Source organism: Citrus clementina, unplaced genomic scaffold (assembly GCF_000493195.1).
Source record: "Citrus clementina cultivar Clemenules unplaced genomic scaffold, Citrus_clementina_v1.0 scaffold_4, whole genome shotgun sequence".
NCBI lineage: Eukaryota > Viridiplantae > Streptophyta > Magnoliopsida > Sapindales > Rutaceae > Citrus > Citrus x clementina.
The window spans coordinates 5,765,100-5,830,379 of record NW_006262274.1 but is presented as its reverse complement, the minus strand read 5'-3'; the positions used below and the strand labels follow the sequence as shown (position 1 = coordinate 5,830,379).

The window sequence follows — 65,280 nt, the reverse complement described above, 5'->3', positions numbered from 1 at the left end:
CTTACACTGTACTCATTCTATCTTTATCTTTTTATCTTACTCCTAATCTATCTTCCCCCTGTCCTAGCTACCCTTTACTTCCTCTGATCTGCCCATCTTTATACTGATCAGCCTTCAATCCTACTTTGTTCTATAACGCTCCGCCCCCTACCTTACTGCCTTACAATCTAAATCCCCACCCCTTCCTTTTATTATTTTATCCACCTCTTTCTAGAATTACCTCATCTTTAATGTAGTGTAATGCAACTCGAATTCGCAACCAAACCTGGGTTAATTTAAGAATAATTACAATATAGTGTAATGCAAGCTGCCAAATGCATCATTAATTGAACCCCATTATAACACAATAGGAATACTTATTGAGTGATTTTGAAAAGCATTTAAATTATTAGGTTTATGCTTCTCTTATTGAGATTATTGATTAGTGGGTTTGTAAAAAAGATTTTTATTTATTTAAAAAAATGAACGGGGATCAAAATCTCACCTAATTTTTATCCTATATTATTACTTGAACATAGGTCATCAAGGTCTACATTGTAATTCATGGTCAACTAAACTAAACTATGTCTAGGGACAAGGGATTTTCATTAATTAAACTAACTAATTATAACGAAAAGCTTTTGTTCTTTGGAGGATACTTCTTTATAGTAGAAATAAGAGAACACTATACCTCAAAAAATGAAAATTTTTACATCTGTTACAATCCTTTCAATTTTATTTTTTGAAAAGACTTGGAAACACATGGGATGATATTAATCGTCTTAGAGTTGTACACATGGGATGATATCCTCCTAACTTCCCTTGTGAGTTGTGTGTTCAAGTTTTAGAGCGCTTTATGATGTACAACTCTTTTGATTTATTTTTTTAATTAAATTAAGGATAGAGTTTCTTTCATTTTCGGAAAATGACAACAAACAAATTTAATCATTTACATTTATTTTTTTCTTTTTAAAGGAAAGTCAATAGCATAATTGGCATGCAAAGAATCGATGCCCGTTCTATGTTTATCCAACTCAAATATGCACATGCCACATTCCATATATGTTCATGTTATCAATAAAGTTATATTTACTATGGGCCAGTTCAGTAATGTTGTACCTTTTAAAATAATTATTGTTAATTGTACTGTAAAAATAATCAGTTTTGAAAAGAATTAGTTAGACATTTTATAAAATTTATTTTTAAAAATAGTATGAGTTTTAAAAGCAATCGTACATATTTAGTAAAATTTACTGTTAAACTATTATAAGAATGTAAATGACCAAATTGAACATAATATTAAGTATGTTTTATTTATACATTTTTAAACATGTATATAAAATATTTTTTATTGTGTATATATAATAATTGATAAATAAAATAAATTTTTTATATTATCGATTTGCTTATTTTGTTATTTTAATGTAATTAATGATGACAACAAGATCTTTAAAGTAATAGATTTTATTCCTAATTATAAAGATATTTTGGATTTTTATAATATTTATGAGAAAAATATGGAATTGTATTAAGGGTATGTTTGGGATTGCTTTGATTCTTAATTGATCACTTCTAAATTAGATTTCATAATAATCAATTTTCAAATAAATTCATAACATATTTGGTAAACTTAGATTGTGAAATAATTACTTTTCAAAATTTGCTATACATGTTTGGTAAATTGATCCTGAATGTGTGTTGTCCATATACAATTACTAAAATGTCAACGTTTTGTTAAAAAAAATTATTTAAATTTCAAATAATTATTCAGTAATTACCAAAATTATAATAGTTAATATTTTTATTAACAATTAAGAACTTGTTAATAAACAAGAATATATTTTTATTAGATAGGTACAAATATTTAATAATTTAAAAATTAGATTTCCATTGTTGGCAACGGTAGTTGTTGACATGCATTGGGGGCACGTGCATCGCCTCTAATTCCATTCCGCCAATGATGCCATCATCATAGTGTAGCTGTGTAGGGTGAATAATTTCGAATCTGAACATATGAGTAGCGTCAAGTAAAGAGTAACTCATCGGAAGCCAACGACATCACCGGAGGAAATTACCACCAATGATAGTACTGTGTTTTATTTTTCAACTACAAATTTTAAACATAAAAAATTAGCTTATTTTTGTATAGAGTATATTTGGAATATGATTTCAAGATGAGGATAATTTAGGTATTATATTTTACAAAATCAGATTCTAAAAAAAAATTAATTTTTCAAAGCTTCTCCCAGTGACTTTAATGCTTAATACAAAAAAAATATATTTAAGAATCATATTTTCAAATAATCAATTTTAAAAAGTGTTTACAAAACACTTTTTGAATATTAGATTGTCAAATCAGTGATTATTGTCAATCTAAAGCAATCTTGAACATGCTTTAAATGTAAAAATAATTCTCAAAATTAGATCTTAAAAAGTTTACTCATTTTCTATTTTTTCAAATTTTTCAAAAAATTTACAGTAGGCTGAGGTGGTTTTGCCAAAGTGATTCCTAAAAAAATTTTCTAAACACCAAAATTAGTTTAAAATTTTTAAAATTACTTTAGAGCTTCACAAAAACAGTCACAAATGGACTCTAAGTTTGGAAACTTAGTTGGGATATTTACTGATATGTTATCAATCCTCTAATGCCATACGCATGATATTCATTGATTTTATTATTAATTATTAACCTCTCATTGATATAATTATTTTAATGGATGATATATAAAATGCCACATCATTAAATATATCAATTAAATATTCAAAGCGAGTAAGCATAAAATCACTCTTATATTATAATTATATTGTCCTCGTGATTTTGGCCGAGCGGATTTTGAGTAATTTTAACTAACCACTATTAACCTTTTTAAAATTAAAAAAAAAAAACTGATATTTTCTCATTGACAACCTTAATCCAGTGGCTAACATTTTTCAGACTTGAGGCTCTTTTTGGCAAATAAAAAAAGAGATTGTGCAGTCAAGGCTGAAATCTCTAAAAGCAAATCCAAAACCTTTCCTTGTTGAAAGAGAGTCAAAATTCCAAAAGAAAACCAACTTTTTCATCACGAAATAAACTTTTGAAAAATCTTTGGACGGAAAGGGGAGAGAAAAGGCAAAGCGCACCAAAAATCTAGAGTTTTAGTCATAATCATTGGACCAATAGTCATGTCCCACGTGGTGGTACATCGTGCACCTTTTTCTTCTTTTTCTCAACGGCTGGACGGAAGTCCCATTTTTGGGACCATTCAAAGATGGAAGGCGAGGAGCCAACTCTCGTGTTTGTTCGAGATGTGAACGTTGCCAAAAAAGTTGGATGCCACTTGGAGAGGAATCCGCAAGTACATCGAAAATTGTCATTTGACACGTGCTCATTTTATTGAAAAAGAAATATTGGATCGTAAATGCGGGATCATAAATGCAAAAAAAAAGTCACATTTTTTAAATGTAAAAACACTAGTTTTGTGAACCAAAAATTCAAGGTGTAATTGCTACATATGATTTTTGGATCATTCATATTGAATTCACATTTATAAGAAGAAGAAAGAGAAGAAGATATAGCATAATCTCACCATCAGTCCATCACCAGCGTGCCTTCTCCATGAGCAAGAATTGTAAAGTTTAATAAAATATTAAAAATTTCATAAGAATTTAACAATACCTGATTAGACACACAATGATTCTATTTGCTTCCAAAAATCTAATGTTTTGGTGTATGATGTATTTTATTTCATTTTTTATTTTTATTTTTTCTAATTTGTTCATGTGAATCATGATAGGAATCAATCCCAAAGTCCCAATTCTATTTGGAATTGTTTTTTTTAAGGATTAAAAGTAATTTTGAAAAGGTAAAAAATAATTTTAGTGTTTGATCAAATTTTTTTAAAATTATTTTTGGTAAAATCACCCCATCTTGATTCTGAAAGCAGGAAAATAGTTATTTTTTAAAATTAGTTTTATACTTAATATAGTTCCATATATATATATATATATATATATCAAATATATTACGAAATAAATTTAATAACTTTAAAGAGATTATTATTATTATTATTACCACCACCACCACCACCACTAATGATATTGAGATAACAAAATAAAAAATAGATTAATAATATAAAACATTTATTTTAGTTATCAATTATTAAATATACACAATAAAAATATTTTTTATAAATGTTTAAATAAGTATTATTCAACATTATGTCTAATTCAATTATTTACATTCTTACAATAATTTACTAATAAGATTTACCAAACAAAACAACTGTTTTTAAAACTCATGGTATTTTTAAAAATAAAATTTACTAAATGTTTAATTAATTATCTTCAGAGCTAATTATTTCTACACTACAAATTAATAGCAATTATTTTAAAAAGCCATAGTGTTGTCAAACTAGCTTGTAAACTCACCAAAATTTTGGGGTTCTTTTATTCCCACACAAATTATAACGAATGTTCAATACTTTTGCTGGTTTAGTCTTCGGTGGGCTGCATTATACTATATTTTCAAGGGAAATTATCACTGCACCATCTCTTTTTTGCCTTATGTTCATCCAACCACTAAAAAATTCTAACATGTTCTCTGCACCACTTTTTTTTTTAAAATTTTTATCAACTATCCACTTTTTAACTAACACCGTTAAATAATTTAAATGAAATGACAATTTTAACCCTAAATACATTAAAAGACCATTTTATTTTATAAAAAATTTGAAAAATAAGAAAATTATAATGATAAAAATACCCCTAAATTTAATAAAAAAATCTCAAAATTAGAATTTTTATTTTTAATAAAAATCTAAATAAAAATTATAATTATAAAAATAATTACAAAATTTTGGGATTTAATAAAAATCCCCTAAATTATTAAAATTTTGGGATTTTTTTAATAAATAAATTCAGTTATTTTAATAAAATTTTGCAAAATTATAATTTTTAATAAATAAATTCAGTCATTTTTATTAAAATTTTGTAAAATTATAATTTTTTAATAAAAATAATTATTAAAATTTTGCAAAATCTAAATTAAATAAAAATCAGCTGAGCACCTTTGTTTGAGATTTATTTTTTATTAAATTTATGGGTATTTTTATAATTATAATTTTCTTATTTTACAAACTCAAAGTTTTTGTAAAATAAAATGGCCTTTTAATTTATTTAAAGGTAAAATTGTTATTTCATTTAAATTATTTAACGGTGTTAGTTAAAAAGTGACTAGTTGATACAATTTTTTTTTTTAAAAAAAAGTGGTGCAGAGAACATGTTATAATATTTTGGTGGTTGGATGAACATAAGGCAAAAATGAGGCGGTGCAGTGATAATTTCCCTATTTTCAATAATTTTGAAGAGAGTAATATTACTTTTTTAATATTATCTCAACTTTTTAATTATTCATTGGGCAAAAAATTTTTATGAGTTCCAACAGTACCTATTATTCTATCCCACTACCTTATAAATGGTAAATTTTCATTATTAATTATTGAATGCTACTTTATACAGATGAAAAATCTTAAGATAGTACTTTAAAGACGAACATATTTTTATTTCTAATCAAACGTATTACTCTCTTTTTAAATCAAAAATAAAATAAAATCACTTCCATTAAGAAGTGAAAAAAAAAATTCATATTACACTTAAGTGTAAGAATTGACATAAGTATTTTTCTTTTGTGTAGTTTAAAAAAAAGTGCATGTACAGATTAATTTGGCGTGGAGACATATGGAAAAAAATAAAAATAAATAAAATAATTCAAGGAGACGATATGAAGTGATATAATAATCTATTCAATTTCCTTGTGAAATTATATACAGGTTTATGCATAATAATTGTAATATAGATACTAAGGTGGCATTTATTTTTTAACTTAATAACTTAAAATGACTTAACTTAATTAATTAAGTTAATTAGATGGGTTTGTTTTTATAACTTAATGAGATTTTTTAGATAATTTTGACTTAATAAAATAAGCCAATTTTTTTGGTTTTTTACTTAATGGAAAAATTTGAATTAAGTCAATTACTTACTAATGTCAAAAATATCCATATTTTATAATTTATTTTTCATGTCTATCCCAAAACTCACCCATAAACATTTACCCCACATAAAAATATCTCTATTTTTTTCTTTCTTATATTATATACGATAAAATTTGAAATTTATTGTATTTTATATATTAAAATTCTAAAATAATTATGTATTCACTTGAATATAATTTTACTTATAAATGTTAAAATATTGTGGTATTTAATATATTATTTATTTGACATTCAAATTTAATAAGGATACAAATGTAAAAGTACATATTTTTTACTTTTTCAGTTGAAAAAAACAAACAACTTAATACTTATTTTTCGAGATTCAGACGAAAAAACAAACATATTATTCATATTCAAACATTCAGATCTATTTAGAATTCAGACTAATTCAGGTCTATTCAAATTTCAGATAAAAAAACAAACGCCACCTATGTCTTCGATAACATATAATTTAGTACGTTGGACTCAAGTTAATATTGACAAAAAATATTTTTTAATGGAGGTACCAACTTAGCCAAAATTAATTTATCCGGTTTTTTCGTAAAAAAGTTTTTGAGTTGCGAATCGAAGGCCCATTGAGATACGCCCACATGTTCTCACCATCACGGTTGTCATTTTCTAAGCGCGCCCCTTTAAGTGCACCCTGGGTGTTCTTAGAGGACCGGTTTGAACTTTATAATTCAACTCGGTTTATAAAACAACGATTTTTTTTTTAAAAGAAACTTGTAAAACCCTAAAAAAGAGGGAAATTTAAACAAACACAAAGCTATCGCTCAGAGGACAAATCACAAAAATTTTCCCCCTTTCTTGGGTTAAATTTTTACAGAATTGAATATGAATTCAATATGATGTGGAAAAAGCAAGCGGAATTCATATGGTTGTCTTCAATTAGACACTACTCGAGAATCTCACCGCCGCGGCCGGCCGTAATCCGAGTATCGGAAAAGAAGGTGGCCCACTTGGGCCCACCGAAGGCTGGTCCGAAGCCACGTCAGCTCTTGTCTCTGCCTCCTTTTCCCGGTCACAACCTGCCGGGGAAGCACTGGGGCCGGCAATGTCACGTGACTGCCGTTAGCTGGGTTAAGTATTACTTCGATGAAGTTCAAGATTCTGTCATTCAGTCCCATTTCAACAAGGGCCTTGTAAGTTTCAATATAGTTATTTTATATTTTCAGAGATGATTATCATTATTTATTAGGATTAAGGTGCTGTATAATGAAATTACTAGCCGTTGAAGAAAAAAATTAGTAGTCGAACACTGTCAAAATTAATGTGACCTTGGTGGGCATTGAGGTGCCGCCAGCCACGGAATAGAATTGTTAGCTGTGGAATCATGAGCTGTTAGGTTTAAGTGAATGAGTCGAATGAAAATGGTACTTGTCAAGTGATACATAGTGTTTATGGAACACTTTTGCCCAGTGCAACAGTTACAAACATACTCTATGTTGTTTATTTTGGATTGTGATTATTTTTGGTTGGTTTCTTGCTCTTTTCTTCTCTCTGTCTTTTTTTTTTTTAATTTTTGGAAAGTTCCAATTTGGAGTGTTTTACGAAAATGGTTATGGAAACTGTTTAGTGGAATGAACATGGGAAATTCAAAAATTTTAAGTTCTGATTGTTTGGAGAAATGAAACTGTGGAAGCACAAGATTTTGAAGTAATGAAATAAGGCTTTTGGTTGTTTTCCAATTCTTGTTCTTGGAAATACATGGAACATTCATGAACTTTGGATTTTTGAATTTTACATTCTGAAAAGGACTAAAAATGTACTACCAGTGTGCAGATAATTTTATATGTTGATTTCTTCTCTTGTTCTAGGTTCAGATGGAATGTGCGAATATGGGTGATTCCTTTGTAGAGCAAGGACAGATGAAACCCATCAGAAAGGTGTTGATTATTTTGTTTCTAATTCTATAATTGTTTCTAGTTTCATGTGGGTTTAATTATTCTACAACCATACAGCTTATCTACAGATTAAGACTAATGAGGTGATGGAACCGGGGGCAAGAATCTTTTTACCTGTATCAATGGTGGAGGGTAGAATTTCAAAGAGATACGACACTATACCAAGTGGAACTTTAAATCCAAATGCTGATGAAATAGACTATCTGCGGAGACTAGTGAAGTACAGGGCACGTCTTAAACTTATCTAATTGAGTAATTGTTTCTATTAGTCGTCTATCTTTGTGTATGTGGTTCGATGTAGTTCATCTGTTTTATGGTAGTTTTTCTGCAGTGTTTGTCAATTTTGTTGCTACATCTGACTAGTAGTTACTGAAAACTTCAGGATTCTGCTATTCTTGTGCTAAATAAGCCGCCGAAAGTGCCACTCAAGGTTTGATACTACACAGTCTAATTGTTCTTGTGTTTAACCACTGGCTTATAGTAATGTGCCCTTTTGACATCTTTGTACCATTTACATCTTCAGGGGCATCTGCCAGTTCATAACAGCATGGATGCATTGGCAGCTGCAGCTTTGTCTTATGATTACAACGAGGGTCCTAAGTTGGTAAGTTTACTGCTCTAGATAAATTGGTAAGGTTGACAATTGAGGACACCTTAGCATTCTTGTATTTTGATTACCTATGTTATCTTTTTTGTTAAGTGTTCTGTTTATTACTGGTGTGAAACTTAGTAGAGTAGTTTTGGTTGTCATCATGAGTTCTCAGTGGAGTCATTAGACCTTTAGGAGAAAGTACTCTAATAGTTTAATGCTTTAAATTGCGAAGCTTAGTCCAGAGGTAACAAACTTTCTTCTGAGAGGAGTAAGCAGCATGCCCAAATTAATGGGAAAACGGCACATTTCATCATGCATGGAACAATGGTTTAGGAATGTGCTATCCATTTGTTTGTGTGGTTCCGAATTCAATTAACACGAAAATTTATTGACTTATCCTCTTTGTCTTATTTCTCTGACTTGTATGTCTTTCAATTAATTTTCAAGTCATTATGGCAAATTGATTTACTGCTCTTAACATGGTGTTTTAATCATTGTGGAGTTAGAAAGTATGTAAGTTTGACGAGCTAATTATGGATATACAGTTTAGCTGTATAACAGAAGAGGATTTGTGTATGTGCCTTTGTATTAGTGTTTAACTGTTTGCATATAGTAGCATGGTGGAGACATACAATTGGTGCCTAATCGAGTTGAATTAGTGTTTAACTGTTTTCATGGTGGGGACTTTTGAGGCATGATGTTCAAGCAAATTAAGCATTATTTTGTAAAATAATTATTCCAATTTCATGGAAGCCAGTTGTTTCCACAAAGCTAACTTTTAGCCTTTGTATTTTGCTCTTGGTGTTCCATCGATAATGGTTGTTAGTATTAAAATATCTCTCAACTATATATATATTGTTTTTGAATTGTTTGCCTCAACTCTGATCCCGTCTCATTATTTATTTATCTTGTTTTACTTTTTAGTTTCTATGGATATATTTAGGTCCATCGCCTCGACAGAGAGTCTAGTGGCCTACTCTTGATGGGAAGAACTAAAGAAAGCGTGTCCCTTCTAACCTGGCTGTTCAGTGACGTAAATAAATCAAAATCGTTGTCTAAGGTAATTATACCTGTTCTGAAAATCCAATCTATTAAATAAGAGGGCATTTGATAATTCTAAATTTTTGAAAAAATGCAATAAGCTTGTGATGAATAATTGTAGGCTTGGAATGATGCATGTGAAGCAATGTATCAACGGTATTGGGCATTGGTCATCGGCTCTCCCAAGGAAAAGCAAGGCATAATTCATGCTCCTCTTTCTAAGGTTTCCCTCTCAGTCTATAATGAACTTCTTTTGTGCCTTCTATCAAGTAAGAAGTATTTGTGGTCATATGTCGGGATTATTACGTGATTGTGTATTTGTTATGTTGATTGTAGGTTCTTCTTGATGACGGTAAGACTGAGAGGATCATCTTGGCTCAAAACTCAGGTTTGGAAGCTTCTCAAGAAGCCGTGACTGAATATCGGGTGCTAGGTCCTATGATAAATGGATGCTCTTGGATCGAGTTGCGTCCACTCACTTGTCGGAAACATCAGGTACCATGATTATACCTATATATTGTGACAAAACTACCTTATTCTGTGAGATTGCCATGCCTTGAATTAATGGTTTTGGTTTGAAATGCTATTATTGTTATTACACATGTTAACTTCTTGTAGGTTCATGATTGGTCATGTTATTCTTGAGAAAAAATCATGCATGATTAGGTTTGTGTTCAAAATAATATTTAAATGTATACCTGTCAAGATACATCATGATTAGGAATTGTAGGTGTAAACCAGCTAAAGAATTTACTGATGCGTTATCATGAAAGTATGTTTAGAAAGGCCCAAGATAATAATAATAATAATAATTATTATTTTTTGGTTAATTTACCTAACCTTAGGCCACTGGGGAAAAACATTGACATGAGGACTAAGAAAGAAGAGAACGAAAGGCCATGAACTCATAAAGCAATGCCACATAAGTATCATCATCAAAACTTCAAAAGGTAGGACAAAAAACATGTCGGATAAATTATCTCCAATTCCTGAAGTTCTTTTCCTTCCTCTATGTGAATAAATTTTAATAAAGAACTTGAACCAGGGCTTTACTGAAAGTATTGAGTTCGATTTGAGATATAGTCAGAATTAGGAATCAAATGATTCAGCATTGGTTGACTATCATGACTAGTTTTCATTTCTTGATTTGCCCCTTTTAATGAGAGAAATGAAATGAAAACATAAGCTTGAGGTGAAGAAAAAAATGTTGTAGATAGAATTGGCCACATCGAATTTGATTTCTTCCATTTCTTGCAGCTTCGTGTCCATTGTGCTGAAGCTCTAGGCACTCCAATTGTTGGTGACTATAAGTATGGTTGGTTTGTGCACCGGAGATGGAAGCAAATGCCTCGCGTTGATATTGAGCCTACGTCTGGGAAACCTTACAAACTGCGAAGGCCAGACGGCCTAGATGTTCAGAAGGGAAGTGTATTATCCAAGGTTCCTTTATTACATCTCCACTGTAGAGAGCTCGTACTTCCAAACATTGCTAAATTCAGAAATGTTTTGAATCAGAAATCAGATAATCTGTTCCCGACACTTAGCTCAAAGCCAGATGGCCCAGATCTACTTCGCTTTGTGGCATCGATGCCTTCTCACATGAAGATTAGTTGGAACTTAATGTCCTCCTATTTAGTGTAAGAATACTGATTATTTGCCACTGGATTTGTAGTCTTTTCTAGAGTGTCTTAGGATACTACTAGAGGTTTTGGGATCGATTTCTGGTCACATCAGTGTTACGATAGGATGCGGTTTGTATCAAGGGGAAAATCAAATTACAGAAATAAGTTATAGAATTTGAAAGTCCGATCAATGTACTGTAAATTCTTCCTAACTATTATTCTTGCAATGGCATATGCATGTATAATTGCAAATTTTTTATGCCTTTTTCACCTTTCTTTCTTCTTGGATAGTTGAAGTCATAAATTTTATTAGGTTTTTTTTTTTTAATTTTAAATTTCACAACACTTTGACCTCCAAATAATGTTTAATGGTTAATTTCATTCTGCCCATTTCATTTATTGACAAACCTTCCCAGTATTTTTTGTAACTCGATTCATTGCCTTCATTTTGGTGAGTCCTCAGTCCTAGAAAATTAAAGCAGAGGGAGAAGGATCCTCTTGTTGGACCCAACATGTGACCACCGCTCTGTCATTTAGCAGAATCTGATTTGTTGAGGAATATACTCGATCCATATAAATTTTTCTCACAGTCAAGAGCTCAAATGTGCATCGACAACTGACAATAAATTCAATAGACAACGGTATTGATACATGAAATAAGATAGTAAATGCTAAATAAACACATTTAGCTAATAAATAAAAAATATTTATATTTGTATATGTATCTTTTTACACAAAGCTTGCATTATTACGTCATGCAAAAAAATATATTTAAACTAGAGGTGTTAATTTGGATTGGAATTCGTTTATTTGATTCGATGCGAATTAAATGGGCTTGGATCTGAAAAAATTGATTCGTTTAATAAACATGTGAATTTGATTCAATTTGCTAATTAAATGAATCGAATCCGGGTTTGAGGTTATTGATTCATGTATTTGTTTAATAAATGGGTCATAAACAAGTTGAATATGATATATTCATTTAAAATTCATTTGTAATTCATATAATTAAATTACTTATTTGTCTGTGAATATTTATGAAATAATGTTAAAGTTTCAAGGCTCATCTAGTAATTATAAATGATAATAAGTTTGTATTTTGTAGGATGTTAAAATTGTGGTCTCTTTTTATATTTTATTTTGTTTAATTTTTATTTATTAATTATATTTTTACACACGAATTCATATTTAATTTGATTTATTATGGATTCCTTATAAGATAAATGAATAGTAAATGAATTAAGATTCAATTCGATTCATTTATTAATTTTATTAAATAAATTAAATTGAATATTCATTTAATACATGAATTGAATTCAAATTTTGAAATTTTAATTTATTTAATAAATAAATAAAATTCGAATTAGCAGAATTTTGACCAATTCATTTATAATTTGATTCAAATACCATTCATTTATTCCTTTTGTTAAATTATTGTCTACAAGCTCTCTCTTTTGATAACCCAGCTGCCTACATTATCAGGAAGGCATCATGATTGCTAATGTCATATGCTCATTATGAAAATCATTAAGTTGATATCTTAAAAGATGTGAAAAGTTCACATAAAAGAGGTGAACTATTATTATCTTTGGGGCTTAAATGGTAATTTCTTGGCATTCCCGGCTTCGCCTCGCTCGCAAAGTGGAACGGTGTCGTGAGGCGTGACACCATATATAAGCTAAAGTCCCTCTGACTGTCTAAACTGTGACGATGAATTCTCCCTCCCTTTCTTTTCTCTTCTCTAAAGAAACCCTACTCTAAAATGCGCCTTAATAACTGAAACTTAAAAATCATAATTTTTTAAAAAAAATCTAATTATTTAAATAAAAGAAAAAGAAATGACGGATAAGAATCCGTCGCGAAGAGAGTTACTTGATCGATGGAGAGGAATTGAAGAAGAGGAGGAACTGGACGACGGTAACGATCCCTTGAAACGACGCCGGATTGATGGGCTTAAAGAAAAATGGTAAAACTTTTATTTCATATATTTAATTTTAATTAAATGTACGTTCAAATACTTTGAAGTGAGTAAAAAAATTAATTGTAAAAATTTGGTTCTTGTCTTTTTAGTGGCAGTTTCTTAGCTCATTTCATGTGAAACGAATTTTTCAATTTTTATGCAACTAGATTGCACTATTTATTTATTGTTTTAATTTTTTTATCCAGTGAATTAAACTGCTGGTTTGGTTTGGTTAATAGTTTAAGTAATAATTTACTTTTTCAGATTAGTTATTGAATTTGATTTCATTATAGTTAATTGGCGCTAATTCAAAGCCGACGAGGCCTTTAACGATTACTGTGGGTGTTTGAGGGAAGCGGATGGAAAAGAAATGAAATGCATTGAAATTGATATTTTTCTTTTGTTTGGATGTACAAAGCTACCTTGGAAGAAGGAAAGTTAGAGACCTATCAAATTGGACAATGCAAGTTCTGCGTGTTTTAGTTGAAGTTAGTTTATTGACACTGTCACTGTTTTTCTCTATGGAGAACTTCTTGTTACTTATTGATTGGAAAATATTTGGTTTTCAAATCCTGAAACATATCACTGCAGAGGCACCTGGTTTCGAGTTTCTTCAGTTTTTCATATTAGAATCTGCAAATTGTTTAAAGTACTGAAGAAAAAACTGTTGCATCTGTGTTGCGGACCAGTTGTCCTCAGGATCATCTGAAAACCCTATGGTGAAATAAGAAACTAGTTTGCAATAAGATTTACGATAAATATCTGACTTACACTATGCAAACTTAAATGTATATATTATTCCAAAACCCCTCTGCTATTCAGATGCATGAAGAAAAATGAATTAAGCAACAAGAGGTATCTTTAACTTTATAGAGACTAATGCCCAAAATGAAGCAAAAGGCGAATTCTATCCCACAACCCATCAATGTTCTCTTGTTTTTCTCAATAATACAGTTGGTTCTTTCTTGGCATATCACCTAAAATAAATAAGTTTCTTCATAGTTATATCTAACTAATACATTTTTGTGCCAGAATTCTTTTATTGGTTTAATCCTTAATGATCACTGGGAAAACTGTTAAAATTCTTATCTTAATGATGGTAGAATAACTGTGTGAAAAGCATGCCCTCCATGTTTGTATCTTAATATGTTGACAGGTTGAGTGTGCTATATTTTAACTGTATGGCTTTTCCAATTTGACCTGCTTTACTTTGTTCAAGATAAGGGGAGTAATTTTCATTTTTCTTTTTTCAACTAGGTTTGCAGATGCATTCAATTTCTTGATTGGTTTGCCTGAAAAAAATCACATATGGTGTGGCTCATGGGACATAATGGGGCCATACCTGGAGTTGTTTTACAATTACTTTAAAGACGAGTGCCATGACTCTCCGCTCAGACTTTTGTGGAAAAGGATCTCTGGAGAAATGCAGCATTGCATCCAGTGCGTTTCTCAACACCACCAAGCGCAAGAGATGTATAGCATGGAGTATGAGTCAGGTGTCATTGGTCCTCTTCTTGATGTATTGCGAAGTCTTGATGAGGAAAGGGTGACTAAGTACTTGAGAGAGATAAATGCAAGATTAGCGCATCAAGAGTATTATCCTCAAATTGATAATAATCAAGTTATCTGCATCATGTATGAGGTAGTTCGTTCAATTGATTTTTATTTTGTATGCTCCATTTTTCATATCTTCCAATATTTGGTGAATTCACCCTGGTTTATGTTTTCTATCTATCTGATCACAGGTCTTGATGTTCCCTGTCCTATTGGATGATCAGTCCTTGTTCACTGAATTTGAAACATTTATTGAAGCAGTTGATAATATGCATGAACTGGCTTTGGATGGACATCAACTATTTCCTGTATAAGTTATTTGCTTTTTTTGTCATTCATTTCTCTTTATTAGATTCTGTCTCATGAAGTTCACTCTACCTTGTCAGGGTGTTTTTGCATTGTTTTTTTTCAATAGAAGAGTTCGTACAATTGGTCGCAGATTAGCCAGATCTATGGGAAAATTAAGGTATTATTTACTAATAACCTTTTTTTGGGTTGTGCTGGTATACTTGAATGTCACAGATTTTATAGATATGCAGATGATATTGCTAATGTGTTCTTTACCTTGTGGGAAGGGGCTTTAATTGCCAGTTTTCTATGCTTCAGTTTTTTTTTTTTTCTAAAACTTCAACTTGAAGATTATTTTAGGTTGAAGTTTACTGTTTTGGGGGCTGAATGGTTGTGCCTTTTTGTACTTTTCATTTTAACTGTATAAATCTAAATATTGTATTCAGTTCATCATAAGTTTTGGCAGTTTTTGGATGTCTATTTTGTGTGGCATAACCACCCTTTGGAGGGCCATTTTATTTATTTTTAAACAGTTTATATTAGTGTTATTATTTTGTAGACAGCTGGTGTGAAGAACTGGACATATGTATCTCTCTTTTTTAACATTAATATTTACTTTAGTTTCTCACTAAACTTTTTTTTCCCCCCAATCATTGGGTGTTTAGAACTGTTTTTTCTTCAATTCAAGCATCCAGGAAATGGATGACTGCTAATTCACTGGTTACGAGGTCATATTGATCTGAATTTATACCATTCAAGAATTCAAAGTCATGGCCAACTATAAAGAATTGATTTCCAAAGCCAATTGAATGTCGATAAGTCAAAAAACTCATTTTCAGATGGGGCATCTTATGATCCCCAGAGTCAAATATATGATTTTGAAGGCCTAACAATTGTTCACTTTACACTGCTTCCCTAATTATATGCATTATTACTCTTCCTTTTTTTTTTATCTATTCTTAGCAATTGTGCTATATTATCCCATTTACTTTTGGTAAACACTAGTAAAGGAATGGCTAGATCTAGCTGGAGCTCAACAAGTCAATGGAAAAAATTTGCATCGTTAAGTTTTGTCCTTCAAACTATGTTTGGTTGCCAAGAAAACCCTCTTCATCCTTAATTTATTTATTTATTTCCCACTCTATCTGGTTTCTAAAGGAACAGCAGCTCACAACTTTTATCACAATGATCAAGTTTAAAGCATCAATAACGTAATGCTTCTGGAGGGTTCCCTAAGCCTCGTTTTTTTGTGATATATAATATTATGGTGCCCAATCCTTTATACATGGAGCTTTATTATCTTAAAACACAGATGAAATTTAGGGTTCGTTTTACAATAAAAGCAACCAAATTGAGAGTCTTATAAAAAGCTTAGGAAGATATAGATTAATTGGGAAGTAATGTTAGTGCTGTTTCTGTCTGTGTCTATTGCTTTCAAAGTGTTATTATAACTTTTGAAATGAAGTTGCTTTATCAACTAACAAAATCAAACCATTGTAAACCCTAACTTTTTGAGAGTTCTATATGCATAAACGCTTAGGACTTGTTTGACTTCGGAATTGCTGAATTCTATACAGCAATCTGTTTTTTGTTGTACTTTTCCAGACAAAACAACCAATATACTGTATGGTTTAAGAAACACTGAGTAAGGCTAAATCATAGTATTTCTTTTTATGTGCATCTGACATTTTAGATAAGAAAGATATAAAGAAATCATGATGGTTGTTTGTTTAACCACGGAATTATATTTCTCATGGTTGGTTACTGGTCAAGCCACTAGAAGGAAAATGAGAATCTTTGGTGATCTTTGGTCTCTGCTTACTTGATGCAGACTTTTCTTCTGCAGACTACTTCTTTCCAATGGCAAATCATTGAATTCTGACTGCTGTGAAATGGTATTTTAGAATTAATAGTATCATTTAATTGCCTCGGAAACAATGTATAATTACTGTAGGCTTGAAAAATATTGATTATCGTTGCAGAATATTTGGAGATGTCCAGTTTCATTATTTGGCAGTAAATATCCTGGGCTAAGGCATAGATGATACGTGTCATCTCACTCTCTCTCTCTCTTTTTAAACTAATAATGTTGTCTGTTTGGTCGTAGGAGGGCAACAGACTTGGAACCTATGCAGCCTTTGCTTAAGAAATTTATTGGTTTCTTAGAGACTGAAGTATTGACATCAACTTTTAAGACTTCAAGGCCTAGGGCACGATTGAAACGCTTACCTATATGGCTTGGAATCACGTCATTGTAGGGAGCGATGGCCAAAACTCTTAATCCTTTATAAATATTCTTTTCTTCTCTTTTTGGTGCTTATGATTGATTGTGTTTAATTTTTGAAGGCTTGAGTTCTTAGAACCCCCAGCACTAGAAGAAGGGATACTTGAACGGTACCCCATTTTCTTTGATACTGTTCTCAACCATATTAGTGGAGATTCACCTGAATTTTCTCATGCAGTTAGTTGTCTGAGAGAACTCTTCAAAATGCTTGGTAGGTGCCTTTCCCCTTTCTTAAATTGATTATTCATCTAAAGTTGGAGTGACATTCTCTATTTTTCCTTTTCCACTGTATATGCTTGCTTTAAGGTTATAAACTTTGGTTGAGGTCTACATTGTCGCCAAGTGTGATGCGAAATACACTGCTTGGTCAGTGTTTTCATACTCGAAGTGAGAAAATCCATAAAGACATTTTTGACCTCTTCCCTCCTTTCCTGCAGGTATGTTTATTGTTCATCTTCATTCACCCTTTCATAAATATATGATAATATATTTTTACTCTTTTCGATTTTTAAGTCTACATCATAGTGTTTGGGTAGCTTTCTGGATGACTAATGTGTATGATTCCAAATTATTCAGTCACTTGAAGCTTTGCAAGATGGGGAACATGAAAAGCAGCGCCGGCATTTTCTGTACTTTCTCCTTTATCAAGTCCCAGTGAGCAGCAACTTCAGTGTTCTAACTGCACAAATGGCCTGCAAGGTTCATGCTACTTCTTCTAGAAATTAAACAGATTTGCATAATGTGGCATGTTGCCATGTCTGTTTTCATCATTCACTTTCTTCAACGGTTCTATTGCTCTAGCTCATCTCTGTTGCATTTTGCAAAAGTGCAATTTCAGATTTCCCTTCTTATTATACACCGAGGCTACAAGATGAACCCACCATGCCCACCCTTCGAATGTGCACATATGTGGTATGTAAATCAGTTCCTTTGTACTTGGTTATGACTATATCTGTGGGCTATGGAAAGGAGATACTTAAGAAAAAATTATCTCAAAGTCAGAGTGTTTGAAGAAAATGAAGTTTGTTTCACTTGTATCTTCATGCAAACTCAGGGATAATTTTTTTTACAGTGGACCTTGGTTTCCATTTTCTTTAGCAAGCTTAGAGTAGAAAATCAAATCTTCTTTTCAGTTTTACTCAAACCCCTCAACCGACATACATATACAGATAAATTCACACTACTCATTTTTCAGTAACTTTAATGGACAGGGGCCCTTTCCTTGTGTCTTCTCTGAAGGATTCTTCCCTTCACAGTTCTCTGCGGCAACCTGCCTTTGACCTTATACAAACTATTATAGTGTCTGATGCCGCTGCCTTGGTAACTTCCGTTCTGAAGTCTGCCAGACCTCTTAGAACTGAGACAATAATTTCTGTTGAGATGAATGAGGATGAGGATGATCTTAAGTTTCCATTTGATCCAGATGTTGATGAGAAGGACGATAATAGTTCTTGGAATGAATTTACCGCACAAAGTAGAATTACTTCTCAGGAGTTCAGAGTATGGATGTGCATTCCAATGTTGTGGATTGATGTTCTAGTTGATATCAATCCCTCTGTCCTACCAGTGTCATTTTCCAAGGTTGTCTTCTGGGCTCGATCTCACTTTTCTATTGTAGAACCTGAAATTAGTGCGGAAATGGCACTTGATGTCAGAGCTTGGCTGTCGTCATCTGCTACAGAAATCTCTTCTACATTTGGGTGGAAGGCTCCAACTGGTTGTGATGATGGTGGAGCTGGAAAGGTGTCCAAGAACTCAATGGAGGTGTCAACAATGTGTCTTCCTTTAATAAGGGCATTCAAGAGGTTTTTAAACTCATTATCTTCTTTTGTTAATTCATCTTTTCTGATATATAGTTTTGATAAATTTATTATATGTGTTCAAGTTGATTGAATATGACAGTGCTGCTGCTTATAATTATATTAAGTAATTAGTCAAATCTGGATTGTGGATGTGTTTTTACAGGTTAACTGCACATTTTATAGTTCAAATAGGACAGGGAGAGCTTCGAAAGCAGTGGACTTGGGAGCCAAGGATGGGTGAAAGCTTGATCCTTTCGCTTGTGGATCCTAATGATGTGAGTGTGTCTAGTTTTTATCAAATCGTAACTTCACCTTTATGGTTTTCATCAATTGACAATTTTAACACACTCATACTCTCTCTGTCCTGTAATTGAACGTCGACCAAGATCTAAATATAATTTTTTCTGTCTTTGCTTGATGCAGAATGTGAGACAATTTGGTAAGTGTATTTTGGAACAAGTGTCGAACACCAGAGGTCTTGCTTCTGGTCTGAAATTTCTTTCCTCGTCCACTTCTTCCTTGTCAACCATTTTTCTGGGCTTGAAACATGCTTTGAAACTGGTGAGTGTTAGAGTTCTTTTAAGCAGGTCTTGTCATTTGATGATAATTTCTATTTTCTTTTTCCTTTTTCTCTTCTTTAAAGAGAAAAAAAAATCAACCTTTTGGCTCTTCTCATAGCCATTGAACCTATTAAAACTCATTTGACATCCAAGTTATGTTCCTTGGGTGTGTTTTTATGATAAATGGTTGCTATAAATAAAAGGATGTGGAATGTCGAGATCCTTTATGATATAAGAACAAAGAACTGATAACCCCATTTTGCACATTTCCAGGTTCAACTAGATTCTGTTCTATTAAAATTTCAGAGTTTACATCACTTTTTCTTTGTTCTTCGGAAAATATTTGAGGAAGGGCATTTACCCAAATGTGATTTGCTTAAAAGTTCATCTGGTCACTCAAGTATTACAATGTTCTCTTCCCAAGGTGGATTTCTAAGGCAGCCGCAGTTTGAATCTTTTGATGCAAATACTGGATGCTCCTCAAATATTGACTTAAAGTTATGGGAGAAGTTTCATTACACGCTGTCGGAAATTACATGGCCTTCTGTAAAGAGGTGTTTGCAAGAGGGGAAAACATTTCTTGATTACAGTCTCTGTCAGGTAAATTCAGGATCTAATTAGGACAATATTATCTGTTAGTCCCATTTTGTTTTATTCCTGTTCTTGTGAATTCTTGATGATTTGTTTTTTGTAAATTCGTTTATTATTTACTTGTTGGTTTCATTGTATGAGTATTTGAAAAGCCATTTACTTTCCAGTGGAGTAATTAGATTAGGGAACACGTCTGTGGGTGTCTGTGCCTGGGTGCATTCACACCTACTTGTGTGGGTCTATTGAAAACCTTTTTTTTTTTGTTTGTCTGTGCCTTGTAAATATTATCTATTAAAATCGCAACTCTACTATTTTGGTTTGCTAGGAAGTATGAAGTACTTGTGCATATCATCTATGATTTTCTTGTGGATATAGCATGGACTGCTTTCTCTAAGCAGGCTAATTTAGTCTCGTACCCCTTATTGTTTCAGATGACTTGTATTCGCGTACTTGAGATCCTACCTGTTGTTTTCGGAAAAGTCTGCCCATTGCTTGCTGAACTCTCTGGGTATTCTGCAACAACAATGCAAAATGTATTTGACTTCAAATGGCTTCATGATCTGGTGGATTGGGGAAAGTCACAACTTAAAGTCGTTATTGTCTACTGGAAACGAACAATAACTTGTTTGCTAAACCTGCTAAAAGACTCGTGCAGTGGTACTTCCTTGTTGACCGTCAGTTCCATTGAAAATCTCATTTCATCTGGTGAGCTTTTCATTTGATAACTTATGTTGGCAAATACCACTTTCCTGTTTATCATCAACTATTTTGCTCCATGTTTTTTTTATTTTTGTGTCACATATTTATTTTTGGTTAAATTTTTCATTCCTTGCTTAGATCATCTTGACATGGATGGATTGGTGGAAAAAGTATCACTCCTTTGTGTTTCACTATCAAAGGAATCATCTCGCAATAGTGGAAAGACCTTGATGTCAATGGCACACTTTCCTGAGGACCTCTCTGTGGAGAGAAAATCTGCAACTTTAGATATAAGGCCTTTTCCTGTGAAGGATATGGATGTTGAAATCCTGGATTCTGAAACAATAGCTAGCAAAAGTAAAGATAATCTAATTGTTGTTTCGGATGATGAGACAGAAAAAGAACCTTCAGTTGATCAGGGCCTTCTATCTGATTTCAAGTCAAGACAATGTGTTGTGGTTAGCAAGACTGGGGCACCTATATCTGATAAAAGAGCTTCACAAACTGAATCTTTGAAGAACAGGGTTTCTATCTTGGATTCTTCTAAGGATTTGTTGGATGGTTCTGGCCCTGCTTCCCCAAAGCAGGTCTTGGACGAATCAGTCGGAAAATCTCTCAATTCTCTAGACTCAAAAGTTGTTGATGGAAAGAAGAAAGAATCAAACTCCAAATTCAATGCAAGTGATTCTCTTTCATTCCAAAATAGAGTTGGTTTGAGGAATAAACCAGTTGAATCCTCCAGTTTCAAAAATGTGAATCAAGCTAGCACCAATGTGGTTGCAAAACCTACCAATAAATTACTGAAAGAGTTAGTATGTGATGTAGAAAATGATCCATTGGAGTCTTCTTTTAAATCTGGGAAACATCAGCAGACATATCTGACAAAGTCAGGCCCTTTTGTTCCTAAACGACAAGTCATTCAACTTAAATCACCCTTTGAAAATCGATGTGGCTTGCATAGGATGGAGACTGGAGTTAAAAGGTTCGGGCCTCCTAAGCTTGATGACTGGTATAAACCCATTTTGGAAATAGATTATTTTGCAACAGTTGGATTAGCATCTTCTAGAGAAGATGAGAATCGTGTTCATTGCAAATTGAAGGAGGTTCCAGTGTGTTTTCAATCACCTGAACAATTTGTGAGTATCTTTCGGCCGTTGGTTCTGGAGGAGTTCAAAGCACAGTTGCATAGTTCCTTTCTTGAGATGTCTTCATGGGAGGACATGTACTATGGTAGTCTGTCTGTGCTGTCTGTTGAGAGGGTTGATGACTTTCATCTTGTTCGCTTTGTCCATGACGACAATGATTCTGTGACTTCTAAAATCTTCTCAGAGAATGACCTTGTTTTGCTCACTAGAGTGTCTCCACAAAAGACCCCTCATGATGTTCACATGGTTGGAAAGGTATCATTTCTTAGTTTCTGTAATGTGTGAAGAGTTGAATGAGAGTCAATACATTTAGTCAAATGGCAAACTATTTTGACATCTTTTATTATTGGAAACCATAGTTCTAGGAGATTGTATCACTAGCATAACTGCCAGCCTGGGCTCTTAAACCAGATGAGAACAGCCTTTGTCAAAAGAGAGAAGAGTAGTGTCTTTTGAGACCTGCTGTTGTGGCTGTAGCCAATGAGAAGGGCATATGGTTGGTGATGGTGATAAATGATAAAGGCATAAATGTTTTTGATAAGTTTGAGATACTACGGATGTGCGCAGACTCACAAATACATTTTAAAAAATAATATTGAAGTCTTAAAAATAAAGAAGTCTTTGGAATGATTCTACTATCCTTTGACATCATATTTTCTTCAAAATGTGTGTATGAGTGTATCTTATTCTCATCTCAAACCTGTTCTTAATCTTTATTGGATAAGTCTTTGAAGGACCATAGTACCTATGTAATAACAAAGTTATTCTTAAGTGGTGATTAATAGTTTTGGTGTCCTGCATCCTGCTGTAAGACTTAAATTTCAGTTCCACTTGTAATCTCTCCCTTTTTCAGTTCTTGAAGATTCACCATCTTCCTCAAACATGCCCACGATTTAATATCTATCAAGCACCGAAGGTTGATACTTGTAAGATATTTAAGTGGCAAAGTACTGGATCTTATTTAGATCGTTGGTAGAAATGGACCCTTCTGTTGGATCAGTGCTTGACATTTATATCTCTCTAATTTGTTCGTTATTTGCATCGTATGTTTTTATTATTCTGAAGGACTCACCTGTTCCTCAGGTGGAACGACGTGAGAGAGACAACAACAGAAGGTCAAGTATACTGCTCATCAGGTTCTATCTTCAGAATGGATCTGTACGTTTGAATCAAGCTAGGAGGAACCTTCTCGAACGTAGCAAATGGCATGCTACTCTCATTATGAGCATTACACCTCAGCTTCGAGAATTTCATGCTTTATCATCACTAAAGAGTATCCCTTTACTTCCAATTATTCTGAATCCTGTCAATGTTTCCCGTGGATACAATGAATCAAGAGAACCAGACCTGGGTAAGCTTTCTCAACTGCAGCAAATTTTAAAGACTTCTTTTAATGAAAGTCAACTCCAAGCTATCAGTGTTGCTATTGGATTATCATCTAGCTGGAAGAAAGATTGTGAATTGTCTCTTATTCAGGGTCCTCCAGGTACTTCTTACTACTTTTGGTTTTTTTCTTTGTTCTCATTTTCCCTTCTTGTTTAACTTTTAGTGGATCAGACATCGGCAGCATTATTTTCTTTTTTTATTTTTCTATTCGAATAACTAGGGACTGGGAAGACCCGAACTATAGTTGCCATTGTGAGTGCATTGCTTGCTACTAGAACTTCCCCAAAAAGTCATCTGAAACAAAATTATAGTTCATGCATCAATTCAAGGCCAAAGATTGGCCAGTCTGCTGCAATTGCAAGGGCATGGCAGGATGCTGCCTTAGCCAGGCAAATAAATGAGGATTCAGAAAGGGATAAAAAATCATCAGAAAGTTCTGTGAGAGCAAGGGTGCTCATTTGTGCTCAATCAAATGCAGCAGTTGATGAGCTGGTATCAAGAATATCTAAGGAAGGTCTGTATGGTAGTGATGGTAAGACGTATAAGCCATATCTTGTAAGGGTTGGAAATGTTAAAACAGTTCATCCAAATTCACTACCCTTCTTTATTGATACGCTTGTTGACCATCGTTTGGCTGAAGAAAGGATGCATTTAACCGATCCAAAGAATGAATTCTGTACACGCTCTTCTACCCTACGTTCTAATTTGGAAAAGTTAGTTGACCGTATTAGGTTTTTTGAAGCTAAGCGTGCTAACACCAAGGATGGAAATTCAGACCCTAAAAATATGTTGGATGATGAAGTTCATAAGGGGGATGATGTAAAATTGTCTGATGTCGAACTAGAGGCAAAGCTACGGAAACTGTATGAACAAAAGAAACAAATTTATAGAGAACTTGGTGCTGCTCAGGTGCAGGAAAAGAAATCATATGAAGAAACCAAAGCTTTAAAACATAAACTGAGGAAGTCTATATTGAAGGAAGCTGAAATAGTGGTAACTACTTTAAGTGGCTGTGGTGGAGATCTTTATGGAGTATGCTCCGAATCTGTATCAGGTTTTAAATTTGGCAATCCATCTGAGAATACTTTATTTGATGCTGTTGTAATTGATGAGGCAGCCCAGGTAGTACTTGTCCATGAACTTTAGCATGTTAGGCTTTTCATTGTTTCAGTGGTTGTGTTGCTTCATTTTGAGTTTTTAATCTCTGTTCTAATGGCACTACAGGCTTTAGAACCTGCAACTTTGATTCCTCTCCAGCTTTTAAAGTCATATGGGACAAGATGTGTTATGGTAAGGATAACTTAATTTATCTATTAGACTTAAAGAATTTAAATTGAATACTTGAGTTTCTTACTGAAGTTTGAAATTTGTTAAGGTTGGTGATCCGAAGCAGCTTCCTGCAACAGTTCTGTCTAATGTTGCGAGTAAATTCCTGTATGAGTGCAGCATGTTTGAGCGTTTACAGAGGGCGGGACATCCAGTTGTCATGTTAACCAAACAGGTGAAATGAATCAGACTTGGTTCATTTAATTTGTACAGGTGTCAGGTATCATGGACATGTCATGCTTATGAAAATGACACTAGAAGCTAAAATAATATATCTTAACTTAGTAAACAAGTTGTTTTCACCCTCACTAAATTAAAAAACGAGGGAAAAACTTTAATTTTATAATTAACCTTGTATTCACTTAGGTATGGATGTATACATATGTTCATGTTTATGTATATATGTATATGTGCATGTGTGTATATATTTAATGAGGGTCCCTTACTTTAAAGTAAGGGATAAACTAGAAGACAAGATAAACACACACTTCAGCGCAGTGTATTTTATCTTGTAGTATATTGAAATGTGTGTTTTTGTCTTTTTGGAATCCCATATTCTATTAAAGTATGGGACCCCCATTAGAACATTCCCCCCCAAAAAAAAAATCTAGGAACCAAGTCTGAGATATTTTTGTGGATCCACCGGCCCTATTTTTATTTTTACTCTTTTTAATTTCTTCTAATGATGGCCCCACCGCTTGACACCATTTGAAGAAATCAAAAATTAAAAAAAAAAACAAGGGCCCACCATTGGAAGAAGTGAAGATAAATAAATAAAAAGTCAATGTGGTGGGGCCCACCATTGAACTAATTTTTTTAAAAAATAAAACTGGTGCTGTTGGATTCATTGTAATGGAACAGATGAAACTGAAACCTAAATGTGGGATCTCTGGTTATGAGTATAATCTGGGATCCCTGGTCCTGTTCGCAACTACATGGACCTTGTAGAGAGCAACTGCATATGTGGTGCAATCTTTTAGCCCCTTGTGGATGTTGCTGAAGTTGTGGAATCAAACAACACTATGTGGTAGTGTTAGTCACCATAACATAAGCAACATCTCTCAAATCAATACTCTCTCTCTGCATACATATATCAAAAGATGCGTTGCAAGGTTTAAAGCTATCACTTGTGAGAAGTGTTATTAAGGTTGTTAGTTTTGGCTTATACAAAGTTGGTTAATATTATCAGAAATTTAATTCAATGGTTGTACAAGATGAATGTATATTGTTAACTTGCAATTGATGGCTCATTCTAGTTATGAATCTCTATGATGGAAGTGCTTATAGTAGATAAGCTTGGACTGAAATGATTTCCAGTTTTTGGTTATCCTAAGGGCTTCCTGTAGGATGTATTTTGATTCCAGCAGTTTTTCCAGCTTCATTTTCACTTGACCAATGTGGGTTTTTAAAATTTCTGAATTTCAGATACTTAACGACTGTATTCTACCGCGTTGGCATGAGCTCTTCTTTGTAATATCATTTTATTGTCTGCCAGCCCTGCCTTGAGTTACATTATTCTCCTGCATCCTCTAAGATGAGGAAGATTAAAAAACTATTTTGTGGACTGGGATAGTTTTTTTTTTTCCCCTGTTGTCCTTGGAAGAAAAGAAAGTTTTGTATTTTTCAATCAGACTTCACTGTATCTAAATAATTTTGAATATTCATACGTGCTAGTTATCATATTTAGTTTATTCTATGTAAAGTCAAATACGAATATCTATATTTTTCTTTCCTCATGGGCCTCTAAATTAATTGTGTTGAAGACCATGAAACTTTTGGATATTCAGAATCTTACAGACTGTTGGTTGATGGTTTGAGCTTTACCACTTAGTCTACAAGTTATCAATTGGTTAGCTAACATTAATCAGGGAAATGAGAGAGAGTGACTCTAAGACAGTAAAGTACATCCAACTAGAGAAAGTTGAGAGAGAAACTTCTCATTAGTTTCTTTAGATATCAATATAATCCAGTCCCTTAAACCAACTAAGAAGGCTTTTATTGAGCTTTATCCCCAACTTCAGTATAAATATGGGAATGAAGCCTGCCATAGGTTGATTATTTGACTCTTATATTATGGGCACATGAGTGCTGCCGATATGGCATCTGCCTGGGACTACAATATGTTTCCTTCTAAGTAATATATCTGTCCTATGGAACCAAATTAGGAGAGGATTAAACTTTGACATCTATGATCACTACCAATAGTTTGTTTTACTTACAAGCTTTCTTCTATTGGCAGTACCGGATGCACCCAGACATATGTCGGTTTCCTTCATTGCATTTTTATGAAAATAAGCTTTTGAATGGTGAGGAGATGTCGCGAAAATCAGCACCTTTTCATGTTACTGGAGGTCTTGGGCCCTATGTATTTTATGACATTAGTGATGGCCAAGAGCTTCGTGGTAAGAATGCTGGTGCATTCTCCCTTTATAATGAGCATGAGGTTGATGCTGCTGTTGAGTTGCTCAGGTTTTTCAGAAAGAGGTATTTGTTTTTCACCCTAAATGTTAGTTTTGATTTTAACTTATGTTTGAATGTGCAGTTGTTCATAGTTGATTTTTTCTTAATTTTGTATATTACCTACTTCATGAAGGTATCTATCTGAGTTTGTTGGTGGAAGAATTGGCATTATCACACCATACAAGAGTCAACTTGGGCTTCTGCGTTCTCAGTTTTCTAATGCATTTGGATCTTCTGTTACATCTGATATAGAATTTAATACTGTGGATGGTTTCCAAGGCCGAGAGGTTGACATACTAATACTTTCCACTGTTAGAGCAGCAGATTCATCCTCTGCTTCATCTGGGAGCCGCTCAAGCAGTATTGGGTTTGTTGCTGATGTAAGAAGAATGAATGTTGCTTTGACGAGAGCCAGACTCTCTTTATGGATTTTAGGTAATGCGAGGACTTTGCAGATGAATTATAACTGGGCTGCTCTTGTAAAGGATGCTAAGGAGAGAAATCTGGTCATATCAATTAAAAAGCCATATGCATCCATGTTTAAGTCCATGTTTAAATCCTCTCTTAGGAAGAACCATTCTTCTGAACTTCAGGATGATCATTTAAGCCAGCTGAAACACACTGAAAAGCATGGAGATACTAATCAGTTTGTCAAACAGATTGGTCGCAAGAGTAGGGCAGGTGTAGAAACGAAAACAAGAGATATCGACCATATGGCTCAGTGTAACAAGGCAGTTGCTAGAGATAATGATACTGTTTCGGCAAAGAGAGAAGATCTACAAACTAGCAGAAGAAGAGCCAGAGATCAATCTGATCTTCCCAAGACTGATCATCCTTCTGCTGCTGCAAATGGTCAGAGCAGAACATCAAAGAGTGTGAAATCAGCAGTTTTAGGAGAGCATGTTTTGGATAGTGAAACCAGAGGGGAAGAGAGCGGCAAAAAGAAATTCAGTTCTTCAAATACACTTACAGATCAGAAGAAAGATGAATATTCAAAGAGTAAACTAGACCAAAGTGCACCTTTAGATCAGCAGAAAGATAAATATTCAAAGGGTAAATCAGACCACTCTGGACATGAAGCAGGTAATAGTCATAAGCACTCGAAGTTCAAGGTTTCAAAAGGTTCAAGCAAATCTTTTGAGCAGGACAGAAGCTTGAAAAAATTGAAAGGTTCGGATCCTTCAACTGGAGGTAGTCAAAAGGAGCAAGAGGCAAATGATCAAGGAAGAAATCCTAATAGTGTAGGCAGTTCCGACGCTTTAATCGCAAAAAGAAAGCAACAACGTGAAGCTGTTGATGCCATTCTTTATTCTTCTCTCATTTCCTCGAAGAAGCCAGAACCAGTGAAACCAGCACCCACTAAAAGGTCTCTTTCCCCAACTTCAATCGCTGGCGGTGGCATCAGACCACCCAAAAGGAAAAAAGGTGAGCCCACTGCATTACTTCTCTATGTAAGTTTTTTAACACTGTTCTTTGTTAGTGCGAGATTCTCTGCTAATGAGAAGCATGCTTCTGGGTAGTAGCTTTCTAAATTTGCATTTGTAGTCGTTACCAAAGTGGCTTCAAACTCTTGCTACATGGGTTTCTTTGTTTTTAATATTCACATTTGAAATATTATTTACATACATTTTGTTTTGCTTCCGGCAGTTCCAGCGGCATCCTCAGAAAGTGCATTGCAAGACCAGTGAAGGGACAAATTATTGAGCACCCATGCTTGTCTTTTGGTGTCTTTGGTCCAAAGATTTGAATGGGGCTTGACAATGATATTCCTTATTCGAAACTTTTAAGGAAAATTGCAAGGCTGCCTTTCACGGCTAGGAATGAGATAATCAACTGCATCTCTCGCAAGTTTTGAAATATCATTATTAGGGCCAGCAACTGTTGTGGACGGGTGGTTCTACTTTTACTGCCTGATCGGTGGTCGCTCTGTATATCAACCTTGTGTGTAATAGTTGATGTAAATACTTAGTTCTTTATAGTGCAAAAGCAATTTCCCAAAATATATTTTTCGAAGTCCTAATATTCTTTGCATAGGCATCCTGAAATTTGTTGCAATTATTAGTCATTGGATGAAATTTCAATTAATATTCGTGAAAATGAAACATTTGCCTCCATTCATTTAGAAAACCGTGCGGATTTTGCAAGACTTGTTTCGCCTAAAACAACGCTGCTGTTTCTATATATTAAATAAGGTCAAACCCAGAACCAAATGTGCTTAGGTGAATCAAAATTGCTTGAAGGAAGACTGCATAATTCTCCATTCTACTTTTTCTTGCTGTTTGTGGGCAAAACGCTCTTCAACAGCCCGTCAACGTGGTCCGTGATAAGGTATAGTTTATGTGTTTCTTTGGATGAATATTGAGATCATTTTATCTAAACTTTAACCAAAGGAATATAGAAGACTTAATAAATAGTAGAACCTCGATAAGCTAATGGCATTTAACTAAGAAAAACCTATTAATCAATGGATATTAATTCATCGACTTATAAATTAGCACGTTGACCCGAAGGCTCGGGATTGGCAAAACATATTATTGTAACGAGATTTTAATTTGCCTAGGTTCTGCTACAATTCTATTGAATGTATCAGGAACCCACCAATCTTCTTCACTGGACTTCGTTAATAGACAATAACCTTTATAACAAATAGCTTCCTCAACATCCACTCAACTTCATTTTGTCAAGTGTCTGACTAATGTAGGTCAGTCAGGCCAGCACATTGCACCATTTGGCCAGAATACATGGGAAATATTTACTACTTCAGTCATAAATAATATTATGTTATATATTCATTTATTTTGAAAACCAACATGTAAATAGTAGTTATATTAAATTCAACTACACGTCACACATGTAATAATTAATTGTATTATTTCTAATGTGCCATAGACTTTCTCTTTGGGAAAAGATGCAACCATTCCTCATGCTGCTATTAAACAAAATGAATCCCAGTAACATAAGAAAATATATGACAATATTTTAGCGCACATGAACAAATAACTGTTTTATTTCTGCATTATGTATATCATTTACACATGTAATCTTGTAGAAACTTTTGTCCGTGCTGTTTCATGAGTCATCACTCTGCATATATTTTCATTTTATCATTCATAATCTTTTCCCCTAATATTCGTTCCAAGCCACACCCACCATGTTCTCATTATTTCACACCACCAACTTTCCAATGATTATTCTGTACATTATCAAGGGGGTTTTTTTTTTTAATTTTAATTTTAATTTTTGTTTCACTTTTTATTTCGCTTGAGTTGTGAATTATGAAGTGCAACAGGTTGAAAGTACATGGTTGATTTTGATGTATCAAATACTGCTTTAGTTCATCTCTCTGATGATGAAGATGAATTTTATGTGCCATTATGCGAATACAGGTTGTTCTGCAGCAAGATCATGATCAGAAACCAAATCCTTCATTGATGTATCAAATCATATCATATATAAATTTTCTTGTATTATTTGCAATAATTGGCTTTGCCAAGACACCAACTTTTCTTCATTAAAGCATCACGTAGCCAATATTAATGAGTGAGCTCATTCTGAGGAAAAATTGAAAATCATGGTTGAAACTTGACGGTTCTGACGCATTAAATGATTTTCAAATTCGTCATCGAGCATGGGATTGGATCGAGTATATATATTTTCAAAAGGTTTCCTAAATATATTTAATGTAACTTACAGTCAGATAAAATTTATTTGTAGATCCATTAAGACCCATTATTTTGTTATTCATATTTATACTTAAAAGTTTAATTATAAATTACATTAAACGTGACATAAGAAAACCCTTAAATTTACTAAGTGGATATTTTTGATAATTTTTAAAATAGATTAAATAATTAGCTCAAACTCTAAAAATTAGAGGAACATTTACCTCCTTTTAGCTAGTAAATCAATCTCTTCACTCTCAACTTTGAATTTTGTAATTGTCAAATATCTTTTTAATATTCCTATATGTTTTCTAAACGTCTATAAATAAAAAAATCTGAATAATCTTTTTCAGTTGTAGTGTACTGTTGGTACAACTTGTTTTATTATCAGCCACGTAGAATTAATACTTTCAAGCGCATTGCATATAATGGAAAGAAGTGATTGCTTCAAATTTAATGTGGAATTAATTGCACATTAACAAATTGGTGTAATAATAATTATAAATTGGCATATCCTTTAACCTTTTTTAATTATTATTTACAAGGCTCCGAAGCCTTCCAGCTGAAGTATATCGATTAGCACATGGATAATCATGTGACCTATGCACATGATGCATTACTCAAATTGTCACAGCAATCTCCAATGAGTAATGCCGTGTGAGTATTAGAATAATACAAACTAATTAATTTATGTTTAGTGTGATTCAATAACTCAACGTCTTTAATTTATTGATATAGTAATATCTCTGGCTATCAAGTGAATGGTGTTGATTTGTATTCATTTAATTTCATTTTCTTCTCAAAGAGTGTTATATATACATATCCCTTTAAGTAAATATTAGGTATAGAAGTATGGTGGGTAAATATAGGGCTAGAATTGTATGTCAATAAATTTTATTGTCGTATTCAATTTTTACATTCCAAATTAATATTTTAGAAATTTATTTGATACGATAGTATTGTATTGAGGTTCCACTATTTGATAGGTAGAATTTAGTGTTAGCGTTTGTAATGTTAAATATATATATATATATATCTCTGACTTTAATAAAGGCAGGAATTAGCTAAAAGACAAAATAAATACAGATTTCAATGCACTGTATTTTATCATGTAGTGTATTAAAATTTAAATTTTTTTATCTTTTAACTGATCTCTAACTTTATTAAAGTTAGGGATTCCTGATTGGAAAACTAATATATATATATATATATATATATATCTTATGGATATTTAATTTTATGATTGGAGCTGCAGTGTGGAGACATGATCATGTACATCAAATTTGGTGGTTACATGTATGAGCGGTTACAAGTTGACAAAAGGAAAAAGAGTTCCAAAATGAGTCAGAATTAATCAAAGGCTCACCAGAAACCTTCATTATTTGGCTGCGATTGACTCCATTCGATTCACCTTAGCTTGCTGCTGCTTCCTTTGAGACTAACGAGGAATCCTGACAACATTATCTCCTTCCATTTCCTAATTCTCTCAAATTCATCTCTTTTGACCCCCTTTTTTTTTGGCATGGGTATGGATATAGATATATATAACACCTAGAGCAATCATTGGCTTCTTTTTTATGAGGCATTCAAGAAGATCACATGCAATTTGCATTTTGAAAATCCATTGGTAACCACGGCCTTTTTTTTTTTCATAATAAACATTTTTGGGTTGCTTCGATATAAGGTCTTGTACTAAAGCTTTCTATTTGCATTTTGCCCAAATCATTGCGTCTTTTTTATTTCTTATATTTTGTACTTTTAGTAGTTTTAAAGTTTGGGTCATGTTACAGTGCATCAACTGCACTGTACATCTGCTGCAAGGTTTAAGTTGTTCTTGATAAATTGCTCATCAGATGTAACAAGTTCGCGTAACCTACCTGGTAATTAAAATAAGTTATTACTAATAATTAAAAAAGTTCTTACCTATAAAAAAAATGGGACAGACGTACAATGCAACTGAAACACCATAGCCACAGCTTTAGAGTTTTTAACTATTAATTTTAGGGAAATTATCACTGCACCACCTTTTTTTTGTTTTATGTTCATCCAACCACTAAAAAATTCTAACATATTTTCTGCACCACATTTTTTTTTAATTTGTATCAACTAGCCACTTTTTAACTAACACCGTTAAATAATTTAAAATGAAATGACAATTTTACCCCTAAATAAATTAAAAGACCATTTTATTTTATAAAAACTTTGAAAAATAAGAAAATTATAATTATAAAAATACCCCAAAATTTAATAAAAATAAATCTCCAACAAAGGTTCTCAGCTGATTTTTATTTAATTTAGATTTTGTAAAATTTTAATAATTATTTTTATTAAAAAATTATAATTTTGCAAAATTTTAATAAAAATGACTGAATTTATTTATTAAAAAATAAATCCCAAAATTTTAATAATTTAGGGGATTTTTATTAAATCCCAAAATTTTGTAATTATTTTTATAATTATAATTTTTATTTAGATTTTTATTAAAAATAAAAATTCTAATTTTGGGATTTATTTTTTATTAAACTTAGGGGTATTTTATAACTATAATTTTCTTATTTTTCAAAGTTTTTTTAAAATAAAATGATCTTTTAATTTATTTAGGGGTAAAATTGTCATTTCATTTAAATTATTTAATTGTGTTAGTTAAAAAGTGGCTAATTGATACAAATTTAAAAAAAAAAGGTGGTGCAGATAACATGTTAGAATTGTTTAGTGGTTGGATGAACGTAAGGCAAAAAAGAGGTGGTGCAGTGATAATTTCCCTTAATTTTATTGAATTCGATGATAGCGATAGATTAATAGAGGATCTCTATGCTACTTCATTCGGGTTCAATAAGTCAAAACAAAAAGATAGTTTTCACTAACCAGACAAAGATTAATAATATTTCACGGTCTTGTTTATATATATATATATATATACATATTGAACTGTTTAATAGACAAGAAAAACAAAAATTTCAATATACTAATAAATAAAAAGAAATTAATTTTTAACATATTGAAATATGTGTTTCTTAATATTTTAGTATACACAAAGTAAGGATATTCTCACTAGAAATAGACTATATATATATATAGTCTTTTTCTTAAGTTATTAAAGGGATTCTTAAGTTATTAAAATAAGAGATAAACTAAAAGACAACAAAAACATGCACTTCAATAGTATTTTCTCGTATAGTGTACTGGAGTGTGTGTTTTGCGTGTCTTTTAGTTTATTCCTTACTTTAATAACTTAAGAGAACTCTTATTAGATAATGACTATATATAGTAGTTTTCTGGTGAGGGATCTTAAAGTGCAGGAAAATCCAGGAAAGCTTTAAAATCGCACGACTTTAAAGGCTTATAGTTTTAAGCCTTTAAAACCATGCGGTTTTAAAACTTTACCGCACTTTCCCGCACTTTAAAATTCCGAACTGAAACATTTCTCTATAATCTTGAACTTTATCAAAGTTTGGGAAAGCTATTAATACATATGCTTTAATAATATAAGTCATTACACTATTAAATCATATTACGTAATATATACACACACACACATTCTCAGGTGCGGCTACCCTTATCTTTTTTAAATGCGTAAATATTGTTAAGCTATACGACTTAATAGAGTTAATTTTTCATATGCTATAAAGTCGTGCAAGTTAATAGCATTAACAACTGACTATATTAAATTGTACGGCTTAAAAGTGTGTCCGCATGAAAAGAAAATGAAAGCACCCGCACTAGAGAAGAACTATAATTTTCAATCAGGAATCCTTAACCATATTAAAGTCAATGATAAGTTAAAAGACAAAAACACATATATTTCAACACATTACTTGATAAAATACAATGCATTAGAGTTTGTGTTTTTATTTTTTTAACTTATTTCCAGCTTTAATATAGTTAAAGATCATTAATTAGAACATTACACACACACACACACACATATATATTTATATATTCCAATCTTATCCAAGATCCAAAACCAGATCGGTACCCATACATATATATTTGTTGTTATTTGATGAGAGATCTCTTATTTTTAATATGGTAAAGGACAACCTAGAGATAAAAAAACAAAAATTTTAATAAATTATATGATAAAAAACACTGCATTAATTAGAAAATGTATTTTTTTCTTACTTTTTAGCTTATTAAATTCCTCATTGGAAGATTATATATATGTATGTGTATAAATAATTTTCTAATGAAAAATCTCTTAAGTTATTAAAATAAAGAATAAGTTAAAAGATAAAAAAAATACACATTTTAATATAAAAAAATCCATTATATTAAGACATGTTTTATTGGTCTTTTCGGTCCACTAGGCACCTTGAGGAGCTTGGATTGATTACAAAGCTACTTGATTTTCGGTTCAAGTCAAAACGAAAAAGTGAGTTTTGTTCTTGAATTAATCCTTGGCATTTTAATTACTTCATTAAGTAGAGAAAGATTAATAATATTTTAAGGTCCACTAGGCACCTTCACGAGCCTTGCAAAAGCACTTTCTCGAACCCATCATGAAGATGCTAATAATGGCTAATGGGTCCAGCTATGGTGCTACAGTTGTATGGTGCCACAGTTGGATCCAGCCATTAAATCTAACTCTGGTAACAACTGTAAGTTAGATTTAATAATTGGATCTAACTGTAGCACTGTACAACTGTGGTACCATAGGTTTGTCCCTAATAATGATAGTAATAATAATTTTTTAACTAACCCTTCCAGCCGCTGAGCTTTAATTAACAAAAAATTAAATCAAAATGTACGATTTGTCCATTTTGTTTGACCTTTGACCAAATAATTAGCTCTCGATTATTACTTATTCTTTAATGCAAATTGGCCAACTGATTCCAGATTTTATTTCCTTATTTATCACATCTTTCTTCAATTTATTGTCATTGATAGCGTTGTAAGATGAGAACACATGTACTCATTTTACCAAACGCATTAACTGTACGGTCAATCACATAATCGCATTACTTGAATTAATTTATACTAAGATCCTTAATATATATTTGCTATCCAGTACCGCATCTTGTACTGTCTTTCCAGCTATATTGCTATTAAATTCACATTAACTCTAAAAAAAAAAACATATATTCCTATGGAAAGCTCCGAAAACCTCGGACGTGAAGGAAACCCTATCTCCGGAGGGATTTTTCCCCCGCCGTTTAGGGAGGCTAGAATGACTAAAAAAGTGAGGTTTCGCGATGAGGAACATGCTGGTGATCCCACTGCTCAGGTATCGTACAAAGAAACCCTAGTGAATGCGACGCAAGCGATGGAGCAAGGAGTTGGAGGTGGACTAGATGACTGGGATTTTGAGGAAGGGGATGTTACTAAAAGTAACGAGGGATCCATGCCATCCATCACTTTTTCGGCTAGGGTTCATGCTAAGTTAAGTGAGCCTTGGAAGAACTCGGTTGTTGTAAAGTTGCTTGGCCGCACAATTGGCTATAGAGCCCTTTGTGCAAGATTGAATGGCATGTGGAAATCAGCCATGGGGTTTTCAGTGATAGACTTGGAGAATAACTATTATCTGGTTCGGTTTCGCTCGGTAGGGGATGCTATGGATGCATTAACCAAGGGGCCGTGGCTTGTCATGGGTCACTATTTAACGGTGCAGCCATGGACGCCCTCCTTTGACTTCACAAACACGGCTCTTGAACAGGTCACGGTGTGGATCAGATTACCTGGCCTTGCTGTTCATCTTTACGATCGAAAAGTTCTTCAAAAGCTGGGTCAGTTAGTGGGGAACGTGATTACAATCGATTCGAATACAGCCTCCTCATCTCGTGGAAGATTTGCCCGCCTTGCAGTGAGTATCTCTTTAACTAGGCCACTGGTGTCTCAGTTTGAGTTGGATGGGAAGATACAGAAGGTCGAATATGAGGGCTTGCCAGTAATTTGTTATAAGTGTGGACTTTACGAGCACAGTAGTAGTAATTGCAAAGATGCTAAGAACTCGACAAGCTCTGAAGAAGATGGTCAATCCCATCAGGCAATGCCGGGAAACGAGGCTCCTGGCCAACATGCTAAAGGTTGTAATGGCGACAGCACTGTGGAACCATTTGGTCCCTGGATGATGGCTCCTAGGAGAGGAAGAAAGCCTAATAATGGAAGGGTGAATACTGGAGACTTAAATCGGAATAGGGAGTTTACTGGAGCTGGTACCTCAAGGTTTCACATTCTATCCCAAGTCCCGGATGAAGGTGGACACTGTTGAGTGTTAGAAAATGCATATTTATAAATGAGAAAACCGTCATTTTACATTTCAAGTCTTACTAACAACCCTTACTTTTATGTATTTAACATTCTTATGATTTAATTACGTGTGTTTTATTTTAATTAAGTAATTTATGTATTATAGGGGCATTATAGTCATTTCACAATAAAGGAGAGATCAGACGGCAAAACGGACATCACTTTTGAACTCAGGACGGTCGAAAACCTTAGGAGGACCATAAAAGGAAAAATGACACTATTCACATGTACGGTACTATTCACGTACACAGTACTGTATACGTTACTGTTCACAGCACTGTTCACATAGACGGATTGATGACGTGGCATTGACTGATGAGGTGTCACGATCCTGTTGGGCTAAAATTCTTATGTACTGTTGATGGTGACGTGGCAGTATATCAGTGGACGAAAAATCTCGCGTACGGTGCATGCATCACACAGGATTAGTTTCAACCAAACCGCGTTACTGTTCATCCGGGTCAAACCGCATTACTGTTCAAAGTCGGGTCAAACCGTGTTACTGTTCATCCGCGTGGTCAAACCGTGGACTGTTGACTGATGACGTGGCGCAATCCTGAGCGTCCAAACTGTTTTTAATCCGATGGCCATGATTTACTCCATGTATCTATAAAAAGGGGGCCTCCCCCCCTAATTTGATATCTCTGAATCCATTTTTGGGATCCATTTTCTGTAATTCCTTCTCCATCTTGTATTTTCTTCGTATTTTAATAAATTCCCATTTTGCCCCTAGTTCAATTATGAGTGGCTAATTTTCTTTCAAGCTTGGGTTGAAGGTGAAGTCTCAACATGTGTCATGGGCTTAATTTGGTAAATTTATTTTCTCTTCCCCTCTAGTTTTTGTGGATGTTTTGACTTCTCGTCGACAAATAATACTAATCTTGTCTAGATACCGCCTTGGTTACACCGGCTTTCTAGTATAAGGTTATTATTATTTGGCACGATAAGCCCTTAGCACCATATTGATTAGAGCGTGGTTCATGAGGTGTGGATTCCCCCCTCATGATTTAATTGGCATTAATACGGATTATTTAGCCCATGATGCATGTTGATACGGATCTAGATACCCAAGTACGTCATTTTAATAGAATTCTCTTCAATTTATTCTCGCCATTTCAATTCCAATTTTAGAATTTATTCTCGCCATTTTAATTTAATTATTAGCATATTCCAAATCATTTCCACCATAAATCCAACTACCCATTTACAAAATTAATTCTATATATAATTAAAATCCACCTCCTCGTGGGATCGACACTCGTCACCATAGATCTATACTACAATAGATTCGTGCGCTTGCGAGTATATTAAAATTTGCACAACAAGTTTTTGGCGCCGTTGCCGGGGAGGTAAGTAATTTTAATTCATAGAATTAATTTTTGTGAATAATTTCTTTTATTTGTTTTCTTGTATTTTTTTTAATTATTAAAAAAAAAGTAAATCTACATTTAAAGGTTAGTATTTCTTTTCTTTTTCTCTTCTTTAAATTTCTGTAATTTAATTTTCAAGTTATTTTTTTTTCTTTGTAATTTTTGTTTATCTTACTAATTCTTTTTAGTTAATTTCTTTCACGTATTTATTTTTGTGTATTTTTATAGAAAGGTTGTAATAGCGCAATAAGGTTAGTATCGTAATTTCTCCCTCTTCTTTATTTTTAATTGTTTTGTTCCCATCTTTATTTTTTGTTTTGTTTGCATCTTTATTTTTATTTTATTTGTTTTGTATGCATGGTCGTAGGTCATTATTACCTAATCTTGAACCTATAGACCTTGAATTAGAAAAAACACTTCGCACACACAAACACGTTAAAAATAAAATGGATTTACAAGCACCACAGGAGAGGCCATTTAAGGACTATTTTAGTCCCTTAGCTAATTTGAGCACATCATGCATAAGATACCCAAATGTAGCTGCTAGGAGTTTTGAATTAAAACCTAGTGTGCTAAATTGTCTCCCCACATTTTATGGCTTAGAAAATGAGGATCCATATAATCATCTGAATGATTTTCATGCCATTTGTCAAACTTTTAAATATGAAAATTTTTCAGACGATGATGTTAAACTCAGATTATTCCCATTTTCTTTAAAGGATAGAGCTCGTTCATGGTTAAATACTTTACCTGCCAATAGCATTTCATCATGGGAACAAATGGTTACAAAATTTTTAAATAAATATTTTCCAGTGCATAAAACCAATGCTATTCGCAGGGAAATCTCGGAGTTTACCCAGAGAGAGGACGAGCAATTTTTTAAAACATGGGAGCGATTTAATGGGCTACTCTTGAAGTGTCCACATCATGGGTACGAGAAATGGCACCAATGCCAATACTTTTTGGAGGGATTATTGCCGAATGTGCAAGAATGGCTAATGGCGACAAGTGGAGGAGAGCTAATGTCAAAAAGTGCATCCGAGATTTGGGAATTCTTTCAGCGACAAGCGGATAATTCCCAACAACGGAGTCGATCACTCAGGAATACTAGAAGAATTAAAGGAGTAAATGAGGTTCAAATTGGCGAATCAAGCTCAGAAATTAAAGAAGTCAAAGCGATAATTGAAGGTCTCTCTCGACAAATAGCATCATTATCGACTGCTAAATCAACAGAGCCACATGACCATGACTCATACTCAGATCAAGCCAATGCCATAGGTGTAATGAGAAAGCTATCAAATTACAACCCATACTCCAACACATATAACCCTGGATGGAGAGACCACCCCAATTTTTCATGGTCTCAAGGATTCCAACAGAATGGACCAACAGCTCCAGCTCCACCAATTCCACAAAATCCTCAAGCCTCTCAGCCCCCATTCAGACCATACAATCAAAACCAGAACCACTCTCAACCTAGACCATGGGAGGATGCATTCCAGAATTTCAGGAATGTTACTCACTCCACGATTGAGCAACAGAACCGCACCATTGATGGACTACGAAATGAGTTGAGAGCGGGCTTCAACTCACAAGCCCAATCAGTTTCAAGCCTCGAGAAGATGGTGGGACAACTTGCTTCTTCAGTTCAGACCTTGGCAATGACCGTTGAGAAAGGTAAGTTTCCAAGTCAACCAGTACCTAATCCTAAAGGAGTGCATGAAGCAAGTACCAGTTCACCACAGCAGCATGGAGAGGTCAAAGCAGTAATGACCTTGCGAAAAGGAAAAGAAGTCGACAACAAGGTGGAGATGCCAGTGACAAAAGAAAATCAAATTGTACCTGTGAATGTTGATGACTCATCACCGGAGGAGAAAGAAGAAACCAACCCACAAGAATATGTTCCCAAAGCTCCATTTCCTCAGAGGTTAGCGAAAGGAAAAAAGGGAAAATCCACAGGTGAGATTCTTGAAATCTTCAAACAGGTAAGTGTTAACATCCCTTTGCTTGATGCTATTAAACAAGTTCCATCTTATGCCAAGTTTCTTAAAGACCTTTGTACTAAAAAGAGAAACATGCATGTTCAAAAGAAGGCATTTTTAACAGAAAACGTTAGTTCTATACTCCAACATAAAATTTCTTTAAAATGCAAAGACCCAGGCTCCCCCACTATCTCATGTAGTATAGGGAACCACACAATTGAGAATGCTTTGTTGGATTTAGGAGCTAGTGTAAATCTGTTACCTTATTCAGTGTTTGTGAAACTTGGACTGGGAGAATTACACCCAACTCCAGTGGTGTTACAACTTGCAGATCGGTCCACAAAAATACCTCGTGGTATTGTGGAGGACGTGCTTATCCAGGTAGACAAGTTTTATTTTCCTGTTGATTTCATTGTAATTGACACTCAACCAATACAGGATTCAAGGAAGCACATCCCCATTATTCTAGGCCGACCTTTCTTGGCAACTGCGGATGCTCACATTCAATGTAGGACCGGAAATATGCAATTGTCCTTCGGCAACATGACTATGGAGTTGAACATCTTCAACATTGCCAAACAACCTCACAATGCAGATGATGGAATTGTTGATGTGGATTTAATAGAAGCATTAGTTGATGACACTTTTGTTTCAAACCTTAGTGATGATCCTTTACAGACATGCTTAACTCACTTTGGTTTTGATTTTGATATTGACAGATCGGTCGAAGAGGTCAATGCCCTACTTGACTCAGCACCATCTATGGACACTAATAAATGGAAGTCAAGAGTTGAACAACTAGCACCATCAGAGAAGCAACTCATTCCATCATCAGAATCACCACCGAAACTCGAGCTCAAACCATTGCCCAACACTTTGGAATATGCGTTTTTGGGAGAAGAAAGTACTCTGCCGGTAATCATCTCATCATCCCTAAATGACGAACAAAAAGGTAAGTTGTTGGATGTTTTAAAAGAGCACAAAGAAGCATTAGGATGGACCATAGCAGATATTAAAGGTATAAACCCAGTAGATTGCATGCATTACATTCACCTTGATGAAAATGCCAAAACTACTAGGGAGATGCAACGTCGGTTAAATCCTAACATGAAAGAAGTTGTTAGAACTGAGGTCCTTAAGCTATTAGATGCAGGTATCATTTACCCAATTTCTGATAGTTCATGGGTCAGTCCTGTACAAGTTGTCCCTAAAAAGTCAGGAGTCACAGTAGTTACCAATGCTGATAATGAATTGATACCCACTAGAGTGACTACAGGATGGCGTGTATGCATTGATTATAGAAAATTGAATTCTGTCACACGTAAAGACCATTTTCCTTTACCATTTATTGATCAAATGCTTGATAGATTAGCAGGCCATGAATTTTATTGCTTTCTAGATGGTTACTCAGGATATAATCAGATTCCCATAGCACCAAAAGATCAAGAGAAAACTACTTTCACTTGCCCTTTTGGCACATTTGCATATAGGAGAATGCCATTTGGATTATGTAATGCACCTGCTACATTTCAACGATGCATGCTAAGCATTTTTTCTGATATGGTTGAACGATTTCTTGAAGTCTTTATGGATGACTTTTCTGTCTTTGGTGATTCATTTGATCAATGTTTACATCATCTAACACTAGTTCTGCAGAGATGTATCGAGAAGAACTTGGTCTTAAATTGGGAGAAATGCCATTTTATGGTAAAACAAGGTATTGTTCTCGGTCACATCATTTCGAGTAAAGGTATTGAGGTTGACAAAGCCAAGGTGGATCTCATTTCTAATCTTCCTCCACCCAAAACAGTCAGAGAAGTAAGATCTTTCCTTGGGCATGCTGGTTTCTATAGACGTTTCATTAAAGATTTTAGCAAAGTTTCTAGACCCTTATGCAATTTACTTGCTAAGGATGTACCTTTTATCTTTAATGATTCATGTCTTATGGCGTTTGAAAAATTAAAACAGTTGTTGACATCATCACCCATCATTCAGGCCCCGAACTGGAAATTACCATTTGAGCTAATGTGTGATGCATCTGATTATGCAGTAGGAGCAGTATTAGGACAAAGAGTTGATCGAATTCCCCATGTTATTTACTATGCTAGTATGACATTGAATGATGCACAGTTGAACTATTCAACTACTGAAAAAGAAATGCTAGCAGTAGTGTTTGCATTGGAAAAATTTCGATCTTATCTCATTGGTTGTAAAATAATTATATTCACAGATCATGTTGCTCTTAAATATCTTCTCACAAAGAAAGATGCAAAAGCCAGACTAATTCGTTGGGTGTTACTTTTGCAAGAATTTGACTTGGAATTCAAAGATAAAAAAGGGACAGAAAATGTTGTGGCGGACCACCTCTCTCGTCTCCATTTTGACACAATTATAGAACAATTACCATTAAATGAGTCATTTCCAGATGAACAATTAATGAGTGTGGAAGTATTACCTTGGTATGCTGATATAGTTAATTATCTTGTTACAGGTAAACTTCCAGAGCATTGGACCAAGCAAGACAAGGCTAAATTCTTTGCAGAGATAAAGAATTTCTTTTGGGATGACCCGTATTTGTTCAAGTATTGTGCGGATCAAATTGTTAGACGATGTGTCCCAGAAAGTGAAATTCAGAATATCCTTTCATTCTGCCATGAACAAGCTTGTGGAGGCCATTTCAGTGCTAAGAAGACAGCGACTAAAGTTTTACAATGTGGTTTCTATTGGCCATCTATATTTCGAGACGCTTACACTTTCTGTTCTTCATGTGATAGGTGTCAACGAATGGGAAGCATTACACGAAGGAACATGATGCCACTAAATCCAATTTTAGTGGTTGAGATTTTTGACGTATGGGGTATCGACTTCATGGGACCCTTTCCCCCTTCTTTTGGCCATCAATACATATTGGTTGGTGTTGACTACGTCTCAAAATGGGTAGAAGCAATTCCATGTAGAACCAATGATCACAAGGTGGTGATAGGATTTTTGAAAAACAACATTGTCTCACGCTTTGGATTCCCTCGAGCAATAATCAGTGATGGTGGTGCCCACTTTTGTAACAAAGCATTCAAAGCACTTTTGACAAAGTATTCAATCACACACAAAGTGGCAAGCCCGTATCATCCGCAAACCAGTGGCCAAGTTGAGATCTCCAATCGAGAAATAAAGCACATATTAGAAAAAACGGTGAGGCCGGACAGAAAAGATTGGTCATTAAGACTTGATGATGCCTTATGGGCATATAGAACGACTTTCAAGACCCCGATTGGGATGTCACCCTACAGGCTAGTATATGGAAAAGCTTGCCACCTACCTGTGGAACTCGAGCATCGTGCATATTGGGCCATCAAGAAATTCAATTTTGACATGCAGCAAGCCAGCTCAGAAAGAAGATTACAGCTGGCAGAACTTGAAGAAATTCGCAATGACGCGTACGAAAATGCCAAGATTTACAAGCAACGAATGAAAGTCTTCCATGATAAGCAAATTATGAGAAAATCGTTCACTCCAGGTCAGAAAGTGCTTTTATTCAATTCTCGCTTGCACCTATTCCCAGGTAAGTTACGCTCTCGTTGGTCTGGCCCATTTATTGTTCATACTGTTTTTCCACATGGGGCAATTGAAATTAAAGACCCAAAGAATGGTGTCACGTTTAAAGTTAATGGTCAAAGATTAAAGCCATATCTAGAGTACCAACCACATGAAGAAGACACCGAAATAAATTTGAGTGACCCACCAAATTTGAATTGATTTTTTTTTCTTTTCGTTGATTTGATTTTTCTTTTTTTCTTTTTATTATTATTCTTTTGCTAATTGAAATTGTTTTTGCATAAGTGTGTTTATTTTACCATTAAGTTTTCTCTTATCATTTTTAATCATGAGTCTCATACTTAGACCGTTCCTCCTGAACATTCTTAAACCACTTCAACGTGTCAAAACTCATCTCAAAAGACAGATTCAATTTTGTAAAACACATCGCATTTGGGCTCTACAACCACCAGAGTTAGTAGCCTATGTTGAGGGTTTAGAACACCAACTCAGAGACATTGAGAGAAGTGTTTACGACATCCAGTTGGAGCTTGAGGTAAATTCAATAAGAGGACGATTTTAATTTTCTTTGTGTGTTTTAATTTGTTTTTCTATTTGTGTGCTTTAGTTTGTTACCCCGGTGAAGTGGCGGATAACGGTACTCCGTGACAATCAAGTCGGTTACTTCAGTTTCCCATAATAACTGATATTCTGAGGCGAAGGTATGGACAGAAACGAGATTCTAGCGAAGCTTCACAAGCGATTCCCTTCACTTCCTCAAAATGCCCTCCTTACGATCTATAAAGCTCGGTCCGAATGCATGCGATTACTCATGAGGAATAACATACCTGCTGACATCCGTTGGTTAATCGAGGCTAAAGTACGATCGGCAGGTGAGTTACCTCCAAAATTTATTGCATACATGCCTGGTTGTGGTAAAGGAAATTATGCAAGAAAACGACGAGCTCGAAGAATTTTTGTTGCTTGTCATAAGTGTGCCAGAATGAGTTGCAATAAAAACCCATGTTCTTTAGGAATGGTGTCTGATAACAGGGAAGATAAGATTCAATTCATTAGGGATGGCTTGAATAAGGAGTCATTGGATGATATCCTTTTGTCTCTTGAAACGCATCCCAGTGGATATGTGCAAGGAGCGATTCTCCAGTTATGGCCGTTATTCCAGAAAGAGCATGCACGATATAGTCTCGGGAATTTGACTATAAACGACCCTGTTTGCCAGTTTATAAGAAAACTGGATAGGAAGCCTATCCTCGACCCATAGAGGGCGTTCAAGCCGTTTCTGGACGTAAAACCAGAGGAAGATGTGAGCCACAGTCGCAACTACCTGTAAATATCCTTTTACTTTATTGTTATTTTATTTCACTATTGTCTTATTGTTTGCATTATTGTCTTTAATAATTTTATTACTGTTTGCTTTTTCCTTTTTACTGTTTTTTTTTGACTTGCGAGCCACGTGCTTTACGCGTTATTTGACACTGACATATTACCTCATACACAACCATGACCCACTATCACCAAGACTCTTAAATGTGATTTCTTTTTTGTCAAGCACTCACAAATTGTTTTCGAGAAGTATCACAATGGCAGCTACTCCCAATAGACAATTCAAGAACATTTGTGTGCTTTCTGGATTTACCTATGGCAAACATAAAGAGTTCGTTGAGGCAGCCATAGATCTTGGTCGAAGCATAGCAGCGAGAAAATTACACTTGGTGTATGGAGGAGGTAATCGAGGGTTATCAAAAATGGTCTCAGAAGCAGCTTTTATCAGAGGAAGTCAAGTGTTAGGCATCATCCCAAGAGTCCTAAAACCATTGGGCAGTTCGTCTGACTCATCAACTGGAGAAGAGTTAGTCGTCTCAGGTATGCAAGAAAGAATAACTGAAATGCTTAATTATGCTGATGCTTTTATTTTCCTTCCAGGAGATCTTGCAACACTAGAGGCACTTATCACACTAGCATCTTGGGCCCATCTGCACATCCACCAGAAACCCATCGGTTTGTTAAATGTCAATAACTTTTATGATGGCTTTATCGCATTTCTTAACCATGCAATAAAAAACTATTTCATTCCCGCTAATGTGAAAAAACTCTTTATTTGTGCTCACACTGCTAATGAGCTACTGGATCTATTACAAGCTTATAGACCGGAGCCAGACCCCTGGACCTTTGTGTTGGAACGTCCAAATAATGATGGTAACAGTAGCAGCAGTAAGAAGTACAAATTAGATTTAACTCTCCGCCTGTAAATATTTTCTTCTGTGTTGCACCACCCAGGTGATGTCTTCTAAACTCTACTTCTTTCATTTCAAACATTGAGGACAATGTTTCGTTCTGGTTGGGGGGAGGGAATAGTCGACAATTATGAAATTTTGGTTAAGTTTTTACTAATTTTTTGTTGTAGAAACTAACTGTTGCTAACTTTTTGTGTTGAAGATGGCTGAATATGGAGTGTAGTGACTCTAGAAACGCATCTTCATCGTTTAAAAAAAAAATTAAAAAAAAAAAAAACTTAAAAAAAAATTAAGACATTTTCTTTTTTCTTTATTATGTGTTTATGTTTATTTTTCTTCTTTTTAATTTATCCTCTATAAAAATGCATTTTCCAACTTTTGAGTCGAAGATGGCTGAATATGGAGTGTAGTTCCTCTAGAAACGCATCTTCTTTAAAAAAAATAATAAAAAAATCATTTTCTTTTCTATCATTTTTGTAACTTTTCTAAATTAATTTTTCTACATCATTTTCACATTTCTGCATGCATATATTTTTTTTTTTTATGTTTAGAATAGGTTGGGGGGTAGAATGTTGTTTAAAAAAAAATTTTGATTTGTTTTAACATTGGGTGACATGATTAATTTAAATTTTAGTATTTGTATTATCTTTGGTCTTAAGTGATGTTACATTATGTTTGCTACTCTACATGTTGATGTTGGAGACATATATGAGTTGCTTGAAGGAATGAACATGTCATAATAAGTACCAAGTGAGTTTTTGAGCCTATCATTTTTCTTGGAGAGTAACCCTTTTGCCCATTCTTTATACAGCTTAACAGTTTATTATTGTATACACGATCTCTAGATTTCTTTTGAGTAAACCCTTAATAAAAAAAAAAAAAAAGTGTGTTGCTACATTTGGAGGCCCATCTAACTAGTAGATATGGAAGGTTATTCAGAGCCCTAAAAGACGATGGAAAGGCCATCTTTGATCCGTTTGAGCCTTTCTAGCCATCCCTTTTATTAAATATCCATAGTTAACCCTTTTGAGCCTTTAAAAAAAAAAAACATTTTCTTTGTCAACTTATCATCTTGACCCACTCCGATTTGGAGTATTACCCGATGTCTTATAAGTTCCATCACCTATGTATGTTTGAGAAAATGTAAATAATTATTTTGTTCAGTGAAGTTATGCCAAATAAAAGCAAAAAAAAAAAAAAAAACAAAAACAAAAACAAAAGTTGTTGTTTCAAAAGAATAAAAATAGGTGAAATCCACCTTGCAACTTCCAAAAAAAAAAAAAAAAAAATTCTCTGTATTTTTCTCAAACATACACTTTGTTTTCCTTATTTTCCTTCTTTGTTAGCCATGTCCCTAGCCTACGTTTCGTCCTAATAAAAGTCCTTCTTGATTTTAGGGAACTATAGTTTGAAGTAGAAGCTAGTTATATGGGCTAAAAAGATGTAGTGTTGCTTAAAAAAAAAAAAAAGACATAAATAAAGTGGGTTAACTAACATTTTATTTGACTTGAGATCATATTATTTCTAAGCTGAGGGCATATTTATTTCATCTTGGTGAGAGCATGTGATATCATTTCTTTATTATTTTCTCTCTCAATTACCATTGATTGGAGTGACTATGTTTATTGGGTTTTAATTTCTTTGTGAGAGTGTCACTACTTCCAGTGAGATTTTGGGGTTTGACATGTCATTCTTGAAATAGCTATAACAAAGTCTACTGGGCTAATTCATGTGGATGGTTGATGTGGGTGTGATGTTACTTTAGACTAGAGATAATGCTTATACTTTTATTTGATTGCTATCATTAATCTGATGGAATAAATACGAGTGTTTCTATTTAAAAAAAAAATTATTTTGAATTTGAATTTTATTTTCGCTTTATTTGCTAGAGACTAGCAATAAGCTGGTTGGGGGGTGTGTTGAGTGTTAGAAAATGCATATTTATAAAGGAGAAAACCGTCATTTTACATTTCAAGTCTTACTAACAACCCTTACTTTTATGTATTTAACATTCTTATGATTTAATTACGTGTGTTTTATTTTAATTAAGTAATTTATGTATTCTAGGGGCATTATAGTCATTTCACAATAAAGGAGAGATCAGACGGCAAAACGGACATCACTTTTGAACTCAGGACGGTCGAAAACCTTAGGAGGACCATAAAAGGAAAAATGACACTATTCACATGTACGGTACTATTCACGTACACAGTACTGTATACGTTACTGTTCACGGCACTGTTCACATAGACGGATTGATGACGTGGCATTGACTGATGAGGTGTCACGATCCTGTTGGGCTAAAATTCTTATGTACTGTTGATGGTGACGTGGCAGTATATCAGTGGACGAAAAATCTCGCGTACGGTGCATGCATCACACAGGATTAGTTTCAACCAAACCGCGTTACTGTTCATCCGGGTCAAACCGCATTACTGTTCAAAGTCGGGTCAAACCGTGTTACTGTTCATCCGCGTGGTCAAACCGTGGACTGTTGACTGATGACGTGGCGCAATCCTGAGCGTCCAAACTGTTTTTAATCCGATGGCCATGATTTACTCCATGTATCTATAAAAAGGGGGCCTCCCCCCCTAATTTGATATCTCTGAATCCATTTTTGGGATCCATTTTCTGTAATTCCTTCTCCATCTTGTATTTTCTTCATATTTTAATAAATTCCCATTTTGCCCCTAGTTCAATTATGAGTGGCTAATTTTCTTTCAAGCTTGGGTTGAAGGTGAAGTCTCAACATGTGTCATGGGCTTAATTTGGTAAATTTATTTTCTCTTCCCCTCTAGTTTTTGTGGATGTTTTGACTTCTCGTCGACAAATAATACTAATCTTGTCTAGATACCGCCTTGGTTACACCGGCTTTCTAGTATAAGGTTATTATTATTTGGCACGATAAGCCCTTAGCAACATATTGATTAGAGCGTGGTTCATGAGGTGTGGATTCCCCCCTCATGATTTAATTGGCATTAATACGGATTATTTAGCCCATGATGCATGTTGATACGGATCTAGATACCCAAGTACGTCATTTTAATAGAATTCTCTTCAATTTATTCTCGCCATTTCAATTCCAATTTTAGAATTTATTCTCGCCATTTTAATTTAATTATTAGCATATTCCAAATCATTTCCACCATAAATCCAACTACCCATTTACAAAATTAATTCTATATATAATTAAAATCCACCTCCTCGTGGGATCGACACTCGTCACCATAGATCTATACTACAATAGATTCGTGCGCTTGCGAGTATATTAAAAGACACCAAGTGCAAGAGGCTTGCACAGACTTCCCCTCCACCTCACGCCAGCCTTTCATATCCGCCTCAAACCCTACATTTACAGCCAAAACAGATAACACAGTACAGATTTTAGCTCGTCGAAAGCTGCAAAATAAGACCGTGGTAATAAGGAATCAGAGCAGAAAGCTAAATGCTCCAGTGGTCCCTACTAGTAACCATTTCCAGCCTAGTGATTTAAGTATCAAAGATGAGGATATAACTCTCTTACCCCATACCAACCAAAAATCCAATTCACATAGTTTCCCCCAGAAAGTATCTAGCAACCAACGTGTGGTTTCTTTCGAATCCACCTTGGATCCTACTAAACACACAGTGGTTTTTTGTTCTCCCCCAACACTTCTTAATGGAGATGTAAGGGAAGTGGCCACGGATCATATAGAGAGGCAGGGATCGGATCCGCAACCCTTAGCAGACCCTCCTAATAACCATAACACTTCTCGGGTGAAGGAAGGTGGACATGTTTGTAACCATCCAGATGTTCCTATGAGTGGTATGGATGGAGATGGGATGACTGATGATGAAATTTCGATGGTTCAGGAAACGCCGTTGGCATTGATGGATGATGTCTCTGGACAGCAACAGTAGCCTCATGTTCTCTCTTCTTATATTTTTTATGACAGTCAGTATTATGTTCTGGAATGTCCAAGGGGCATCCTCGGGGGAATTCAGGCGCTCGTTTAGGACTATTATTAAAAATTACAACCCATTGATGGTGGTGTTAATGGAACCTCGTACTAGTGGGGTGAAAGCCGATGAATTTATAAAGAAAAGTGGATTTGATTACTCGCACCGGGTGGAAGCTGTGGGTTTCTCTGGAGGAATTTGGCTTCTTTGGCGAAGTTCTATAGAGGTGGAGGTCTTAATTAATCACAGGCAGTTCATCCATTTTAAAATTTGCAGGAACAATGTTTTTGTGTCTTGGGTAACGGCTGTTTATGCTAGTCCAAACCCAATGTTGCGGAGACAGCTGTGGTGCCATATGGAGAACCTTGCGCCTTTAATTCAAGAGCCTTGGTTGATAGGTGGGGATTTCAACTCTATCTTATACGCCTCAGAAAAGCAAGGGGGTGTGGCCAGGAACTCAGGAGTGTGTAATCTGTTTCGGAAGTGGTTTGATGGGCATCAACTTTTTGACTTGAAATTTAAGGGTCCAAGGTTTACTTGGTCACGTGGATTGCTTTTTAAAAGGCTTGATAGAGCTTTGTGTAACAGTGAATGGCTGCTTAAATATATGAATAATTCTGTAATCCATCTCCCGAAGATTGCCTCGGATCACAGGCCGGTGCTGGTTCGGTTTGAGAGAGATATGGCTGGCCACCAGAGGACCAGGCCTTTCCGCTTCTTGGCTGCTTGGTTAACTCATGAGCACTTCAACAATTTTGTTAAGCGGATGTGGAATCCGTAAACCCACTATAGTGCAGCAGCTTCTCATTTTGTTCAGGAGGTTCAAGTTTGGAATCGAGATGTGTTTGGGAATATCTTTCAGAGGAAATGCCGGCTTATGGCTCGGATTAATGGAATTCAAGCCACCCTAGAGAAATATAGCTCTCGCAGTTTGAGGCGATTGGAGGCCCGATTGCGTAATGAGCTTGAAATGGTGATGAGCCAGGAGGAAATTCTGTGGCTCCAGAAATCTCGAAAGGATTGGCTTTTACATGGAGACAGAAATACGAATTTTTTCCATAAAAAAACTATTGCTCGAAGGCGGCGGAATAGAATCGAGGCTATCCGAGACAGTTCGGGGAATTGGCTGTATGATGAGGAAGATATAAAGAGGCATGCAGTGGGGTATTTTTCAGAATTATTTAAAAGAGAAAAAGCTATTTATCAGAACTACCATGTGCCAAATTTTTTTCCAGACTTGAGTCCTTATGACGTTGATGGTGCCGCAGCCCCAATTTTGAGGGAGGAGATTAAAAGTGTTGTTTTTAGTATGAAGCCGCTGAAAGCTCCAGGTACGGATGGGTTGCATGCTATTTTTTATCAATCCCAATGATATGTTGTGGGTTCGTCGTTTTGCAGGTTTATTGATGATATTTTTACCACGGGCAAAGTGCCGCAAGAGATAACTACTACCCTTCTGGTTTTGATTCCAAAAGAGGAGCACCCTACTAGCTTAAAGATGTTTAGGCCCATAAGCCTATGCACAATGGCTTACAAGACGGTGACTAAAATTATAGCCACTCGCTTGCAATCGCTGCTGCCCAATCTAATAGGCCCCAATCAGACAAGTTTTGTTCCAAGGAGGCATATCGTAGATAATATTGTTGTGGCTCAGGAAGTCGTTCACTCAATGCGCAGAAAAACTGGCAGGAAAGGATTTATGGCCATTAAGGTCGACTTAGAGAAGGCGTATGACCGGCTTAATTGGGATTTCATTTTTGATACGCTTCAACAGACTGGTATTCCAACTCATTTATCTAGACTTATCATGGAATGCGTAACTTCAGCTAGTATGAGTATTTTGTGGAATGGTGAGGTTACAGGGACCTTCACTCCAGGGAGAGGTATTCGTCAGGGAGATCCCCTCTCGCCTTATCTTTTTGTTCTATGTATCGAGCGTTTGAGTCATGGGATAACCCATGCGGTAATGGATGAGAGATGGAGGCCTATTAGGTTGGCCAAATATGGAACTCCCTTAACTCATCTCTTTTTTGCAGACGATTTGCTTTTATTTGCGGAAGCTTCAATTGACCAAGCTTATGTGGTTGATGCTGTTCTGGAAAACTATTGTAGGAGCTCTGAAGCAAAAATAAATAAGTTGAAAACCAAGGTGTTCTTCTCAAAAAATGTTGATACTCGGGATGCCAATCTCATAGGCTCTACTTTGGATTTTTCGGCCACAAATAATTTGGGTGATTATCTTGGAATGCCATTAATTCACACGCGGGTTAATAAATCCACGTATCAGTCCATCCTTGATAAAGTGGATAAGCGGCTTACTGGTTGGAATGCGGCTCATCTCTCTTTTGCTGGACGCGTCACCCTGGCTCAATCAGTTCTGCAAGCAATGCCTATTTATGCCATGCAAACGACCTTTCTTCCTTCTCCAGTGAGGCATAAAATAGACAAATCTTGTCGGCGATTTATTTGGGATGGGAATTCAAAGAGTCCTAAGATGAGTATGGTGGGGTGGAGCAAAATCTGCATGCTGAAACAATATGGAGGTCTGGGGTTCAAAAAAATGGACGAGATGAACCAGGCGCTGATAATGAAATTGAGCTGGGAGATTGTGTCCAACTCAGATAAATTGTGGGTGAAAGTTTTCTGTTCCAAATATGGATTGGATTCCAGCAATTTACCGATGTCCCTTCCAGATAAACCGGGTTCTCAGATTTGGAGAGCTATTCGTAGCAAGTGGTTGACAACAGTTCAGGGAGCTCGCTGGTCTGTTTGCGATGGAGGTCGAGCTTGCTTTTGGATAGATTGTTGGGCTACGAAATATCCCTTGATCAGCCTAGCTCTCTAGCCGATTCCTCAAGAGCTTATCAACGCCACCGTGAGTGAGTTTACGAATGGTCAGGGGGGATGGAATTGGTCGAGCTTTGAGCATTTGCTGCCACATTATACTTTCATGCAGATCGCATCAGTCATGCCTCCGAGACCGCATTTTGGGTTTGACAAAATTTACTGGGGTTTGGATCCGAGCGGCATGTTTACGGTTCGTTCAGCTTATGCATCCCTTTGCTATCATCACTTGGCTGATCATGACAGAATTTGGAAGCTTCCATGGAGTTGGAAGGGGCCTCAATCCATCCGTCTTTTTCTGTGGCAGCTGATGCATGGGAAATTAAAGACTCATGTTGAGCTAGCTAGGCGCCATATCAATGTTCCTGAGGGCTGTGATAGATGTGGGGGTGCGGTTGAAGATATTCTCCATGCATTGAGAGATTGCTGCTGTATTAATCAGGTTTGGCGTAAGCTTGTCCCAATGGCAACTCATAACGCTTTCTTCAATTCGAATCTACGTGAATGGATTGCTGGGAACTTGCAGAACAAATGGAAGATTGCATCTTCCCTCCCTTGGGATTGTATCTTTGGAGTGGTGGTTTGGAGGCTGTGGTTCTGGAGGAACCATTTCTTGTTTGCGGGGAAGTTGGTGGATGGTGTAACAGTCTATATGGATGCTATGGCTAGAGCTAATGAAATTTACAAAGTTTATAATTCCGGTATAAGTCAACAGCCGAGGAGAAAGGAGATTTTTATTCGTTGGATTCCGCCGCCATGGCCATGGTGCAAATTAAATTCAGATGGCTCTCGTAAAAATGACGGGGAAGCAGGAGCAGGAGGTGTCATTCGAGACTCAGTCGGTCATTGGATTTCCGGATTTTGTATGAGAATTGGGGAGAGTTCAGTGCTTATGGCTGAGCTTTGGGGGCTGTATCAGGGTCTAATTCTGGCTTAGGATGTAGGCATAAAACGGCTGTTGGTGGAAGTGGATAGTCTTTGTGTTACACAAATAATCTCTAAGCAGGTGGTCGTTCCTAATGTGTTCCATGCTTTAATAGTAGCTGTCCAGGAATTATTAAGTAGAAATTGGCAGATTGCTATCACCCATATCTATCGAGAAGCAAACTCAGCTGCAGACTTCATGGCTAATATGGCTCATTCAGCTCCTCTTGGATTGCAAGTGTTCTCTGACCCTCCTATGGGTATATATTCTATCATTTCGCAAGACTTGTTTGGGGTTACTCAACCTCGTTTTGTTTCTGTTTAGCTCGTTTTGACGAGCCCCCTCTCACCAAAAAAAAAAAAAAATTCACATTAACTCTATTTTCTTTCAAATAATAGTTCTTAACTTTCTTCATTGTCTTTTGTTTTCATGATCATTTTCTCTCCGTAACGTTTAAACTCTTAATGCAAAACTAGTGTGACAAAATTGACAACTCTATTGAGCAGGAACAATAAGATTATTTCTTTGCGGTAAAAGATCAAACTATTCCAAAATTAATAACCAAAATACAAAATGTTATATTCTATGCACAAGCTAGAACATATTTATTATATTTAGTAATAGGAGATATTAACAGCTTGCTCTCACATTGAATAATTTTGTCCCCTTTGATTTGAACAGACTTATACTGTTTTACTTTTCGATTCACATAAAAATCCTCATACTATTTAAAAATAATTATTTATTTGATTTTTCAGCATATATATATATATATATATCATGACAGGTTTGCAATTTTCGCTGTCATGCAAAACGTAACAGAAAAATTTAAATCAAAAGGCAACATTCAAATCCAACATATAAAAGATTAATCATTTGGTTGTTCAAGGCCTTACATGCTCCTTTTTATTTTGTATTTTAATAATTCTGTACTTAAATGTCAATTTTGTTGGTCTAATATTCAATCCTTAATCAGATTTGTTATTATTTTAATCGGGCATGTCACATGGAATTTCTTGAGTCCCATCTTCCACGATCGTCTCAGCACACGCAAAATCCAATAAAGAGAAAGAGATTAATATACAATAATTTAATTAATAACATTATATAAATCAGGATTCAGGAAACGGATACCAAGACAAACTGATGAGAAGTTAATATTTTGGGAGAGCACCCCGATATGCCCCGTAGATTTTTAACTGTTGAGGCACCTGCATGAGAAGCAAATTGCAATAAATAACACCATCTGTCCATGTGGGTGCATTTTGAGTGACAGTCACAATAAGACTTATTATTTACTAAAAAAATACATAATTTAAAAATGGATTTGGATACGTTGGAACCATTATAAAATAAGAAAAATTCTAGAATACATTAGACGTACTATGTTGTCATACAACGATCAAATGATGCTATGACATATATGCATTTATTTTGAAAAATCATCATATAAGTGATGATTATTTTAAATTTAGTTACACGTCATACATCAAAGCTATTCTAGAATTTCTCCTAAGGTAGAGCATCCTTCATAACCACACGATCAACGTGTGTGGGTAAGATTCGTGCTCCACCTTAGAGCAGTTCTAAAATAGTCATAGCCTTTAAAAATTTAATAATGATGTTATTCTTAAAATTGAATTAATAAAATTTCTGTGCTCTGATTAGTGTGAGAGAGAATCGATTATTTTCTTTTTCTCTAAATCAACTGAAAATTATCATATAAACTAATGGGATTATTAGATGTAAAATATTTTATATTTATTTTTATCCAATTTATATTTTTTTTATCATTAGTGAAATTGTTTGATTCAAAAGTTTAAATCAATCGATAAAATTAAAACAAAAATAGATTCGATGAAACTGAGATAAATAAACTTGAAACAATGAAATTAATATTTTGGACACAAAACCTCGATGACTTGTTAGGAGGGAAAAAATAAAACCTTAATTATAGTTAGAGGTTAACCAGAATATTTAAGCTATTAGGTAACAACTACTTAACATTAGTATTCGAAATGAAGCCTTACATTTTAAAGAGAGAAGGAGAGTGAAAAATGAAAAAGAATGCAAAGCCAAGTTTAGCCAACAGAGAAATAAACACTGTTGGCTTGAAGATGGGGAAAGGTAAGCATATATTTATCTAGGGATTAAAAAAACCAAATAACTCTTACCGGTTAGTTCATGATAATGAGGCAGTTGGATTTGGACCTTATATGCCAGCAACCGACGTATCCTAACTTCTATGGTTAATTTTTATTATTTATTTTTCTAATAATTTAATATTCTTATTTTCGGTACAACATGTACCCTCTCACTTCTTTAAATCTCCACTTCATCACCCACTTGAGAGTTGAGACTCACACACACAAAAAAAAAAAAAAAAAGAGCCAAAATATTAAACCATAAGCCCACAAGAAGCTCCATGGATTCAAAGAAGTCTAACAAGATTAGTGATATTGTCAGGCTTCAACAGATCCTCAAGAAATGGAAGAAGCTTGCAAATGCACCCAAAAGCAGCAGCAGCAACAGCAACAGCAGCACCGGAAACACTGGTAACAATAGCGGCAATTTCTCAAGTTCTGGTAGCACTACAAATAGTGCTACTAAAAGCATCAAGTTCCTTAAGAAAACACTCTCTTTCACTGATGTTTCAACAGCATCAAACGATGTCGTACCGAAAGGTTTTCTTGCAGTGTGTGTAGGGAAGGAGCTGAAGAGATTTATAATCCCAACTGAGTACTTGAGTCATCAAGCATTTGTGATTTTGTTAAGAGAAGCTGAAGAAGAGTTTGGGTTTCAACAAGAGGGAGTGTTGAAGATTCCATGTGAAGTCTGTGTGTTTGAGAATATCTTGAAGTTGGTGGAAGAGAAAAGAGATGTTGTTTTTTATTTGCATGAATTAGGGTTTAATATTAATGCAGATAATAAAGAGATGATTAATTGTTGTTACTCATCTGATTGTGAGTTGACACCTTCTCATCATCTTCAAATGTGTAGATGATAAATCAACCAATATTCTTGATGAATATCTTAATTATTTTCTTCAAGAAGTACTTGTTTTGGTTTTTTGCTTTTCCTTTTTGTGAAGGCAATATTTTTGTACTAGGAAACCAAAAAAAAAAAAAAAAAGGAGCAATGGTATTTTGGAAGAGGAATTAGTGCTGAATTAATAAGGTAGATTTAATTTCATAAGAAAATAGTTTTATCAACTGGACATCTTTTTTGATCCATGCTGCTGGTGTTGTATCTACAATTCATTACTTAATTGTGAGTGATAATTTCAGTTGTATTTTTCAATGTGATGTGAAAGAATCACTGAAGAGTCTGTTCAATAACTGAAGAATCTTAATTGTTAAATTTCGAACAAAATACAAACTTCCTTTTGAAGGAGTGATTGTTTCCCATTTGGAGAAGACAAAAAAAAAAAAAAATCAAGATTCTTTGGAGTTTAAATTTTTTTTAATAAAATTTTTACTTGTAGATACAGTAGCTGCAATTAGCTGACAACGGCCTTTGACCGTTTATTGATTGGATGCGAGATTCTGATATATCATAACCAAATTGTCATGGGTTTTGCTAAGTTACAATTTGTATAATTTACAACTCTTGATAATGAGATCTACTGTCATATTATATGTGCTGTAAATTATATAATTTGTAACTTAACAACCCAATTGTTATACTCTTCGATTCGACAAAAACTTGTGCAGGGCTAGAGATGGCCAATGAGTCGGACGGCACGTGGCACGACACATGTCCGTATAACACGGCACGACACAAGCACGTTTCGGTGGGGCATGTGGCACGGCACGGCACGCACGCGAGTTGTGCCGAGCCTAAAATTTTAGGCACACGGACCTTAAAAGCACGGCACGATAAAAAAACTCGCAATAAGCATGTTTTATTTTTTAATAAAAATAAACTTAAAATTTTATGATTTGCAAATAACTTGAAATTGCATTTTTTAAATTCATTTAATTTTTAGTTTTAAAAAATACTATAATTGATTTATATTTATAATTTATTAAATAAATAATTGATATCATGATTTTAATGAATAAAATTATAAATATGCATATTTTATAAATATACATTAATATTATTGTGAACTAAGATTTGTGACTTTATGTAAGTCCAAGTTAACAATTAAGTTAATCCTTAAGAAAAAATTATTATTATTATTGTTGTTAAGTATTAAAAAAATTCTAATAGTATAAGATCAAACTTAGTAATTAATATTATATTTTCTTACTATTATTAGTTTATTATTATTAAATATGGACTTGAGTTTTGAATTTTTAATTTTATTAAATTTGAATAAAAATATAGACCTAAAAAATATATATAAATTTAATAAAAGTACGCCAACAACTTATCATGCGCTTTTAAAAAAAAAAACTTATTACGCTTTTTTTTCTTAGGTAAGGCACAGTACGGCACGACAGAACGCGTGCCGGGCTGGCCTAAGTAAAAAACTTTAAATACGGCACGAAATAAAAAGTGAGCACAATACAACATGGGTATAAATACGCGTAGGCCTTGCTTTGTGCCGGCCCGACTCATTGGGCATCTCTATGCAGGGCAAATAGTATTTCCGTCTACTCAGTCTTTACCAATTGGAAGAAAATTTATGGGTCCCTTAAGAGAACGCACCTGTAATGCTACTTGGCAAAGATTGAGTTGCTGTGGGGCGCTGTGTATGCCACTACGCAATTATTTTTCCTTGGATTGGTTTTTTATCTATTGAATTTTCTTTCTGTTGAAGGACTAAACTAAATGCTTGTGTCTTGATGTGACCACAGCTGGTTCTACCATGGGACGCATCGCTCTGTCTACTGGCAAAGTATAAGTAATTGGGCATAGCACGTCAATTAGCTGAGATAATATGTCCGACTTACAAAATATTTTTCATTCCTAAGATGACAACAGAAGTCTAGATTCAAAGGTCGTATAATCATTCAATAAATCATGAGGAATATTTTTAGATATTGTTACTAATTTGTCCGATAATTATTAAAATAAATGTGTAGATCTGATAGATCTTTGAATAGTAAGTAGTGTTATTAGTAAAATCTTTTGAGATGGTATCCAAGTGGAGCTCAAACCCCTATCACATGAGTAGAGAGAACATTTATACTTTCCATGAGTACAATTATTTATTTTAAAAACAATATTTTAGTACTTTGCTGAAATATTGTGCAAATATATTCTACATCTTTTCAGTACCGAGATAGTACTCCAAACACATTCACCATAAATGTTTTCACTAGTACCTAACAAACTTTGGTCATAGGAAAAATTGATGAACTAGATTCCTTACTGTGGTACTCTAAAATACATTAAAATATATACAACTGTAATTTATAACGTACCTGTATTTCCAATATCAAGTATTAACTCTTAACAATAGTCATCCATTAGTAAGTAATGGCACTGAAATTCAAGCTTTGATATATGCAAGATTAACTCACAGGCAGCTCCAAGTTTTAGGCTCTAAAATACAAAAAACAAATAACCATGTCACTATTTTCACCTTGGAAACATATGTATCAAAGGTAAGTGACATGGCATTAGCTCTTTGCTCCACCTGTTGGATTTGTTGAATGGAGTACTTGTGTATAAACACCATGCTTTTTAGAACTATCTGTTGATGCGAGATTCCGGTTCTCCTCGTTCTACGATCAGGATCTCTGCTCGATCAACTTCGTCACGACCAGGAGGTCTCCTCGCCAGGCTTCTTCCCCGGAGGTCCCTGCGTACACAGATAAGTCAGAGTACGCCGGTTGTTTTCCCGGCGCAAACCCTCCGACGCTCAAGTCAGATATGAAGGTTTGGGAAAAGCTTGCCACAGGTCTTATGGCGTTTCTTGTGGTTTTCTCCCCTTTTCTCAAGAATGCCAACCTTTTTACCTTCGTTGGCTACCTTTTTATAGGCTTCCTCTGAATCTCAGTCTTCCGCTCTTTTCGAGGCGGTATGGGACTCCAACTGCTGCGTTATGGGCAAAACATGGGATCTAGCGTGTTACGCCACGGTTCAGGGGAAAGCGTGGCTGCCATGGCTCTGTGGGACCTTGCGTGTTACGCCACGGTTCTGGGGAAGGTGTGGCTGTCATGGCTCTGTGAGATCTTGCGTGTTACGCCACGGTTCTGGGGAAAGTGTGGCTGTCATGGCTCTGTGAGATCTTGCGTGTTACGTCGCGGTTCTGGGGAAAGCGTGGCTGTTGTGCCTAGATTCTCGTGCTGGAGAGCACGTCTTGCCAACTGCCGTCGACCGGGTCTCCTCGCCTCTCGATCTCTAGCCGGAATGGCCTTATGCCTTTTATAGGAATTGGCCTCGCGGACGACAACATCGTGGACGAGCAGGATGTTTCTGCTCCTGTTCTTCCACGCGCCAGGCTTTAACGGAACACACCGGTTCGCAGAACTCCGCCGTCAGATATCTGCTCGTCATTCCTGGTCCCTTCGACGCATTTGCCCCAAACAGTATCCCTCCCAAACACCGGTCCCCCAGTTTCTGGTGTTGGGTAGTGTAGTGGACCAGCAGTAGAAACTCGATAGTACTCGCTCACGTGGGTTTGGAAAAGGCTGCCAGGAGTCATGTCGCATTTAATTGCGGACGAGGTGACGTGGCAGAAATCCCCCCCTCCATTTGAATTTCAAACCGACGGTTACGGGATTCTCGGAATATGCGTCATTAAATGCTGGCAGCCCAAGAGTTTGCTTCTCAGTAAGGAAACCCAAAATCTTCAAACACGAACTCGTCATTTTCTCCATTCTTGTCTCTCCGGCGAATGAACCTCGGCGTCAAAGCTGTCATCCCTGTCTCTCTCTGACCGAGTCCCTGCTTCAGGTATTTCTTCTATTTTTTTTTCGGTATTGGTTAGTTGTAGGTAATTTCCTTTCTCTCTGCTTTGCTTGAGGTTGTAGTTGGCGGTGGTGTTTTGGTTAGAACTTAGGATATGTCGAAGGGTAAGGAGAAGGTCGTTGAGGTTGGTGACGACGAACTAGGTTTTTTGCCTAGTCTGCCCGCTGATTTTGCTTTTGATCCCGGGATCCCCTTAGAGCCCATTAGGTCTAGTGTTGGTACTAGCGCTAGGAGGATGTCTCCCCAAACAACCTCCTCGAGCAACAGTAGCGATGAAGAAGGATCTTCTGGATCGGAGAACACCTTGAGTGAGGGTCAAGGGGATGATTCTGGTGAGGCGTCCCCATCAAGAGCATCACGACCAGAAGAACGGGGTACAGTAGGAGGTAGAGCCTTGTCGCGTGATTATGCCATTGATTACATGTCGTGTACGACCACGTTTGACGAGCTCAATGACCTCCGACTTAGGTATAGTATTCCTGGTGAGATACCTCTTAAGATCCCAGGAAAGAAGGATACACCTAGCCGGCCTCCCAGGGGATACGTTACCCTGTATCTGGAGAGCTTTAAGTATGGGCTGAGGTGTCCCTTGCAGCCTTACTTTGCCCGGATACTTAACGGGCTAAATCTGGCTCCTGGTCAGCTGAACCCCAACGGGTGGAGAGTGCTCTCTGGTCTGTTCATATTGTGGGACAGATGTTGCCAAAGCGAGCCCACGGTTGATGAGGTGAAGCACCTGTACCAGCTGAAGAGCAGCCCTAAAGATGCCGGCTGGTACTACTTCCAATCTGGTACCAAGAGCAGGAAACCCATAACTAATCTTCCAACTGGTGGTGGTGGGACTTGGAAGAGGAAATTCTTTTTTGCTGGGGGTCCCTGGGGTCAAGTTGCACAAATAGACGGGAAGGATTGTCGCGTCCCACCCCGTTTCACGGTCCCAGGTTGCCTGCTCGCTTTAGATGTCTTGTATCCATAATTGTTCCTGCTGTATTGGTTTGTCTCTAACCAAGTGTCTGTTTGTGCTGTAGTTTCCTGGGGTGTTCACTTCCCGCTCCGACCTGGTCAGCTTAAACGGGTCGAGGCTGTATTGGCCAATTCCTGCTCGAGCCGAGAACTGCTATCTACATACAACTTCCTCGAGTCTCGGTTGATACTTCCTGGCCATAAGATGGAGGACGCAGTGATTGGAGCTCTGACCAGGAAACGCTCTCGGCCTCCAACAACCGATAGGGACCAGGACAAAGATGCTCCCGCTGCGAAGCGAAAGAACATCGTGCAGCAGGTTCCTCCCTTGCAGGCTCTCCCTCCTGCCTCTGCTAAAGTCGGGGAATCCAGTAGAGCAGCCACTGATCCTGCTTCCTCTTCTCCACCTGTTGTGCCTCGGTCTCGCTTTCCCGACAGCCGACCAGAACACTTGGTTCCCTATCTCAATGAGTTGTCTAAACTCGTGAGCAAGAAGGACCTGAAGGGCTTTGACGGTTGTACCCTGGGCGAGCTGGTGGGAGCCATGCAGTATAGTGCTTTCCATCTCAGCTGCATGGCCACCTACTATAAGGCCAAGGTTGGCCGTTACGACAGGAAGATGAAGGAGGACATTCAATCGGCGACGACCAGAGCTGACGTTGCCGAGAAAAAAGCGGGGGAGCTAAACGTTGAGAACCTCAAGCTGATAGAGCAAGAGTCCCTTGCTCAAGCAAAAGCCATTACCCTCGAGGAGGAGCTGACCAAGGTTAAGGAGGATCTCCAAGGGCAGAGGGCTATGTATGAGGCTCAGCTCGAATCTCTCCGCGATTCCCACCGAGCTCATGTAGAGAACTTGGAGAGGATCCTGGCATGCTTGGCTTCTGTCTCGCCATAAGACAGGCTCTGAGACTTGGCGAGCCTTTGCATGCCTCAGGGATTTCTTCAAACGATTTGGATTCTGCTGCCTTCTCGTGGCCGAGCAGATCCTGGCATGCTTGGCTTCTGTCTCGCCATAAGACAGGCTCTGAGACTTGGCGAGCCTTTGCATGCCTCAGGATTTTTTTTCGGTTTCAAGCGAATAAAATTCGTCGACGTTACATTAATGGCAGGATTTGACTTACATGAAATTGTTCGGACATAAAACATAAAAATAAAAGATAGACAGCATGAGCAGAAATTGCTTTAAAATGTGAGCAAGTCTTACTGGAAGTATTTTCGGAGGTGTGCTGCGTTCCATGGGCGTTTCACTTCGTGGCCGTCCGCGCGAACCAGCTTGTAAGCTCCGGGCCCCGCTATCTGCTTGACTCTATACGGCCCTTCCCAATTCGGTCCCAGCACTCCTTGAGTCGAATCTTTGGTGCTCTGATTCACTCTTCTCAGTACCCAGTCTCCGACCCTGAATTGCCGTATGTTCACCTTCTGGTTATAATACCGAGCAACCCTCTGTTGGTGAGTGACTGATCGCTCGGCTGCTTGTTCCCTCCTCTCCATTAGCAGATCAAGATTCAAACATATCTGCTCATCGTTCTCCTGTTCATTGAAATGATCTGTCCGGTGTGTGGTCGTTCCTACCTCAGCCGGCACGACCGCTTCATGTCCGAAAGCCAAAGCGAACGGTGTCTCCCCCGTTGCGGTTTTGTGGGTTGTTCTGTATGCCCATAGCACACCTGACAGCTCGTCAACCCACGCACCCTTTTTTGCTCCGAGCCTGGTTTTCAGAAGCCTCTTGACTGTCTTGTTGGCTGCTTCTACTTGTCCATTCGATTGGGGGTGAGCAGGCGAGCAATACTTCAGCTCTATCCCGAGGTTCTGGCAGAAATCCCTGAAGCTGTGATTATCGAACTGCCTGCCATTATCCGTTACCAAGGCATATGGGATCCCGTATCGACAGACCAGGTTTCTCCACACGAAGTCTGTTGTTTTCTTCTCTGTGATCCTGCTAAGGGCTTCTACCTCTATCCACTTCGTGAAGTAATCTATAGCGACTATCGCATGTGTTGCTGCTCCTCGCCCCTTTGGCAATGGGCCGATCAGATCAATTCCCCATTGAGCGAATGGCCAAGGGGAGGCCATGGAGGTGAGCTTCTCTGGTGGTTGGTTAGAGAAATTGGCAAAACTCTGGCAGCTTGCACGGCTCCTGATCTTCCTTTGCGCATCCTGGTGCATCGTCGGCCAGAAATATCCCTACCTTAGAACCTTGTGGGCCAGGGACCTCCCGCCAGAATGATTTCCGCAAATTCCTTCATGTACTTCCCTCAGCACGTAATCCGCGTCGTCATCGTCCAAACACCGAAGGAACGGTAATGTATATCCTCGTCGATACAGTACCCCATCGATCATCGTGTATCTCGAGGCCTGAGCTCTAATCTTCCGAGCCCGTAGCTTGTCCGGTGGTAAGACCCCGTCTCTAAGGTATGAAACTATCGGGTCCCTCCACGAGCTTTTTTGTTCTATCCGCAACACCCCCAAATTTTGCTCGATACTCGGGCGAGACTTCACTTCTAGGGGGACCGACTTTGGCATTTTTGGGTCGGCTACGGCTGCCATCCTAGCCAAAATGTCTGCTCGACTATTCTGCTCCCTGGGGATTTGTATCACCTCCACTGCTTCGAACTTCCCCATCATCTGCCTGACTATCCTTAGGTACTGTTCCATCTTCTCCTCTCTTGGTTGGAATCTTTCACTGACATGATTCGCAACCAGCTGGGAATCGGTTCTGATCTTAACTCTGTCCGCTTTCACGGCCCTAGCCAATTCCAGCCCTGCTATCAAGGCTTCATATTCTGCCTGGTTATTTGTGGCTGCAAATTCCAACTTTACAGCATAAGAGATCTCCTCCCCCTCTGGGCCTTCCAGGACAATCCCTGCTCCTGAACCCCGCTCTCCTGATGACCCATCCACAGATATCTGCCATACTTGAGTTTCGTCGTTGCCTATATCTGCATCTTGCTGATCCAAGCATACTTCAGGCTCCGCGAACTCAGCTACGAAATCGGCCATTGCCTGGGCCTTTATCGCCGCGCGGGGTTTATAGTCTATGTCGAATTCGCTCAGCTCTACAGTCCATTTGACGAGCCGACCAGAAGCATCCGGCTTGTGCAGAATTTGACGCAATGGCTGGTTGGTTATTACCGAGACCGGGAATGCTTGAAAGTACGGCCTCAACTTCCGAGCAGCAACCACAAGGGCCAGTGCCCATTTCTCCATCGTTGGGTATCTGGTCTCAGCGTCGAGCAGGGCCTTGCTGGTGTAGTATATCGGATACTGAATTCCTTCTTCCTCTCTCACCAGAACGGAACTGGCGGCCCGATCAGATACCGCCAAATACAGATTCAACTTGTCCCCATCCCTCGGTGTGGACAGTAGCGGAGCTTGCTGCAAGTAATGCTTCAAGTTCCGGAAGGCTTCCTCGCATTCTGGGGTCCATTCCGTTTTCTTTCCCCTCCTTATCACTTGAAAGAATGGCTG

The 65,280-nt window shown here is 35.9% G+C and overlaps 5 protein-coding genes across 6 annotated transcripts; all 5 read left to right on the top strand.

Annotated features, from left to right (window-relative positions):
* The first annotated feature begins 6,763 nt into the window (after nt 1–6,763).
* Nucleotides 6,764–11,446, top strand: LOC18045730 (RNA pseudouridine synthase 3, mitochondrial). The gene is made up of 9 exons (XM_006436343.2): nt 6,764–7,156; nt 7,832–7,900; nt 7,987–8,145; nt 8,301–8,348; nt 8,442–8,522; nt 9,454–9,570; nt 9,673–9,774; nt 9,888–10,046; nt 10,809–11,446. Exons 1-9 carry the CDS (start codon nt 6,860–6,862, stop codon nt 11,190–11,192), a joined length of 1,416 nt encoding a protein of 471 aa, XP_006436406.1. The 5' UTR covers nt 6,764–6,859; the 3' UTR covers nt 11,193–11,446.
* A 1,213-nt stretch (nt 11,447–12,659) lies between these two features.
* On the top strand, nt 12,660–29,294 carry LOC18045729. 2 transcript variants are annotated; one of them, XM_006436341.2, is made up of 22 exons: nt 12,660–13,139; nt 14,391–14,775; nt 14,879–14,995; nt 15,074–15,153; nt 17,083–17,229; nt 17,322–17,470; nt 17,566–17,696; nt 17,836–17,958; nt 18,098–18,171; nt 18,471–19,064; nt 19,225–19,336; nt 19,485–19,622; nt 19,895–20,221; nt 20,644–20,917; nt 21,050–22,311; nt 23,140–23,542; nt 23,663–24,564; nt 24,667–24,732; nt 24,818–24,943; nt 27,008–27,252; nt 27,362–28,653; nt 28,876–29,294. In XM_006436341.2, the coding sequence occupies exons 1-22, from the start codon at nt 13,012–13,014 to the stop codon at nt 28,914–28,916; spliced, it is 7,116 nt and encodes a 2,371-aa protein (XP_006436404.1). In that variant the 5' UTR covers nt 12,660–13,011; the 3' UTR covers nt 28,917–29,294. The 2 variants fall into 2 exon arrangements, with proteins under 2 accessions (XP_006436404.1, XP_024042580.1); XM_024186812.1 differs by lacking the exon at nt 12,660–13,139 and adding an exon at nt 13,603–13,621.
* Nucleotides 29,295–35,976: 6,682 nt separating this feature from the next.
* LOC112099009 lies at nt 35,977–50,174 on the top strand. Its single transcript, XM_024186106.1, has 2 exons — nt 35,977–37,052; nt 49,946–50,174. The coding sequence occupies exons 1-2, from the start codon at nt 35,977–35,979 to the stop codon at nt 50,172–50,174; spliced, it is 1,305 nt and encodes a 434-aa protein (XP_024041874.1).
* A 136-nt stretch (nt 50,175–50,310) lies between these two features.
* On the top strand, nt 50,311–50,994 carry LOC112099008. The gene has a single exon (XM_024186105.1). It carries the CDS (start codon nt 50,311–50,313, stop codon nt 50,992–50,994), a length of 684 nt encoding a protein of 227 aa, XP_024041873.1.
* Nucleotides 50,995–56,407: 5,413 nt separating this feature from the next.
* LOC18043281 (auxin-responsive protein SAUR61) lies at nt 56,408–56,986 on the top strand. Its single transcript, XM_006436340.1, has one exon. It carries the CDS (start codon nt 56,408–56,410, stop codon nt 56,984–56,986), a length of 579 nt encoding a protein of 192 aa, XP_006436403.1.
* The last annotated feature ends 8,294 nt before the right edge of the window (nt 56,987–65,280 follow it).

What these genes read in the sequence shown, in the direction of transcription:
- LOC18045730 (XM_006436343.2), top strand. Translation starts at nt 6,860, where the DNA reads ATGATGTGGAAAAAGCAAGCGGAATTCATATGGTTGTCTTCAATTAGA. An exon ending in CGCCGAAAGTGCCACTCAAG is followed by an intron (nt 8,349 to 8,441) that starts GTTTGATACTAC and finishes TTACATCTTCAG; the next exon opens with GGGCATCTGCCAGTTCATAA. An exon ending in AATCAAAATCGTTGTCTAAG is followed by an intron (nt 9,571 to 9,672) that starts GTAATTATACCT and finishes GAATAATTGTAG; the next exon opens with GCTTGGAATGATGCATGTGA.
- LOC18045729 (XM_006436341.2), top strand. Translation starts at nt 13,012, where the DNA reads ATGACGGATAAGAATCCGTCGCGAAGAGAGTTACTTGATCGATGGAGA. An exon ending in TGAAACATGCTTTGAAACTG is followed by an intron (nt 19,623 to 19,894) that starts GTGAGTGTTAGA and finishes GCACATTTCCAG; the next exon opens with GTTCAACTAGATTCTGTTCT. An exon ending in ACCACCCAAAAGGAAAAAAG is followed by an intron (nt 28,654 to 28,875) that starts GTGAGCCCACTG and finishes TGCTTCCGGCAG; the next exon opens with TTCCAGCGGCATCCTCAGAA.
- LOC112099009 (XM_024186106.1), top strand. Translation starts at nt 35,977, where the DNA reads ATGGAAAGCTCCGAAAACCTCGGACGTGAAGGAAACCCTATCTCCGGA. An exon ending in ACTGGAGCTGGTACCTCAAG is followed by an intron (nt 37,053 to 49,945) that starts GTTTCACATTCT and finishes TGGAGATGTAAG; the next exon opens with GGAAGTGGCCACGGATCATA.
- LOC112099008 (XM_024186105.1), top strand. Translation starts at nt 50,311, where the DNA reads ATGGAACCTCGTACTAGTGGGGTGAAAGCCGATGAATTTATAAAGAAA.
- LOC18043281 (XM_006436340.1), top strand. Translation starts at nt 56,408, where the DNA reads ATGGATTCAAAGAAGTCTAACAAGATTAGTGATATTGTCAGGCTTCAA.